Consider the following 50,906-nt stretch of genomic DNA (forward strand, 5'->3'; position numbering starts at 1 on the left):
CACTTCCCTTAATGGAGGTTAGCACTTCCCCAGCTCTGGGAGAAACCCAGACTCTCAGAAGCAGCTGACTTTGCTTCATCCAAAAGAGAGTTAGGTCTATATGGCAGAATCAAAAGTTCTAAATAAAAATGCCTTCTCTGACGAACAGAAGTTTGCCACCGATCACACTGACAAGAAACCTTTTAGAAGATGTCTTAACTCCAAACAGTGTCTCCAAACTGGGCCTAAATGAACTTTTACAGAGTTCATTTGGGACATGAGGAAACAGAAGGTGTCAACAGGGCCTTTGTGCTCATTGGGGATATGGGGAGAGGCAGAACCATCCATGAGACCTGTAATTCTGCCTTTTCTCTAGGAAGCAAGAAAAATTGTGAACTTTGCTTAAGGGCGACGGAGTGGAATAGTCTCAGAGCTAAGCAGCCCACACACACATTACATTCTGGCTAGCCTCTTGTTTGTTAAAAACTTGAATTGCAACCAGGTTCCTCTCTTGACAAGGAAGGCACTAGGGCCCAGGAGTGAGGTGCTGGCTTTGTTGTGTGACCACAGAGTCTGGTTACGTACTAATTTCCTCTAGGGCTTGAGATGAAGTCAGTAAACCACAACCTTCAACATGCTCTGCTCAGGTGGCAGCAGTGGCTTCTCGGTGCTGTCTCGGCCATGACACACATCTAATATGCCCTCCCTTAAACCACTTGTAGACTGTCTGTCTTGCCCTGCAGCATGGACCAAAGAGAGATTCTGCAGAAGTTCCTGGATGAGGCCCAAAACAAGAAAAGTAACAAAGAGGAGTTTGCCAATGAATTTCTGGTAAGTCCGATGTGTGACATTCTCAGGGTAGTTACGTAGACTGTTTGATGACAGTGGTCCAACTCTGCTAGACCAACTTGCTCTTGGGATAAACTGACCTTTCAGGGGAAGAAGGTAACCTAAAAGTTTAACTTCTCTAAGTGTTTTTTGTGTATTTTAGAAGTTCTCTCCAAAATATAGTTTTAAATATTTTGTTTGCTAGTTCTTAGAGTTTGACTAGGAATCCTACAGATGATATACAAAATTCCAGTTGTATAAATCTAATATTAATTGAATATCTGTAGTTCCCAGGTATCTGAGTTGTGGTTTAGGCTTCAAATGACTAATTTTAATTAATATCAAGAGGAAAGAGATCAAGATTAACTTTTTATGCTTTTAGCCTCCCGTGGGTTCCATTTGGATAACAAAAACTCTTGAAGAGCACTGAAACTACTTTCCGCCATATTTCTTTTTTCTTTTTTTTTTTTATGAAGAAAAAAATATGAGAACATGAGTGTTTGCAGTAACAGGGTTTCCTTAATCTTCTTTTGCTTGGAGGGGTGGAATGGCTAGGATGGGGAGTAGAGAAAAGTGAGGGATGGAAAGAAACATAAGCACAAGGTAGCCTGGGGTCAACTGGATTTGATTACCCAGAGGAACACTGCATCTCCTCTGGGGGAACGGTGCTTACTGATGCAGTGGCAGCTGGGTAGGACTCACTCATCCTATAACCCAGCACATCAGATGACGTAGGATGTCTGATAGTACCTATCATGTATTTGGGAATACTTCCAGCTGGTGTTTCAGAGTTATAAGAACTTCAAACTTTACCTTTTCAGCTATGAGGAAATGGGAAAAATAAGGGAATTTAAATATAAAATCTGAAATTAAATCATGACAGTGTCATCAACCAAATTATCAACTACTTGCCATGTTCCTTAATCTCACCAAGTCTCTGTTTCCTGACTTCTGAAATGGGGATCATAATGAATTTCCTACCTCTCTGCACAAGATTATTGTGATGACTAAATATCAATAATAATAATACTTAAATGTGGTCATTCATTCAGTAATATTTATTGAGCACCTTCTATGTACCAAGTTTAGTTTTAGGCACTGAGGATATAGCAGTGAACAAAATAAGAACCTTTTTGCCCTCATGGAGCTAACATTCTGATACCAGATAGTAGATGTGAAAACACTCTGTAAAGTCCCGAGTGATTAGATGTTATGATTGAGTGATTGCATATTATGGTAGAAACCCCTGTGTCAGCTCAACTTGGATAATGCCGTGGTGTCATGAAAAATGCACTCTAGTTGCCACTAGCCAGGCAGTCTTAGTCCTTCTAAGTAGAGTTAGCAGGGAGGGAGGGAAGGTAGAAAGCATGGCCTATGTGTCTTAGACATGTGCCTTCCCCGGGCTATATCTCCTGAGCCAAATTCCCCCAATGCAGAGAGGTAAAAAGTGAGGTGAGGGGGCAGTGGCAGCCTCTGTTATTTTGGTTGAGTTTTTAAAAATAATATAGACTACATCCCTAATATTTTACCTTTTCTTAGCTCAGTCATTATAGTCTTTCACCAAAATATAGCAGCTACCTCACCTCCTGTTTTCTCTGCCTCTAACCTTGCCCCACCTTCAATCAATTTTCTGTTTAACACCCAAGTGATCTTTTAATACTACAGGTCTGGTTATTTTTTCCCTGCTTAAAAACCTTTCATAGTTTGTATTTTTTCCAGCTGTTTAAAACTGTGAACTATAATACGCATTGAGAAAAGTACATAAAATGTAAGTGTAACTGTAAAGCAGCCATCACCCAGGTCAAGGGATAGAACCTTGTCAGCCCCAGAAGACCTCTACATGTTTCTTTCCCATCAGGTCCTCATCCCCACACCCACCCTGTCCTGCCCTGCCGAGAAATGATCACTATCCTGACTTTTATATTAATCACTTCCTTGCTTTTCTAGCTCCTAATTCTACGGACCTTGTTTTTGGGTGGTGATTAAGTGGAACCTCATTGTTCACTGACTCATGTCCTCCAGTGGAAAAACAGAGTCTTTCCCTCAGCCCCACATAAAGGTTCAGCTGAAATACAAGAGAGAGTAGCTTTGGGGGAGTTGGGGAGCAGTGAATGAGGCCAGGCTACTTGCTTGGTATTCACAAGGTGAATACCACCCTTAAACTGGAAGGCTTTCCACCTGGTCATATACCACATTCCACCTTCAGCCCTTAACATCTTCTCCCAGGATTTGATGTTTCTGAGGTTTGAGGGCTGATTCTGTGACACAAGGCCACTGCTGGCCTGAATGGTGGTGCCTCTGAGGGAATTATCAAAAGTCATCTCTACTTACAGGTAGACATTCTGTACACCCTGCCCCGCCACTGAGTCCATGGCTTAGATTTCAGTCCTCACTTTCCCCTTGGCCAAGTATCTTTGTGCAGAGCACAAAGCCCTACTATGATAGCTAGAGCCAATACCATGCTGCTTTGGTCTTTTCCCAATGCCAAGACTAAACTCAATAATTCTTCTGTAGTTGAAACTGCCACTGACCACTCCTATAAGGTTTTCATGCATTCATTCAAGTATTTATTGAGTGCTTCCTGTGTGCAAAGCATTGTGCTAGATACTGGTTCTGCAGTGCAATACTCCATGCTTTGGTGGAGCTTATCTTCTAAGACATTAGAGGACGTCTTAGAGAGACAGACATTAAACAACCAATTACTCTATTAAATATTTAATTATAACTGTGATAGTCTTGGTGGGGTGTCAAGGAAGCATCACATTCATTATCTTATTTATTACTCATTTAAAAAAAACCCTAGGGCTTCTCTGGTGGCGCAGTGGTTGAGAGTCCGCCTGCCGATGCAGGGGACATGGGTTCGTGCCCCGGTCCGGGAAGATCCCACATGCCGTGGAGCGGCTGAGCCCGTGAGCCATGGCCGCTGAGCCTGCGCATCCAGAGCCTGTGCTCTGCAACGGGAGAGGCCACAAGAGTGAGAGGCCCGCCTACCGGAAAAAAACCCCCAAAAAACAAAAAAACAAAAAACCCTGTGAGGTAGTTCTGATCTCTGACTTACAGATAAGGAAACTGAGGCTCTGAGAGGGTAAATAATTGGCCTAAGCTCACTCAGCTGTTCAGCCATAGACATGAAATTTAACCTGGATCTGTCATATCAGAGCCTGTGAAATTAATCCCAATGCAATAGTGTCTTGCTTAAGCCACTAACCGTAGTCCCTCAAAGGGCCTAGCATGAGGGTAAGTCTCTAGATAGCATAGTTTCTATACAGCAGAAATAGCAGTGTGCAACCACACTATTGAAAATTTCTTAAAGTACTTAAAAAAAATAAAGCCTTATTGTTTTTTTTTATAAAATAATATTATTGCAAGGTAAAATAAAATAAATTCACCATAGTACCAACATCCCAATAAATACAGTTTTGGGGGGTGTAGAAATTCTAGTTTTTGTCCATTTATATTGATAGGATGCCTTTTATATTACTGTAATTATAAGCATAGCTAAAATTTTGTATTCTCATATTTTCACTTAGCATTGTAACAAAACTATCATGTTGGTTAAAATCGATATTAATGACTTTTAATGCAGGATAGTATGATGAAAATATAATAATCAAAGTAATAGCTAACACTTCTATATCTCTTATAGACACTGTTCTAAACCCTTTTGTATGTCAACTCATTTAATCTATTGAGGAAGGCACTGTTATTATTTCCATTTTATGGATGAGGAAAATGAGACACAGAGAAGTTAACTGACTCACTCAGGGTCACATAACCAGTAAGTGGTGGAACTGAGTTTCCAATTCCGGCAGTCTGGCTTTACCTTCTGTACTTGTAACAACTTTGGAATCATATAAATCTGGGTTTAAATTTTCCTTCTGCCTATAATTAGCTATGTGACCTTGAACAAAGTAACTAAAAAGTGGTAACAAATAATATTCACTTTGTAGAATTGCTGTGAAGATAAAAGAATGAATATATAAAATGCCTGACATGTAGTAGGCACCCAAATAAGTTAATTATTTCTCTAGTTTTGGAAACTGAGGTTATTTCTCATTTTTCCTGATTATTGATAAAACTGCAATGAATGTTTGTCCATGTGGTTTCCCCCTTCGTTTGGGATTATATCCTGGGGCTAGATCCCCACAAGTGTTTGTTATTATTCCTGGACCAAAGAGTATTAGCATCTAATTGGTTAAGGTTTGCCAAATATATTTCCAACAGAGTTTTTAAAACTTGCGATATCTGAATTTATCATCTTCTTTACCACCTTGATAGACTCAATTTAATATCTAAAAAAGATAGTAATAGGTAAAATTTTTGACTGCTTATCATATCCTAGGCAATCTAAGTGGTTTACCATATATGATCTTAATCACTACAACAACCCCAAGAGGAAAGCATTATCTTCATTTTACCCATGAAGTGGCAAAACCAGGATTTGAAACTCCAGTATGTTTGATTCCAAAGCCTCTTAGTCACTATACTTAAACTGCATCGAGTAAAATCATAGCATGTTTTATTTTTCTAATTTAATTAGTGTCAAATTGTACTTTGTTATGTTAATTTGATTTATTTTATTTCTGAGCCTGAAAATTTTCCATGACTATTTTCAATCTGCATTTCCTCATATGAACTTTCGGTTCATGTACTTTCCACAATAGCTAATCATGGAACCATGTTCCAGACTCTGTGCTTGAGTGCTTCACGAACAGAGCCTCATCTAATTCCCAAAGAGCCCTTTTTAATGAATGGCTAACAAAGTCCCACACGGACCAGCAGCTGAGTGCTTCTCCAGCTTCTTACAGCATGTTCATTTTCTTGTCCTTGTCATGCTTCCTCTGCCACAGGACTTTGCACACATGCTGTTACCTCTACCTTGAATATTCCCCCATACTCCTCTTCACCTAGTTAACACTTCATAATTCTTCAGATAACAGTTTGGTGGTCGCTTTCCCAGAGAAGCCTTCCTTGACCTCCTTAAATATATCGAGTAAGTTCTCAGCACCATGTTTCATTTTTTAAAAGCTTCTTCTTCCCCCAACCTCACCCAAGCTGAATTGAAGGTATTCATAGCACTCATTACAATTCCAGTTTTACATTTATTTGTCTGATTATTTGATTAATGTCTGCTTTCCCATTGGATTGTAGCTCCACAAAGGCAAAGCTCAGATTTAGTTCTTATCTTGACATCCTCAGCGTCCAGCATAGTATTTGCTGTGTAGTAGACACTGAGGGTCAGAGAAATTAAACAACTTACCTAAGGTCATGGATTTCATAAGTGGTAGAACTCAGATTTGAAATAAAGCTGTTTAACTTTTGAGCTTGTGCTCTTGTCCCCTCCCGCCACCCCGCTCTATTGCTTCCAATTTATCCATTGGTCTTAACTTCTTAAACTTAAAAAAAATCATAGAATATAACATATACACAGAAAAGTGCTTTAAACGCAAACATAAAATTTAACAATTAGTAATAAAGCAGGCATCTATATAAGCATCACTCAGATCAAGAAGTAGAACATTGCCCACACCCCAGAAATCCCTTGGGTGTCCTTCCAGATCACAACCACCCCCAACACCCACCTGACTAGAGGTAAACACTATCATGAGATTATTTTTTTCTTTGTTTTTCAGCATAGCTTCAAGACATATATATCACTAAGCAAAAGAGATTCATTTTACGTGTTTTTGAATTCTATGTAAATAAAATCATGTTATATATACATTTTTAATATCTTCCTTCTTTCACTCTACATTGTGTTTCTAAAATTCATTTGGTTGCATGTAGCTGGGTCTTAATTCTTTCTAATTATTTTTATGAATTCTGTCAAGGTTCAATATATGCAATTACTGTTGTGATCACAGAGCGCATGGAGAGAGGCCAAGCAGTCGCTTAGGGTGGTATTAACTATTTTGGATCACCATAGTCCCGTGTCTTGACTTTAGCTTTGCTGATCTAAAAATTCAATTTTGTCAGTATGCTGAGAGTGATCAGGATCAGGCAAACACATAAGAAATTCACCAGAGGGCTTCCCTGGTGGCTCAGTGGTTGAGAGTCCGCCTGCCGATGCAGGGGACACGGGTTCGTGCCCCAGTCTGGGAAGATCCCACATGCAGTGGAGCGGCTGGGCCCGTAAGCCATGGCCGCTGGGCCTGCGCGTCGGGAGCCTGTGCTCCGCAACGGGAGAGGCCACAGCAGTGAGAGGCCCGCGTACCACAAAACAAACAAACAAACAACAACAACAACAAAAGAAATTCACCAGAAACAAGAATGCCAATTTATTAATTTTGGGCAGAGAAAAATCACTATCAAACAGAGTAGAAGTTTACATTGGCTGGCCAGCATATTCTCTAAATTTGGAGAGAAACTTACATGAGAAGCCAATGATAATCAGAAAGTTGCTTGAAGAGCATAGTGATTTTAATGGCCTCAACTGTGATGGTATGAAGTCTTCATCTCCCTGTTTGAACCCTCAGGCTGGTGGCCACCACTCTTTTCTGGACAACACTAGGGACTTTACTTTCCTTCTTCTAAGCTTAATGAGGGCCATCCTCTTCCATTAGTGTATTTTTTTTATCCGATTGATGATAATTTACAGAGGAATAGGTATTCACTTTGGTCAACTACAGCAACCGATTGTGGTTTTATGACATGTACATTTTAGCCACTGTATTAAATATGGGTTAAGGCTTGGTTATGTGTTTTTATGCTGGTCAATTTGCTGCATGTCTTTATGTTTAAAACTCCTCAGATGTTTTTTTTTCTTTTCTACATTGGAGGTAGTTGAGGCATCTTGATTTAGAAAGCATGTGTAGAAGTATGAATTGTGTAGAAAAAGTGAGAGCTTAGCTGATGACAAGTGTGCTAAATATGCATGTATGAGCTCGTTGGATGTCTATATGTATGTGTTCAAATGCTGGCTATGAATACAGAGATATGAACACAGCTTCATGTAGGTAGGGTAATTTGAGTACGGTGTATTTTCTTCCTTCTAAAAAATGTTTTGGAGTGAAGAAACCACAAAGGGAAATACAAATAAGAAAACTATCACTAATAACACTTTACTTATCAAAGGCACCTATACTTAAAACATTATAATCCTAATGTTGACCAGCATTCAAAAATATGCCATCTCCTACATTGCTGGTATACCAGTCTCATATATTGCTGGTATAACTTTCTGGAGGCAAAATGTGTATATGGGTTCTGATATGTATTTAGTAATATGGATCAAAAGCCTTTAAAATGAGCAAGTTCTTTGATCACTCCAAAAAATTCATCTGAAGGAAATAATGAAAGATATTTATATAGATTTTGGCCACCTATTGTAATATTGTGCATAATTATTGTTTAGGAAGATTGGAAGCAACTCAAATGTCCAATAGTATAAAGGAGCAGGTTAAGTAACTCATGTTGCATCTCATACAATAGAATACTCTGCCACCATTAAAAATTATGTAGAATAATACAAATTGATAAGTAAAGAGAGCAAGTTACAAAACCCTATATGCAGTGTGATTCCATCTTCATTACACATGTATAGATAAAAGTTGAAATGTAATGTTTTGAAATATTAAGAATGATTAACTGAGTAGTGGGGCTATAGGTGATTTTTAATCATCTTTTCTGGGTTCTCTATATTCTAAAATTTCTCCAATTAATATGCATTATTAAAAAATATGTATTACTTTTTTATTTAAAAATCTATATCAAAATTTTTCCTTTAGTGTTGTTGGAATCCATTTAAATAATAAAAAGCCAAAAAAAGAAAGGAATTTTATGTTTCCTGGAGATGAGGTGCTTTTGTAGAAAAGGTAAATATCGTATTAATTAAATACAAAGACATATTTATTAAATATGAAGGATTCAATGAACCCTAATAGAAAGAAGGTATCCAGTTGTGAAGGTCAAGTACTAATGATGGTTTATAATGCACTAGAAGTCAGATTGGTATTATAGCAACTTCTGGAGACTTATCATAGACAGACCAGAGAAGACCTGGATACATCTTAGTTCTATAGAGAAGATTTAGATACATCTTGGTTCTATATTTATTTATGGTAACAACACTAGCCAAGCAGTCACGAACACAGTACCTCCTGCCTAGCAAGTGCCCAAACATCTGTTGAATTGAAATGACTCATTTATGTGAATCAGTCTATCACTTGAACATACTTATCAGCATTTCCTGACTTTTGTGCCCATTAATGTATAGTTTTTTGCTGCTTCCACTGGAATAAATATATCACATTACCTCTAAAGCTAATTTCTCCCAACTGCATCTCCAGTCTTTCACTAGGGACCACCCAGGCCCACATTTTCAGTTATTCACAGGACATTTAAAATACATTTTAAATACATGTCTTGCCATATCCTCACATTGTATTTATCTAAAGCTGAACCTCTTGGTTTACTCACCCCAGTTTAGCTATTGCTACCCACCTGCTCACTTACCTGACTATTGGATGGCCGCCCAATCCCCATAAGTTTGCCTGTCTAGCTGGAGATGATTGTATGCACACTCAGGGCCAGTTCAGTCTCGTCCTGCATTCCTACTAGTGGTACCCTTGTTTACTGGATGTAGAGGCCTGAGCTCCTAATTCCATTTCTTAGCATTCATGCTTTCTCTATCCTGTTGGAAGCTTGGAATAGATAGTACTGACCTGCAGTTGTAAGGCATTGAGGAACTATCTTGAGAAACTCTGGAGACAGCCCAGCTTTGAGTCCCCTCTTCCGCCTGGCACAGGAGGGCCAAGACTGATTTTTCCCACACCCAAATGTAACTTATGCTGTTTTCTATACAATAGTGTAGTCCTCCAAGGCAAAGGTATTGTGGTATTGTGCTTCCTTTTTCCTTTCTGTTCTCTTTTGGGAGTGACCTTAGTTCATTTACTAGTAATTACTTTTCTAGTCAATAAGATGAACATGCAATAGGTTCAGTCCTGATTCCTAGAGATTCATGGCCAGGACCTCGGTTCTGTTTTCCTATCTTGAAAGGAAAGGGGTAGCATAGCCCACAAACAAAATCAGCTTACTGTTAGCTTATCAAGCATGAACAGAGTCTGGTTTCTCATACATTCCAACTTATCAGGGGCTCAGGAGGCCCCTTTTCTTTATTCCCTCAGCAACTTTTCCTTATTCCCCAATTGTTCTTGTTGGTGCTGCCTCTAGGGAACTCACACCCACTTGGTGGTTGGTAGAGAAATACTTTCTCCCTTTAACCTATCCTTTCTCCCCCAATCCCAGCCCACCCCACATAGCCCTACTTTCTCTTTTATACCCTTTTGCTTCCTACCCTCAGAGTTTCTCTTTTTCTGGTGAGGTTTATCAGCTCTCTGTCCTAAGTTGGCTCTGATTTTTTCTCTGTTGGGGTGTTGGAGCCTGGGGGGTCTAGCAGGGAGAGAAGGGGAATGAGAAAAAGATCTTCACAATGGTTTGACCTCTAGGTAAGATATCTGAAAAAAAAAATCTTTCACGCTTTCCAAATTAACAATTCTACAGGCATTTCCTATGTGATGTTCTGCTAAAAGAATGTCCCCATTTGACATCCAGCCAGATAACTCTGGAAGAAGGAACAGAGTAGGAAATAAAAAGCCATTCTCTCCCATTGTTGAAGGTGGCAGTGAAGACAGCTAAACAAACATAGGTTAAACACACACACACACACACACACACACACACACACACACACAACTTTTATCTGTGAAATTTTACCCAATTAATTTAGGCATATCTTTCAAAAAGAGCTTTGCCTATGGCATTCTCCCTGGAAAGCATTCCGCAAGCAAGCAAAGCAAAACAGATAAAAACAGTGTAACAGGGAGTATGCACGAGGCTCTGTTCCGGAAATTTTTAGAATGAACTGCTTTGGGAGTTGACATCTTTTCAGCCGCCCTGGAATCAATGGCAACCTGAAAATTATCATTCTGAAGGTGCACAAGAGCAGAGAGAGCTGAGAAATTGGTATAACTTGGAAATTGATACCAACTGGAAATATTTTATATTCTTTCATGTATTTGTGCCACATCCTTAAATTTCCAAACTAGTCCACTTACATCCATCTTGGTGTAAAAATATGCTGTATAATGATCCTTTCAGCATCTCTCCTCCTAAATCCAATTCTGAAAACCCACAAGAATTCAAACCATGGTAAGAAATTAGGATTTAAGAACTAACTGTATACCTGTTTTTAAATAGATTGCCTGTGTCTGATCTAACTCTACAAACAGAAAAAAAATGGTCATTAGAACAATACATGCTGGCATTTGTGGTCCAGCAGATAAACAGGCAGTGGCTGTCTGTTCCATTTGTCATCCTCAGTTGGAAAAAGCTTACACTCCTATACTTTGAATTGTTATAATAATTAATGATCTATTTATTATTTGGAAAGTATCACTTTAATTAGATTCTAGATATTTGATAATTCTTTGTATTTTGGACTCCCAGCTAACAAATTTTTCATGACCCCAACTTTTTTTCTCTCCTTACAGACTCAGTTATCAGGTTATCCTGAGCTAATTTTGAAATCTAATGATGAGTTTAGATGATTTGTTGGAAAAAATTTTCTATTCTCAACTACCTCTTTTATCTCTCTGTCTCTCTGTGTCATCATTCCTTTATTTTAGGCTCTCCCTTCCTCACCCATTTTTTTTTTATGACTTAGTTATGAGTGTCCTTAAGTAAACTCCTACAGATAGACACACATCCTAATTATGTGAAAACTCTATATGAAATATAAACAACTAAGTAAAATAATCAACAATTCCCTTCTTTTTAAGTTTTTCTTGTTGCCAGTCACATGAGAAAGGTTCTTTTTCTACTTCCTTATTTCTCTCTATTAGTTTACCCTGTGGAACAAAATAGATCATAATTATGGGTGAGAAAAGCAAAAACAGTACCAGGTATATATTTATGAGAAAGGAAAAGGGACCCATAGTTTTAAAGAAGCTATATTACATATAATTGTCAGTGACATCAGTTTGTACAATCTTGAAAGAACTTAGAAATCAATCTTTGGAAGGCTCATAATTGTGGGACAGTAGCAAATATGGGGAAATTAGCTTGGGTCCAACTGGGGAGAATCTTAAGTACCTGACTAAGGAGTTTTGACTTTTTCCTGGTAGCAAGGGGGATTCACTGAAGTAGTTTTTAGCATGAGAGAGATAAGAAAAGCAATATTTTAGTAAGATTAAATTAGCATAATTATGCCTAATGGATTTGAATGGGGAAAAAGAAAAGTATGAAGATGAGTTAAGAAGCAACTGTAACAGTTCAAGCTTTAAGGGAAAGGGCCTGAATTAAAGTATCTGTAGGGGCATAGGAAGGAAAGTTGATGCAAAATATTGCATGGGAAGAATCAGTTACACTTGCTGACTGAGTTAGAGGTGGGAATTGTGGGAAGTGGGGAACCTAAAGTAACTCTCAGTTTCTAGAGTATGGTTGCCTGGGGTAAAGATAGTGCCATTGGCATTAACTGTAGGGACGGTGATAATTTTCGTTTTAGATGTGCTGAGTTTGAGGCTGAAGTAAGGCACCCAGGTGGAAATGTCTAGGGTATGGTTGGAAATTCAGGAATGGCACTTAATAGTCAAATCTTAATGAAGAAATTTGAGAGTTATCTGATAGGAGTTGGAATTATAATTCAATTTGAATTAGTTAAATAAATTTTTAAAAACTGGTATGCCTTCTATAAGAGAAGATATCTCTGAGCAAATGTATTTAGTGAGAAGAGCAGAGAGTTGAGGACTTAACTTTGGAACCTTGGTTAATTCACAATTAGAAGATAGAAGCAGACATAGAGGCAGTAAGAAAGAATGAGAAGAGGGAAAGAGAAGTCAGAGAAGAAAGAGGAGAACCAAAATAATGTAGACTAATAAGGGCAAAGAGAGGAGGAAATTTCAAGAAGGAAGTTAAGTTAAAGAGAATGAAGACTGAGAAGATGCTGAGGCATCTGACCAATAGGAAGTAATTAATGATCTTCATGTGACCAAGTCACTATTAAATAGTGGGCAAATAATGAAAATTATTTTCCGTAGTTCAGTTCAATAAATATTTATTAGCTATCAGAGATGTTTTTCCCTTATCTTTCTCAAATTGAGTAAGGGTGGATAAAGGTCAGATCTACTAAATGCAGTTTCTTTGAATGATAAGGGAGTTGAAATCTAGGACAAGGTTGATTTATCAGAAGGAGCTAAAGAGGAACTATCATTTACTCTGACCTGAAATTTTGCTCTATACTGTAATGTTGGCAAGTGCAAATAATTTTATTTATTTATTGTTTTATATAGTAACAATACCTTTTCTTTATTAAACATGTACTCTGTACCAGTGCTTCACATACGATAACTCACTTAATTCACCCACAACTCTAAGGTAACTATCCCCCCATTTTACTTACAAAGCAACTGAGACACAGAAAGATTAAATAACTTGCCCAGCTTCATTCAGTCAGTAACTGTGGGAGTCAGAATTCAAACCCTAGTTTATCCAACTCAAAAATATACATCAGAATAAACCACAGAGCTGGTTAACAATACGGATGCCCACCCGCCTCCAGTGACTGCCATTGACTAAGTCATGGGGTGCAGATCACAGTACAGGTTAAGTCCCACCTCAGGTTCTAGACTACCTCAGTGTAGTTTAAAATAGCCCTGTAATAGCTGTAAAGAAAGTAAGTCAAACTTTTAATATCTGACTCTTTGGGTGGAACACAGGGTGTGTTCAGAAGATGTTATTTTTAAAATATTCACTGGTTTTACCTCTAAGTTTTAGCTATTTGCAACTCAGCTGCATTAAGTATGACCTTTTCACTTCTCCAAATGTCACTAAACTCTGTTGTCCTTATGCTCTGAGGCTCTGTTCTGAATGCAACCAGCCCTAGAGGATACTAAAACAGCTGAAGTGGAATGTTTGGACAGTGGAGAAGGAAAGCTCTCTGGAGATAGCTTCTTACCTCTTTTCTCTAGGATGATTTGATTTAATTACTGTAATTTTATTACAGACGCTGAAAAAACTATCCACCAAGTATAAGGCAGATAAAACCTATCCCACAACTGAGGCTGAGAGGCCCAAGAATATCAAGAAAAACAGATATAAGGATATCTTGCCCTGTAAGTTTCATTTCTCCCTTTAAACTTGTGCCTTCTCTCAAATTCAATCATCTTATCTTTTTTTACCCATTGGTTGCTGTTCCTAATCCTAGACCATGGCTTTGACAAATTAGTTGTACTGTATATGACTACAAAAGAACATTCGTTCATTCATTCAGTCTTCAAACACTAATGAGCCTCCACTATTCACAGTGCTACTTCCTGACTTACAGAAAGCCCTCTAACCAAACCCTCTTAATTAGTCTGTCTTTCTTTTATATTATAGATGACCACAGTCGAGTAGAGCTGTCCATGATAACCTCTGATGAGGATTCCAGCTACATCAATGCCAACTTCATTAAGGTACACCCAATATTCCATATTTCTCTAGGTACCTAAAAAAATGGGGTAGAGAGAAGGGAGGGATACTGGACAAGAAGGAGAGTATGTTATTTGTAGTCACCCCATGTAATTTCTGTTCCCCTTTAGGGAGTTTTGGGACCCAAGGCTTATATTGCCACCCAGGGACCTTTGCCTACAACTGTCCTGGACTTCTGGCGGATGATTTGGGAATACAGCGTCCTGGTTAGTGCAGAGTTACTTTTGTTACTATATTCTCTAGTTTTTAGGGATGAAGGGGATAGGGTGTCAGGATATGTGACTGAAGTTTGCTATGTGCATTAAAATCAGTGCTTTTTGGGGTCAGTCACTAAAATTTTGGTGTTCAGTCACCTTTTAGTCAAAATCACAATGTCACTATTGTTCAAGAAAATAAAAGTTCTCAACTTGACAGTCTCATTCGTTAACAAGAATTTACTGATTTGAATAGAGAAAAGGGAAGTGAGGACAGAGAGAAGGAAGGGTAGGAGCAACATTTTATAATCTATTAGGATTTCTTTTTTGGTTATTAAACAATAAAAGAATAAATAACACTTTTTGACTCTGGGACCCATGTATTAGCTGCTTTTTTAAACTATATCAGTGTTTAAGTTTCCATGTATTTCATCCCCCCAGATCATTGTTATGGCATGCATGGAGTTTGAAATGGGGAAGGTGAGTTGCTTTCTAGTAAACCTAAAGGTAAAGGAAAGAAGAAAAAGAAGGGGGAGACTTGGTAGCAGATCTTTCCTTAACTTAAGTGACTTGGTAAACATTTATGCTCATCTTCCTAGTTTTCAGTTTGGGAATGCCAAATGACTCTCAAGGCTTTTTTTTTAAACCTCTGAGAACCTCTTTCGCCCATTTTCCCAGTAGACTCTGTGTTTTAAAATAAAAAGAAGGTATACTTTTTAAAGTAACAATTCATTTTCCTGTTGTTTTTAATCAGACATTTTAAACTGCCAGTCAGAGCTTCTTTTGTGCCGCCCAGAATGGCCTTTACTAGCCACGTGTGGCTAGTGAACACTTGAAATATGGCTGGTGTGACTGAGGAACTCAATTATTTTATTTTAATAAATTTAAATTTAAAGACTGATATTCAATTCAGTTATTGGAAAACCTTGTTTGGAACAACTTGGGTATGTGAATCTTTTTCAACCATCAATTTTATGAAATCTAAATGGAAATTAAATATTTCCAGTTAAAGTTTAGCATATTAATTGAAATGTGCTGTAAATATAAAATGCATACTAGATATTGATGACAGTTTAAAAATTTCAAATATCTATATTGATATTTGAGTTTTATATTGAGTACATGTTGAAAAAATTTTTAATGTATTTGGCTAAGTAAGATATATTATTAAAATTAATTAAAATTAATTCCACCTTTTAACATTTTTGAATGTGGCTCTTAGAAAAATTTTAATTACATATGTAGCTCGTATTATATTTCTATTGAACAATGCTCTTCAAACCTACTGTTGCCATTCTGAGTTGATACAATTCCAGTTAAAACCAAGGGAACTTGGGGTCTCAGTTAGCTTGTGAGGCTTTGTTTTAATCTTTTTGAAACACTGAAAATGTCAGATCCCTATTTCTACTTTGTCGGACTTCCAGGAAGTCTGCAATTTGTATATCCTTTAGTGTTTGTTTTCCCATCTTTGGAGAATCCAGACACGGGTTGAAGCCCAAGGGGGTTAGAAATTCCTAACCTAAGGAGAAGGATACAGCTGAATTTGCTTCTGAATGAGGGAGGGTGTTTTCTTACCCAGAAAAGACTAGCATATATGGAAGGAAATCACTACATTCTGCTTTGTGCAACAGAAAAAATGTGAACGCTACTGGGCTGAGCCAGGAGAAATGCAACTGCAACTTGGCCCTTTCTCCATATCCTGTGTAAGTATGATGTCTATTTCCATTATGGCTGAGCAAATGCTCCAGGACCTACTTTATAGAGAGAAGTCTTTAAATGTTAGTCTTTGAAATAACTTATATTTTAATTTACTTCTTAGGAAGCTGAAAATAAAAAATCTGATTATACAATCAGGACTCTACAAGTCAAATTCAATTGTGTAAGTATAGAACGCCAAAGGTAACCTCAAAGCCTACAGAGATCAGGCAAGTAAATATATATGTGTGTGATGCAGTCTGGGCATAAGATAACAGGAAGTGGTAGGGCCTTTGATGTTCTGGATAAATCATCATAACCAAAAGAGACCTTTGGTGTAATCTGTGTTCCCCAACCTACTCCACACCAATGGCACAATATGAAATGACAATATTTCTAGGATGAATAGAGGCTGTGTATAGTGTGTAGAGGCTGGGAACCAACTTGAGAGCTCAAGCTGCTTGGTTTCTCTAAGGCAAAGGGATTAGTACATCAACGCACCTGTGACCCATTTGCAGCACACCAGTTGGGAAGTTCTGGTTTGGACCATTTTCATATCTGCATTCTCATGTGAGTGGGGCAGATAGAGACAGGCCAATAGTAAGTGACCTGAAATTACTTGTAATTGTTCTTAGAGGGCATATGGTCCCAGAGGCCTATAGGGAAGAAATCTCCATAAATTGCAAAAAATATATAGATAGATGCTACTTTGTAGGTCAGAGTAATCCTGTGATAGAATGAGGTGAAGCCCTAATCTTGAACTCTCCTTTTATTCTGGCTATTTTTATAGGAAACTCGAACCATCTACCAGTTCCATTACAAGAATTGGCCAGACCACGATGTGCCTTCATCTATAGACCCTATTCTTGAGCTCATCTGGGATGTGCGTTGTTACCAAGAGGATAACAGTGTTCCCATATGCATTCACTGCAGGTATGATGCTGTTGGATGAACCTTCTACCCAGAATAAACCAAATGTCACCGTCTGGCCAAGACTCCTGCTTAACTGAAGGAAGACTGACTTTGTTGGAATTTAAAGTCTGCATAAGATGTAGGCTCCTAATTCTAGGCTCACTTCTTCCAGTCAGTCAGAAAGGAATGAAGCTTAAAATTAGAATGATTGAAAGAGAAAAGTCAATAGCAGAAACTATAATAAATTCAACCTGAGCATTAAATTAGTATCTTTTCTGATAAATTACTTGTGAACAGCACAGCTCTAGAGACTTTTTGCTGTGAGAAGTTGCCTAGGATCTGTCCTGAGGCTCGGTGTAGCATGTGGCAATTGAAGTATGTTCTGAGAAATGGTAGGGTTTAGAAAGTTTCATGGGCTCTAGATTTCTTCTTCCTCAAATCTGCCAGTGAAATTTTCCAGCTACTGTCAAAGATCCACTCTCTGCAAATACACATGCTACTGTGATCTTTCATTTCAGTGCTGGTTGTGGAAGAACTGGTGTTATCTGTGCTATTGATTATACGTGGATGTTACTAAAAGATGGGGTGAGTTTCTCTCAACAGGCACTCGCCATTTTCTTAATCTTGCTACTTTTAGACTTAGAAATTGTTTGGTTCTTCAAAACATCTATCTCCACCATTCATCTTTTCTAGAATATTCACTTGTAGATTTGCTTTGTCAGACGATTAATTTAGTTCCTAAGTTGGTGGTCTCAAAATGTGGTCCCCAGACAAGAAGCTTCAGTATCACCCGAGAACTTGTTAGAAATGCAAAATTTGGGGCCCCACCTCGGATGAACTGAGCAAAAACTCTTGTGGGGGGGCGGGCAGGGACGGCCCAGCAAGCTCTTCAGGTGCTTCTGGAGAGAAGTAGTTTTGAGAACCACAGCCCTGAATCACGGTTACCCTTCCTTTAGACACGCTCCTTTAGCAGATGAACTCAATTTACTGCAAATTTTGTGTTCCAACCTGTAAATTTTTTTTTTAAGTCTAACAAGAAATGAGAAGTTTAAAATATGGGCTTTAGACTTATTTGCAAACTTCTTTTAGTTCATTAAGCTCTCATACTTACCTACTGAGATTTCTCCCTCATATTTTTAACTTCAGACATTTGATCACCTCATGTGAAATCATTTTGAAGAGTTTCTTCAGTATTTTGTAGGCTGTAAATCATGGTGCAAGTGATGAGAAACCCCATTAGTTTAAAAAATGCATTTCTTTTTCTAGATAGCAATAAAGGAGTAAGATATTTTTTCCTTTTATTTGGTAGATAATTCCTGAGAACTTCAGTGTTTTTAGTTTGATCCAGGAAATGCGAACACAGAGGCCTTCATTAGTTCAAACTCAGGTATGGACTGTGGTGAATAATATAACATGTCTGAGTCTGGTTTCGTCTCTCTGTTTAATAATAATAAGGCATCCAAAAACAGCTGACTACTTTACTATCAAGGGTTTTAGTCCATTTCCATTTCCTCTAACTCTGAATATCCCAATATTTTTCCTGTATCCCTTGCTCTGGACCAAATTCCTTTCATTCCTTATATTTTATAGCCTGTTCAGAAAATATTAAGAAAACAATATAATATTTCTTACAAAGGATGTTGAAAAAATTCAACAAGCTGTTTGACTTATTAGAAAGAAATAGCTGGGTCAGGTTAACTTGAAATTTTGTAGTGGTACTTCATTTCTGAAACCATAGAAAATCAGAGATCTGTAATTTCTTCTTCAGGAGGTGGTAACAGAATCTGCAGAATGAAGTCTATATGCTCATTTTAGAAAATGATAAAAAATTTAAAAAATCATCCATAATCCTGTCGCCTAGAGGGAGTCACTGTTACTATTTTTCTGTAGTTTCTCCTGGTCTTTATTCTTTGTATATTAAAAAATATTACCAAAAAAACCATAATTACAATCATACTATATATGTGATTATATAAATGTATCACAGTATTTTAACCTACCCCAGATTGCTCACACTTTTATTCCATTGGAAATGCTTTTCCCCTGTTCTCTCCTCTCCAGCTCACGTTCTACCTCCTAGGTAAAACATTCCCAGCCCAAATCTCTCACTTTCTACAGTATTAATTCCACCCATATTTCTACACCAATAATTTTACCTATATTTCTAAATGGTCTCCATCTTTAAGATAGAGTTTAACATTCACCCATTCATTCTTTCATCAAACATTTATAGGTATTTATTAGGTAAGAGGCATTTTTGCATAATTTGTTAGAACTACTTCGTATTGCTTAAACAGCAAGAAATTAAAGTGCTTAAAGCACTTACAAATGAACTTGCACATAAGTTTAGAAGTAAAACAATTGACAATGGCAGTTCAGATATTTTCATCTAGAAGTTGTAAATTGAGGGGAAAAAATTATGAGCTATTATAATATAAAGCTTCTGTTTGGCCCACACAGGTTTTCCACTAATAGTTAGTGGAAAAAAAGAATTCTTTTTCATCTGTTGCCTGTAGGTGTTTTCTATATTCAATGTGTAGGGGGGAAAGTTTATGTGAAATGAAAGTATTGGCTGGTTTAGTGCTGTCAGACTTAAAAGAAGCCCGATCCATGTAGATGTATAAAGATTCCAGGAAGTATGCAACCTAGTTGTATAACATTAAATTATAATACTGAATCAATAAATAAAGCCATACTCCATTTCAGAAAAAGTCCATTTCAGACCTACTTTTAAGAGTTGGAAGACAGCTGAAACAATTTTAAGTTAGCCTTCACATTTTGGCATTAGCAACAACTATTTGAACAAATCTACCAGCTATAGCTGCTTTTTATGACACTGCTCTAGCCAGGAGATAGATAACACTGTAACCAGATGAGTGCTTCCTGTCTGATTTTTCTCTCGTCTTAAAAAAATTGAAGAGTGTACCAATGGCTGTGTTGGGTGATATAGACTCTGCATTGTTCTCCTCATACGATTATTTTTGGAAAAAATTATATTTTGTTTGTATAAGATTGTGTGAAGTGTCATAGAAGACCCTGAATAGGCCCATTCAGATGAAAAGTAGATCCAAAATCAAGTGCTCAAGCAGGTACAGAGGCAAAAACAGAGTGGTAAAAACCCATGAACCTTGTAGAGGTCTCATTTCTCTACAGTGAAATCCCTTTATAACCACAAATTTCCAAACTCTATTTAGGGGTCTACTTTTTTTGGGTATCTTTGCTAAGACAGAATTTCAGCAGCTTGATATAAGTGCACTAAAGTAAGAGTCAAAAGATTGAGGTTCTAACCGAAGACATGGAAATTACTTCTGAATGATCTCGGACAAATTGTAAACAGGGATAACAACCTAGCTACTTTATAGATCGATCGTGAGCCATGTTAAATAATACATCTTGAAGCTATCTATTTAGCCATCAACCATGTCTATCTACCTTTTCCCGCAAGAGGCGAATTACAAAAAAAAAAAAAATGCATCCAGAATGGAATAAAAAACAATTTTTTTTTTGGCTCCATGGCATGTGGGATCTTAGTTCCCCAGCCAGGCATCAAACCCGTTCCCCTTGCAATGGAAGCACAGAGTCTTAACTACTGGACCACCAAGGAAGTTCCTGAAATAAAGATTTTAAAGTGTGAGCGAATTAGAGAGATTATGGGTGGAAGGAGAGTTAGGTAAGAAAGTGGGGTTAGAGCATAAAAAGCATGCTGCAAGGTCATTGTATATTAGCTAGAGATAGATAAAATAGTTAGCTGTTTCTAGCAGCCTAAAAATGCTTTGAAATCTGACATGGGCTACACAGACATAAGGCACTGTAATTAAACTAATGTTTCAGATCTGCTATACTATGATTTGATTGGTGTTTATATTCCTGAAATCTGGTTAGTTCACGAAGTTTTTGTTTTTGTTTGTTCCGGTTTGCAATGCTTTTCAGGAACAGTATGAACTGGTCTACAATGCTGTATTAGAACTATTTAAGAGACAGATGGATGTTATCAGGGATGAACACTCTGGAACAGAGGTACATTTTAAATTTGATATTTTGTAAAACAGTTTTTTTCATGTTTGATTTTGGTCAAGGGATTTCAGATTAGTTGCAGGACAACTTATACTTTATCATCACAACTAAATTGGAGTGTCAGGTGTGCATGGGGCTGCACTATAAATCTCCTGTGGAGGACAATTTAATTGAAGTACTTTAACTTAGAAAATTAATCTCTTGGTTAACCTATTGCATACCATTTTCAGCTAAATTTAGAAACAATAGGAGTGGGTTAAAGGGTAAGCATATATTCTGTTTCCATGTTTTAAACAGTTGTGTGGCAATTTAGAAGTGAGAGTGACAATTACAAAGTGAAATTATAGTTGAGTACTGACGTGATTTTTCAGGTTACTCTAGCCTCATTTTGATTGCATATGTGTCATCAAATTTTGAGAATATTTTAGAATAGCTAAAGGATTCTTAGCTGAAAATGTTAGGTATAAAAACAATTATGATTTGACCAAATTCTAATTTAAAAATATTGAGCATTCTAGATATGTTATTTTGATCTCATCACAAAAATTGATGTCAAATATTTACTGTATAATCACAAAGTATTAGATTCTGAGCAAACCTTAATAAGACAAAATTATTGGTTTACCTTCCAGGGTGTATGTAACATATACAAATTAATTTAATTTTTAATATCTCATTTTTGTATTATGAATCTGAAAATATTCACTGAGTACCTACTGTTTCCACAACATTAGGAATACAAAGTATATAAGACATAACCCTAATATCATAACTCCTATCACTTGAATGATGAAGCACAGGGAGTGAAAGAAAGCCAAAAAACTGTTGAGGTTAGGGAATGAACTAAGCAATCCTATAGTTAATGTCAACTCCGGAGAAACAATGTAGGGGAAGGAGATGGAAACAAGAATATAGTTGCCAGACATTGTTACTTATATCCTGTTCATGCCTGCTTCATTGGCTAGTACTCCCAGAACAAGTTTAAATAATAGAGGTGATATGCATGACCTAATTTTAATGGGAGAGATGCTCATGTTTCACTACTAAGTGTGATGCTGATTTGATTGGAGATATAGTTTTTAATTGTTTAAGAAAGTATTCATTGACTTCTATTTTATTAAAAATTTTTTTTGGAAAGAATGTTGAGTTCTGTCAACTGCATATCTTTGCATTTATAGAATGATCACATGGATTTTCTCCTGTGACATATTGAAACAGTCATATCCTTGGATTTGTTAATATCAAGCCATCCTTGCTCTTAGAATAAAACCTTCTTGAACAAAGAATATTCTCTTAATGTGCTGCTGGAGTACATGGGTTAATATTTTATTTAGGTTCCAGGAAATGTCAGTACTCAGATTTAGCCCAGTAGTAGTGCCATGGCTCCAGGCAGTTGAGTTGTTTGGAGTGTGCCCTTAGTCAATAAATGGGAACATAGGAACATGGTTCAACCTCCCACATAGGGAATTGATTAACACCAGCCAAGGAGGACTTCTGCTTCTGGGAAGATCGAGTAGACATATTTTCCCTATTCCTTCTACTAAATACAACTAGAAACCCTGGACAATATATACAAAACAAATATAAGAAGACTCTGAAAGATGGAGAGAAGACAGACCACTAGGGACCTTGAGACCTGAGGAATGACATGATGGTGAGTTCTTTTTCCTCATATATCATGGATATGGAACTGAAGGAACCAACAACTTGGAAATGCCAAAAGTGCAGACAAAAAAACCTCAACAAAATCCTGCTCTCTCTAGCCAAAGGACCAGGAAAGGGACAGCCCAGCAAGCCAGAAAATTTTTAGATAATAATTACTCTACTTCAATCAACACCAAAGAAAAAAATGGCTCCCAACCCTACCTATGCCAGCAAAGTGGAGAACCTAGATTCCCACCCTCACAAAGACTGTGATAAAGAGAAGGTCAGTGGGTCAGATATGTGTATTCTCTGTCACATCAGAAGGACAGTGCTAATGTGTCATTCTTGTGAGCATTCTAATAAAGAAATACATATATCTGTTTAAAAAAAAAAAAGAGAGAAGGTCCAGTAAAGAGCTAGGAATTTCATCCCCACTGGCCTGCAATGAGGTTTCCCTGCAGTGTCAGTAGAGACCATGTGGGGAGCCTGACTTTCCACCTGGCAGTAACCCAGTGCCCCCATGCCACTCCACTGATGGAGTGTCAGAAGAGACCTAGTGGAGAGTCAGGACTTTCACCATCATCCAGCAGTAATGAGGCCACCCCGACCACAGTGTCAGTAGAGACCACATGGAGAGCCTCTCCCAAGGTGTCTCCCTTCAGGTGTCAACAGAGACTGTGAGGAAACTGGTGGAGGTAGAATCTACTTGGCAATAGCAAGGCACTAATGAGGCAGCACCCCCTCGCTCCTCTTTCCCCTGTCAGAATGGATTTAAAAAGGAGAAGCTAAAAGGGAAGGTTTAACTGAGATCCAGGGATTTATAACAATACAAAAATATCTAGGTTTCATGTGAAAATCACTTGTCATACCAAGAACCAGGAGGATTGTAAACCAAATGAGTAAAAGACAGTCAATAGATGACAACACTGAGATGACAGAGGTGTAAGATTATCTGACAATGATTCTAAAGTAGCCATGATTAAAATGCTTCAGTAAACAATTACAAGCATGCTTAAAACAATAGAAAGGCTCATCAAAGAAAGATAAAGACCTGCCAAAGAAACAGAAGATATAAAGAAGAAACAAAAGGAAATTTTAGAGTTGAAAAATAACAGTAATGGAAACAAAATAGCTCAGTAGATGGGCTCAACAGCAGAATACAGGGTACAAGGAAAGAATTAATGAACTGAAAGACAAAACAATAGAAATTGCCCAATCTGAACAACAGAAATAAAATAGACTAAAAAATAAAATAAAATAAAAATAAAAAGTAGACAGAGCCACAGGAAACTAAGTGACTGTAACAAAAACCCTAGCATTAGTGTCATCGATGTCCAAGAAGGAAAGGAGAAAAAAGACGTGTCTAAAAAATTACTGAAAGAATCATCATAATTAAACTTCTGAAAACTAAATACAAAAATTCTAGGAAGCAGCCAAAGAAAAATGATCTTAACTCTAGGGGAAAAACAATTAGAATGAAAGTGAATTTGTCATCAGAAACCATGGAGGCCAGAAGGAAGTGGCACAGTATTTTACAAGTGCTGAAGGAAAAAAGCTGTCAACAGAATCCAATACCCAGTAAAAAAAAATCCTTCAGGAATGAAGGGGAAATCAATACAGTCTCAGATGAAGAAAAACCAAGAGAATTTGTTGCCAGTAGACCTTCCCTAAAAAAAAAAAAAAAAAAAAGGCAGAGGAAGTTTTCTAAATGGAAAGGAAATGATGAAAATAGGAAGAACATGGTAAGCAACGTGGGTAAATATAATAGGTTTTCCTTCTCCTCTTGAGTTTTCTAAATTGCTTAATAATTGAAGCAAAAATTATAACACTGATGTGGTTCTAAATGTATTAGAGGAAATATTTAAGACAATTATACTGTAAAAAAAAAGGAAGGGTTAGACACGTAAAGGGAGGTAACACTTCTGTATTGAACTAGTAAAATGGTAATACGTATAGGCTTTGATAAGTTATGAATATATAATATAATAACTAGAGCGACCCCTACAAAAACTGTACAAAGATATATCTTAAAAAACACTATAGGTAAATCAAAATGAAATTCCAAAGATGCAGGAAAGAGAAAAAGGCAGGAAAAAGAAAAGAGAAATGAGAAACAGAGAGAAAAAACAGAAAACAAAATATAAAGTTGGAGACTTAAGCCCTACCATATTAATAATTAAATTAAATGTAAATGGTACAAATACACCAATTAACAGATTGGCAGAGTGTATTGAAAACATGACCCAACTATATGATGTCTATAAGAAACACACTTCAAATATATAGGTTGGTTTAAAATAAAGGATTGAAAAAAAGATATATCCTGTAAACATTAGTAAAAGGAAACATTAATTAAACATTAATAACATTAATAAAACATTAATAAAAGGAAACATTAATAAAAGGAAAGCAGAAGTAGCTATATTAATACCAGATAGACTTCAGAGTAAAGAAAATTATCACAGTTAGGGAGGGAAGTTGTATAATGATAAAAGGGTCAATCCCCCAATAAGATGTAGCAATCCTAAGTGTGTATGGACCAAACAGAGCTGCAAGATATGTGAAGCAAAAACTGATAGAACTAAAAGGAGCAATAGAAAACCCCACAGTTATAGTTGGAGACTTCAAAACTGCTCTCTCAAGAACTGATAGAAAACTCAACAGAAAGTCAGCAAGAATATATGAGAACTTAACACCATCGACTAACAGGATCAAATAGATTATTTATAGGACGCTCCACCCAACAATACAAGGATATACATTCTTTTCAAGTGCTGATTGAACATATACCAAGATGGATCATATCCTGGGCCATTAAACAATCTCAAAAATATAAAGAAGTGATATCATATAGAATGTATTCTCTGACTACTATGGAATCAAACTAGAAGTCAATAGCAGAAGATAACAAGAAAAGATCCAAACACTTGGAAACTACACCAGACTCTTCTAAATAATTCATTGAATCAGAAAGGAAGTTTCAAAGGAAATTTCTAAAAAACACATTGAACTGAATAAAAATGAGAATACCACATATCGAAATTTGTTGGACAGAGCTCCAGTAGCGCTGGGAGGGAAGTTTATAGCCACCTACATGCATACATTAGAAAACAGTAAATGTCTCAAATCAATAATCTGAGCTCCCACTTTATGAATCTAGGGGGAAAAAAAAGAGAGAAATAAACCCAAGAGAAACAGAAAGAAGGAAATAATAAAGAGTATAAATCAATGAAATTGAAAACAGGAAAACAAAAAAGAAAAATCAGTGAACCAATGATCTGGTTCTTTGAAAAGATCAGCAAAATTGACAAACTTCTAGGAAGAATATAAAGGAAAAAAGGGAAAAAAATAAAAATTACCAATATCAGGAATGCAAAAGGGGCTATTTCTACAGATTTTGCAGATATCAAAAGGATAATAAAGGATATAGTATGAACAACTCAACACATACACATATGACAACTTAGATAAAATAATGTATTACTTCCTCAAAAAACACAAACTACCACAGCTCACTCAACATGAAATAATTTGAATAGCCTCATAATGATAAAGAAAACTGAATTTATAATTTAAAAATTTCCCAAAAAGAAATATCCAGGGTCACATAGTTTCACTTGAGAATTCTACCAAATCTTTAAGAAAGAATTAACACCAATTTTACACAATCTTTACCAGAAAATAGATGAGGAGGAGACAATTCTCCATTCATATTTTTTATTGTGGTAAAACTACAGTATTTTTACCACTATGGAAAAAATTACCATTTTAACAATTTTAAAATATGAGTGGCATTTAGTACCTTCACAATGTGTGTGACCATCATTATTGTTTATTTCTAGAAATTTTTCATCATTCTAAACAGAAACTCTCCATCCCCTGTACCTGAACCTCTAATAGTTTCTATTCTACTTTCTGTCTCTATGAATTTGCCTATTCTAGGTACATGATATAAGTGTAGTCATATATTTACTCTTTTTATCTGGATTATTCATGTAACATAATGTTTCAAGGTTCATCCATTTTGTAACATATATCAGAATTTCATTCCTTTTTATGGCTTTATAATATTCCATTGTGTATAATACCATTTTACTTACCCATTCATCTGTTGATGGACACTTGGGTTGTTTCCACCTTTTGGCTATTGTGAATAATGCTCTTATAAAAATTGGTGTACAAATACTTGTTCAAGTCCCTATTTTAAATTCTTTTGGGTATATACCCAGAAGTGGAATTGCTGGATCATGCAGTAATTCTATATATAATTTTTTAAGGTACTGCCACACTGTTTTTCACAGTGGCTGCAAAATTTTACATCCCCACCAGCAGTGCACAAAGGTTCCAATTCCTCCACCTTCTTGCTAACGCTGGGTATTTTCTGGTTTTTGTTTGTTTGTTTGGTTTTGGTTTTTAAGATAATAGCCATCCTAATGAGTGTGAAGTGGTATTTATGACCTTGATTTTCATTTCCCTAATGATTAGTGATGTTGAACAGCTTTTCATGTGCTTACTGGCCTTTTGTACATTTTCTTTGGACAAATATCTATCCAAGTCCTTTTGCTCTTTTTTTCTCTAGGTTTTCTTTGTGGTAAAATATACATAAAATTTACTACCTTAACCAATTTTAGGTGTATAGTTCAGTGATATTATGTACATTCATATTATTGTGCAACCATCACCACCATCCATTTCCAGAACTCCTTTCATCTTGCAAAACTGAAACTTTATACCCATTAAACACTAACTCCCCATTCCTCCCTAAGCCCAGCCCTTAGCAACCACCATTCTGCTTTCTCTCCCTATGAATTTGACTACTCTAGGTACCTCACCAGTACTTGTTAGTTTTTGCTTTTGTTTGTTTTTTAGATAATAGCCACCCTAATGGGTGTAAAGTAGTATCTCATTGTGGTTCTGGTTTACATTTCCCTGGTTAGTGATGTTAAGTGGACTCTCAACCACTGCACCACCAGGGAAGCCCTCTCTGCATGAATTTTAAGATGAGGTTTTCTATTTCTGCAGAAGCACCTTTGGAATTTTTATAGGGATTGCATTGAATCTGTAGATCACTTTGGGTAATGTTATCATAACAATATAATGTCTACCACTTCATGAACATCAAATGTCTCTCTATTTATTTTATTTGTCAGCAATGGTTTGTAGTTTTCAGTATATAAGTCTTTCACTTCCTTGGTTAAGTTTATTCCTTAGTATGTATATTTTTGATATATATATATATATATATATATATTAGAATTGCTTTCCTAATTTCCTTTTCAGAATGTTTATTGCTAATAAACAATAATAAACAGTATAGTAGTGCAACTGGTTTTTGTGTGTTGATTATATATTCTGCAATTTTGCTGAATTGGTTTATTAGCTCTAGCATTTTTTTTTTTGTGGGTGTGTGTGGAATCTTTCAACATATAAAATTATGTCATCTGCAAATGAAGATAACTTTACTTCCTCCTTTCCCATTTTGATGCCTTTATTTGTTTGTTTGTTTTGTTTTCTTACCTAATTGCTCTGGCTAGAACTTCTGGTATTATGTTGAATAAAAATGGCAAAAATTGACATCCTTGTCTTATGCCTGATCTTGGGGGAAAGCTTTCAGTCCTTCACCTTTGAGTATGATATTAGCTGTGGGGTTTTCATATATGGCCTTTATCATGTTGAGGAAGTTCCCTTATATTCCCAGTTTATTAAGTATTTTTATCATGAATTTGTCAAAGTTTTTACTGCATCAATCGATATGATCATGTGGGTTTCTTCTCCTTAATTCTATTAATATGATATATTACACTGATTAATTTTTGAATGTTGAACCATCCTTGCACTCTGGAAATAAATCTCACTTGGTCATGGTGTGTAATCCTTTTACTATGCTGAACTCAGTTTGCTAGTATTTTATTGAGGACTTTTGCATCAATATTCATAAAGAATATTGGTCTGTGGTTTTCTTTTGCCTGTAGCATCTTTGTCTAGCTTTGGCAACAGGGAATTACTGTCCTCATTGAATGACTTAGGAGTGTCATTCAAGTTTTAGGAAGAGTTTGTGCAGGATTGGTGTTTATTCTTCCTTAAATGTTTGGTACAATTCACCAATGAAGCCATCTGGTCCTGGACTTTTCTTTGTTGGGAAAATATTTGATTACGGATTCAGCCTACTTACTAGTTGTAGGTGTATTTAGATTTTCCATTTCTTTCTGAGTCAGTTTTGATTGATCATATGTTTTTAGGAATTTGTCCATTTAATCCAGGTTATACAATTTGTTGGCATACAATTATTCATATTATTATCTTATACTTTTTGTTTCTGTGAAATTAGTAGAAATGTCCCCACTTTTATTTCTATAATTTGAGATTTTAGCAATTTCAGTCTTCTCTTTTCCCCTTAGTCAGTCTCTAGCTAAAGGTTTGTGAATTTTACAGATCTTTACAAAGGATCAAATTTTGGTTTTGTTGGTTTTCTCCATTGTTTTCTCTATTTCATTTATCTCTGCTCTAATCTTTTAATATTTCCTTCCTTCTGCTAGCTTTGGGTTTAGTTTGTTCTTATTCTAGTTCCTTAAGGTATAAAGTTAGGTAATTAATTTGAAATCTTTCTTCCAGGCATTCACAGCTGTAAATTTACCTCTAAGCACTGCTTTCACTGTATTCCATACGTTTTGGTATGATGTATTTTCATTCATTTCTAAGTATTCTCTAATTTCTATTGTGATTTCTCCTTTGACCCATTGGTTGTTTAAGAGTGTTTAATTTACACATACTTGTGAATTTTCCAGGTTTCCTTCTGTTATTGATTTCTAGTTTCAATCCATTATGATTGAAAAAGATACTTTGTATGACTTCTCTCTTTTAAAATTTATTAAAGCTTGTTTTGTGGCCTAACATCTGATCTATCCTGGAGAATGTTCCATATATGTTTGAGAAGAATGTATGTTTTGTTGGGTAGAGTGTTCTATGAGTGTTTATTAGTTCTTATTTGTTTACATGATTGTTCATGTCTGTCCTCTGTCTCCTTGTTGATCTGATTTTTCTATTCATTATTGAATGTGGAGTATTAAAGTCTCTGTATCAGTTTACTAGGCTTGCTGTAACAAGTACCACAAACTAAGGAGGGCTTAAAACAACAAATTAATTTTCTCACAGTTCTGGAGTCACAAAGTCTAAAATTGAGGTGTCAGCAAGGCCATGCTCTCTCTCATAGCTCTAGGGGAAGAATCTTCCTTGCCTATTGCTATTTTTTGGTTTTTCCAGCAATCCTTGTTGTTCTTTGACTTCCAGATACATTACTGCAGTCCAGTCTCTGCCTCCATCATCACACCACATTCTCCCTGTGTGTCTCTGAGTCTCTCTTTTCTCTTTTTGTAAGGACACAAATCATTGCATTAGGGCCCACCCTAATCCAATATGACCTCACCTTAACTAATTACATCTGCAAAGACCCTATTTCCAAATAAGGTCACATTCACAGATTTCAGGGATTAGATTTCAACATATCTTTTTGAGAGTCACAATTAAACCCACTGCAGGTGGAATCTTATAATTGCTGACTTTTTAAAAAAACATATTGAAACATCCCCGAAGGCCAGATATATTGTACAATTGATGGTAGCTTGGAGCCATAGTAACAAATTTCATAATGTGATAATTCCTATGAAGAAAATAAAGATTGAGAATGTTTGGGCAAGTGGGTGGGAGTGTGATTTTAGGTTGAGTGGTCAGGGAAGGTTTCCTTATGTAGGTGACATTTAAGTAGAGAATAATTACTTAGAAAGAGCCAGCCATGCAAAATCTGGAGCAAAAGTATTTCAATCAGAGGGAATAGTAAGAGTAAAAGCCTCAAATTAGTAACGAGTTTGGTATGCTTATGGAATGGCAAGAAAACCAGTATAGCTGGAGCACAGTAAGGAAGAAAAATGTAGAACAAGGTAAGTATGAGGACATAACATAAAAGGTTGAGATGATGAAAGTTCTGAAAGTAAAGTGTTCTTGAGAATAAAGTTATATTTTAAATAAACATTTTAGAACTTCCACATATGAAAAGATGATGCTATAAGCAAATCCTTCTTAATTTCTATAACACTGTTTAATCCTTTATTTTGACCCTTTTGATTTCAGTATGTGACCAAGTTATTGCTGGGTTCAATATTTTGGAAACTCATATGACTCTTTCATGAATTATTTTAAATCTTTATATTTTCTGAAAAATAACTTTTTAGTCTTATGAATGCTAAAATCTCTCATGGTCATTGCTTCACTAAAAAACAATCTCTTACTTCTCTTGAAGATTCAAGCAAAGTATTCAGTTTCTAAGCAAAATCCCAATCCAGAAGCAGATTCTTATTCTCCTAATTTACCAAAAAGGTGAGTATAATTTTACACATCTAAATGTTGTCTAATTGTGTCTGGGAGGAAAATCTCATGCTTATGTCTCATTGTGATGCTGAGAAGAGGATATGGGAAGAGACCTCTTTGGGATATGGTATCATCATTACTTTCTTTTTGTTTCAGCATCGTAAAAGAAGCAAAAGTGATGAACCAGCAGAGCAAAGGAAGGATAAGGGTGAAAAGTGCAGAAGTTTCTTCCTTTGACCTCAGGATTTTCGAAATAAATGAAAAGGAAGGGTTAGTAATGCACCCTTCTCAACAGAGCAGTTCTTTAGAGTTTTTGGAGCTAAATTGTGGTTGTAACAAAAATGCTGGCACAACCATGAAATGGGAGAGAAAGGTATTCCCAATAGCTGGGGAGCCTCTTCAGAAGCATCAAAGTTTGGACTTGAGCTCCATTTTGTTTGGAGCACGTCCTAACTCTAAACCTGTAAATGCAGCAGGAAGATGTTTTAATTTAAAGAGGCCAATAATGCGGACCAAATCAACTCCCTTTGAATTGATGCAACAGAGAGACACCAAAGAGTTGGACGTCGAGGAAGATTTTTATTTGGAATCTCACCCACACAATTCTTGTCTTGAGCAGGCTCAAAAAGTGATGCATGTTTCTTCAGCAGAACTGAATTATTCACCATCATATGACTCTAAGCATCAAATGTGCAATGCCTCTAAAGCAAAGCAGCATGACTCTGGTGCTTTTAAAGTACTTTCTTACATGTCTTTAGTAGAAGATCCTTATTTTTCATCCTTGTCTCCAAGTAGTGCTGGTTCTAAGATGTCTCTTGATTCACCTGAGAAGCAAGATAAAACTGTTTTACCTTGTTCTTCACTGCCAAAATCTTCTACAACCCTCTTTCCTTATTACAATTCACATGATTCTTCAGCACTGAATCCTCCGACCAATTTCCCCCCCGCACTGAACCAGGAGACAGCAGTAGTAGGTAAGTTATTTTAAAAAGTTTGTACAGCATTTTAGATTTGACTTTGTTTCTGTAAGATTTGGTTTTGTCTTACCTCCTCTCACCCTCTTATCCTTCTCTGCTTCCTTCTCCTTTTTCTCCTCAAAAAAATTAAATTTCATGAGTGTTTTGATGATGTGATGAGTTGAAAATAGCAATAACAAATACATAACATTCCATGAAATAAGCAATAGTGGAGGCAATCAGATCTGGTACAGGACCTATGCCAGCCGGCGTGCTTCTAAAGGCAGCAGTCCTCATTCCTAGAAGTGTCTATCAAATGTCCACAATTTTGTTATACAGCAGAAACTAACACAACATTGTAAAGCAATTATACTTCAGTAAAGATGTTAAAAAAAAAAAGTCCACAATTTATCCTTAGCATGCAGAAGCAACTTCCAAAGAACATCAGAAAAGATTTGATCAGCACCACATGGTCACTCAGAATTTTTGTTGGAGAATCATGTGTCTATACTAAATTGAACAGATTGCTAAGAATTGAATTCTCTTCCTGCAGGAGTTGGAAGAGGAGGACTTGATTTCCTCTTGTCCTTTTATAATAACTTTATAGATGAGGATACATGTTCAGTATTCTGTATGATATTTTAATCTTATATGACTTTAATTTCATATTTTATCTCTTATAGTTCTGTATTTTTGCATATTATGCATATTGTTTCATATTACTGAGTGGTTTGAAAGTAGGAGTAAATATTTGGTTAGATAATTATAATAGTTTGATATGAAAGAAGATGCTGTGAAAGAAGAGTTAAAGCAAGTTTAACTGTCTTAGATATGTCATCAGAAATTTATAAAGAACGGTCCACCTAGGTAGGAAGTAGAGAAAGCTTTTTCTCTATGACATTATTTACTGTACAGAGTTCCTCAATAGATACGTAGATGCATAGTTTTGTTATAAAAATATTCCATCTGGATCTAGTTTCTTCTTTGGTTAGAAGGAAGGATTACATACTTTGATCTTGTTTTATGATTTAAAGAAATTTTATTTTTCTAGATACCTATAGTTCCTTAAACTTCCCTGAGTGTCAGCATTAGGAACCAAATCCTTATCTTCAAGGATTGTAGCAACATTGACATGTGTGCCATCTGGTGGCAGTCTCTCATAATAGCATTTAAATTCTATAAAAATTCTGAATACTTCTATAGAAATATAGAAAACCTTGTTATACCATTTTTTTTGTAAACAGGAAAAATATCAACATTCTTAATTCTATAAGAATGAAGAAGAGATACTAAAATCTTTGTGACTTTTACCTGCTCTGTAATTGAATCTTTGGCATGTCAACGTGCTTTATGATGTTGTATATTCTATGTAAAACAAAAGGCAAGAGTTACGGAGAAAACAATCCAAAGCTTCCTAAATTAATGTAAGATGTTACATTATGTTAACTGATACTCAGTGACTTAATCAAAATACCTTTGAGCTTTTAAAAGAAACAATAAATCGTGAAGAAGAATCAAAATCCTCCTGGGTTTCCAATTTAGGATTAGAGAATTTATGTTGTTTTCTCCTTGAGTGAACAGATACCAGCTTAAATATATTAATGTGCTTGACATAATTTGTATCAAGATTAGAATATAAGAATTTTCTTTGGAATTTTCTAATTAAACATTTTGATTATATTTCGGGCATTTCGGATAGCAACTTCTCCAAGAATAGATGATGAAATTCCCCCTCCACTTCCTGAACGGACACCTGAATCTTTTATTGTGGTAGAGGAAACTGGTGAGTACAGTTCAGTAAGTGTAAAATAAAGTGTGAATTAACTATATTACTTCTTAAGTCCTCTCAATATTCTGTGTGCTATTGCTGAGTAACAATTGCTCTCTAAAACTACAGCACTAAAATTGAAACATATTTACTTTTTTTTACAGGAGAATTCCCCCTGGATATTCCCAACTCTTTAACTTCAGCTGTGAAGGTAAAAATTGGAACATCACTAGAATGTAGTAGAACATCTGAATCAAAGAAATTTGATGATTTAGTAAGACTTAGACCAAGCAAGGTCAATAACATTTTTCTGATTCTACTCACTTGGATTCAACGGACTATAGTCCTATTCCTTATATATATATTTTTTTTCATAAATTTACTTATTTATTTATTTTTGGCTGCATTGGGTCTTTGTTGCTGCGCGCAGGCTTTTCTCTAGCTGCGGTGAGCGGGGGCTACTCTTCGTTGCGGTGCGCGGGCTTCTCATTGCAGTGGCTTCTCTTGTTGCAGAGCGTGGGCTCTAGGCACACGGGCTTCAGTAGTTGTGACACTCAGGCTCAGCAGTTGTGGCTTGCGGCCTCTAGAGTGCAGGCTCAGTAGTTGTGGAGCACGGGCTTAGTTGCTCCGCGGCATGTGGGATCTTCCTGGACCAGGGCTCGAACTCATGTCTCCTGCACTGGCAGGCAGATTCTTTACCACTGCACCACCAGGGAAGCCCCTTCCTTTTATTTTAAACACCTGTCACTTAGTAAATCCTAAGCGGATACTATTTATAAAACAATGTGCTAGAGGATGTGGGGGATAAAAAGATGTATAAGACACAATTATTGCCCTTAAGAAACTTATAGTTCAGTAATGGGGATATAGCATGTGTACACAAGTCTTTATTTTTGTCTGTATTTATTATAACAAGGCAAATATAATCAGTGCCATATGGAAGATAAGAACTTTGAAACTGTGAGAGATCCCTTCAGGTTGGAAGTGATCAAGGAAGACAGTGAAAGAAGAAACATTTGACTTTATTCTTTAAGGACAGTTAAGGCAAAAATAATTGTTTCATAAGTAGATTGCTTGTTCATAGCAGTCATCTGGTAGGCTGTTTCTTGTGAGCTGTGATAACACAGAGAGTAGTTTTTTAAAAAAAATAACAGATGTCTATATTATTTAAGATAAACCTTTTGGAATAATGTTCCCTGCTTCTAGAAGAAAAACCTATACATTTAACAATCTGTTATTCATTAGTATATAATTCCATGAACCAACTATCTTAAAATTTCAGAGATCAGAAAAGTAATTAACTAAAACATTTAAACACAGTGCTGGTGGGCAGTGCTGGTGGGCAAATATTCCCTGCCTTTTAAATTACACATTTAAAAAAAATTATTTTATTTATTTATCTTTAGCTGTGTTGGGTCTTTGTTGCTGCATGCGGGCTTTTTCTAGGTGCGGCGAGCGAAGGCTACTCTTCATTGTGGTGCATGGGCTTCTCATTGCGGTGGCTTCTCTTGTTACAGGGCATGGGCTCTAGGCTCACGGGCTCAGTAGTTGTGGCTCGCAAACTCTAGAGCGCAGGCTCAGTAGTTGTAGCCACACGGTCTTAGTTGCTCCGTGGCATGTGGGATCTTCCTGGACAAGGGCTCAAACCCATGTCCTCTGCATTGATAGGTGGATTCTTAACCACTGCGCCACCAGGGAAGTCCTTAAATTACACTTTTAATGTGCTAGTAACTGTTACTATTATTGCTAATGGTCTTTATCTTAACAACTCCCAGAGTAAAGAACAATCACTACTTTTTCAGTGTCATGAAGTAATTTCAGTGGCAACAACCTTACCTGGAATTAAATTTTCAGGGAAATGTTCTGAGTAGGAAGGAAATAACTATAAAAAGGATCAATTTAGGACCAATATTCATGACATATACAAATCACTGTAGGAGTGGATGATTCTTCACAGTTCAGCACATTTATAAATTAGGAAAAATAGGGTCAACATTTCATAACTCTCTCTATTGGTATATGAGATGTAATTTTAAAATGCTATTTATTGCTTTGAGTTTATAGATTTCTATACATGTTCTTCTTTCACTTTGACTTTCTTTCTTTTTCAGAGTGTAAAACCCCAGAGTCCCAAATCAGGTAAAAATTTTCTTTGGCTTTAGATGACATTTATCCCTAAGAATTTGTACTGCAAGAATGGCTCATTAAGTTTAGAGTAATTCACCTCAGGAGATGGCTTGGTTTCCATAATAGCTTCCACTATTTATTGATTTATTTCTGGTTTTCCTAGGCTAGTAGTTTTGTTTTGTCAAGGGCAAAAGGAAGACAGGATTTTAGAATTCTGCTCCTTGATATATAGCCCTAAAAAAAAAAAAAAACCCAAACTATTTTAGATACAATCTTTTAAAACTTTGCAGCAGTTCCATTTTACTGGTTTTATCATTGTTAACAGTGTGATTCTAAAAAGTTATTTCTGGTCACTTAGGTCTTTAACTTGTCACTGCTTCTTAGTACTTTCTTGCTTGTTTTATACATTGAATAACAACATCAACAGCAAACATCCTTTGAACACTGATAGGTACTTTACATACATTATAACAGGTAGTAGTTGCCCTTAACACATTTATTCATATTAACATATTGCTCAAATACGTAAATAAGCAGTATAACATAGAGGTTAAAAAGCATGAGCTTTGGTGTCAGGTAGACTTTCATTCAAATCCCCAGCCTACCAATAGTTATCAAAATCTATGACCTTGGTTACATTATATACTTTATCGATTTTTCTCACTTATAAAATGAGGATAATAGAACTCCCCTTCTAAGAGGATTTTTGTGAGGATCTAGTGAGATAAAGCATATAAAGCTTTTAGCACAGTGGTTGTCAAATAATAAGCTCTCATTAAATGTTACCTATTATAATTTTTATTAGGTAATTATTAAATGAACATTTCCTAAGCAAGTTCCGTGTGCCTTATACAGTGTTAGAATAGGCAGAATATTTAAGAAAGGGCGCTGCTTAATGATTCTATATGTATTCAAATTGGGTAGACAAAATTAACACTCACTTGGAACCATTCAGTGAAAATCTATGTGGCACTGATTGTCATCACCAGGAATCTGGAATAAAGAAAGGTATCACTGGAGTGGTTAGGAAAGGCTTGAGTAGGTGAAAGAAATTTAAGAATATGGATAGAGGAAAAAAGAGGGAATTCGAGTGACAGTGACTCAAAGGTAAAAATAAGCATGATGGGTACAGAGAAATGGTAAGTAGGTTAATTTAATTGCAACAGAGGTTCTATTATAGGGAAATAAGGAAAATAAATTTGGATAGATAAAATGTGGGAAAATTCCAAAGGACTTAAAAGCTAGGCAGATGAAATATCCACAACAGACAAATCTCTGTATAGAGAAAGCAGATTTGTGGTTGCCAATCTAATCTGGAGGGAATGGGGAGAGACTGCTAAATGAGTGTGGAGTTTCTTTTCAGGACAATTAAAATTTTGGAACTAGATTGTGGTGATGATTGCACATCACTGTGAATGTACTAAATGTCATTAACGGCAAATTTTGTTACGTGTATTTTATCACACACGAAGCTTGGCAGAAGAATTTAAATTTAATTCAGTAAGTAATAAACATTGTAGGTTCTTCGTCAGGGGAGTATTAAGATGAAAATGGTGTTTTGGGAAGGTATTTGGCAGGATATCGTTACCTGAAAGTTATAGTCTCATAATATTTCCTAAAATCAAACGGGAAGGTGATCAGCTACTTCAGAGTAGTTATCAAATATTTATCAAATGCCTACTATATGCCAGTTATTGTATTAGGTGATGGAAATAAGTATTGCACTTAATTTTTGCATATTACCCAGCATATAAGGAATAAACAAGAGAACTTTCTTTATAGGTAAGTCCTAAGACGTGAAAAACCCAATGACCAAAGACAGATAAAACTCTAGCACTTAACCACATACTCATTTTCAAAAGACATTAATAGGGACTTCTCTGGCAGTCCAGTGGTTACAACTTTGCGCTTCCAATGCAGGGGGTGCGGGTTCGATTCCTAGTCAGGGAACTAAGATGGCACCTGCCACACGGTGTGGCCAAAAAATTAAAAAAAATAAAAGACATTAATAAAGTATATAATTATACTTAGCGCTGTATAACGAGAAGCATACAGCAATAGAACACCATTTGTGTCTTAGGACTTACACTATGGGAAAATAGCTCCATTATTTAAAATTCTTTATCATGGAAATTTTCAAACACACAGTTTAAATCTACCATAATAACAGTAATCACACTAATAAAATTAATAATAATTCCTTAATATTATCTAATATCCAGACTTTGTTCAATTTTCTCAAACTGTCTCAAACATGTCTTTTTACAGTTGGTTTATGTGAAGCTGGATTCAAACAAAGTCTGCACATTGCCTTTGGTTTATATGTTTCTTAAGCCTTTTAAAGTTTGTAACAGTTCTTCTTTTTGTTTTCTCATGCCATTTATTTGTTGAGGGAATGGGCCATTTGTCCTTAAGATTGCTAATATTCTGGATTTAGCTGTTTGTATCCTCACGGTTTTATTTAACATGTTCCTTTATCTCCAGGATTCTCTGTAAAATTGTAGTAAGATTAGAAGCTTGACTAAATTCAGGTTCAATTTCTTTTGAAGAATACTTTTGTAAGTGAGCTACAAGTTTGTGATGAAGCATAGGCTCATTGGTGAAAGAGCTAGAATAACAAAGTTCTTGAGGCTGCAGTCAATGTTCAGATAATTTTTTATTTGGCTGTTGTAGGTTAATATTGAAAAATTGGAAAGGTTATACAAAACCAAAAAGGGATTTTTAAAAATAATTTTTATTGGAGTATAGTTGATTTACAATGTTGTGTTAGTTTCAGGAATACAGCAAAGTGAATCAGTTATACATATACATATATCCACTCTTTTTTAGATTCTTTTCCCATATAGGCCATTATAGAGTATTGAGTAGAGTTCCCTGTGCTATACAGTAGGTCCTTATTAGTTATCTATTCTATATATAGTAATGTGTATATGTCAATCCCAGTCTCCCAATTTATCCCTCCCCCAACTTCCCCTTTGGTGACCATAAATTTGTTTTCTACATCTGTGATTCTGTATTTTGTGAATAAGTTGATTTGCACCATTTTTTAGATTCCATGTATAAGCAATATCATATGATATTTGTCTCAAAAAGGGATGTTGACTTAGGACTTTTAATTGATGAATTATTTTTTTTTGCTTTGTTGTATACTCTTTTCATAGATAGACACCAAGATCCTTCTTCTTCCCTGCCACCTCCACTGCCAGAAAGAACCTTAGAGTCCTTCCTTGTTGCTGATGAAGATTGTAAGTGGCAGTGCTTTCTCTCAAAAAAGTTATAAAAATGAGACCATTAAAGGTTAACAATAAAGTAGGATCTAAATGGAAAAGGTACAAAGAATGATTAAATAACATAAAAATAATACATTTAAAAATCCCATAATGCATTGCAAAATGCATAAAATAATGCATAAAAATAATGCATAAAAAAGTCAAGCAAAGAATTACTGAATATATACCTGTATACAATCTGAAGGCTTAAGAAGCTATGCAACAAAACACGTTTTTTTTTAGGTATGCAGACTCAACCTATAGAGACTTATTCTACTAGCTGTCCTAACACCATGGAAAATTCAACATCTTCAAAACAGACATTGAAGACTCCTGGAAAATGTTTCACAAGGAGTAAGGTAAAGAAGATAAGAGTTTATGGAAATATGCCAGAGGCTTTCCATTACTGAAAGTGTCCCTACCCCTGCCACTCCAACCCCAGGCCACCAGCATTAAGATGAAAAATTAGACTAAATATTTTCATTGATATTCACTGTTGGTCTCACAACGATCAAAATTAATGGAGGGAAACCAAAAATTTAAAATAACCCAACAACTTAAAGCAGACCCAATAAAACTATCAACTTTTTTTCCCTGAAACTAGACGAATTGATTCCAAAGTTCATATGGGGGGAAAAAAGAGCAAGAATAGTCAGTAAACCGAAAAAAAAAAAAAAGTAAAAGCAATGAAAGAAGGGTAGCTTTATCAGATATTAAAACATCGTAAAGCCTCAATAATTAAAATGGTATGATATTGGTGTATGAAAAGAAACACATACCAACAGAGCAGAAGGAAAACTTCAGAAATAGATCCAAAAATGTATAGGAATTTAGTATATGATGAAGGGAACCTTTCAAGTCAGGGAATAAAGATGGATGTTTTAATCACTGTTGTTGGTTCAACTGGATAACAACCTAGAGGGATAAAAAGGTAGGATCCATACCTCACAGCTATACCAGGATATATTCTAGTTGGATAAAAGATTTAAATGCTAAAAAACAAAAAAACAACCCATCAAAGTACTAAAAAAACCTGGAAAGATTACTTTACAACCTGGGAGTGGGAATGAGCTTTATAACTATGATTCAAAATCCAGAAGCCATAAGAAGGGAGATTTATAAACTTAACTAAATAAAACAGAAAATTTCTGTGTGGTAAAACAACAACAAAAAAATCACCTTAAAAATCAAAAGACAAAGAACAAATTGGAGAAAAAAATATCTGCAACTGGCATCATAGTCAAAGGACTATATTTCTTTAATATTATATATTTCTTTAGCAATTCATAGAAAATAATAACCCTAAATGTGAGCAAAAATACATGATCTGATAATTCAAAGTAAATGTGCATGATCTGACTTTTAAACATTTGATATGTTCAACCTCACTCATAATAAAAGAAATACGAATTAAAACCAGTCACATACTGTGTTTCATGTTTCAGAAGGGCAAATTCCAAAGTCTGACTACATTCTCTGTTAGGCAGGCTATGGGAAAATAAGCACACACTTGCAATCTTGGTGGTAATGTAAGTGGTATAACTTCTATGGAGGACAATTTAGCAATACCTATCAAAATTACCAATGCATATATCTTTTGACCCAACAATTCCACATTTAGGAATTTATCCCACAAATATGCTTGCTCATACGTGAAATGAAATGTATACCAGGTTATTCATTATACCATTATTTATAAGGGTAGACAATTGGGAACGTAAATGTTAATCATTAGGGGAACTGATTAAATAAATCATAAATAATGGTATATGCATACAATGGAATTCTATGCAGCTGAAAAAAGAATGAGGACTCTCTCAATATACTTTTATATATTTTATTAAATTTTGCTTAAAAGGGTGAAAATATGATCTATATTTATATTATATATTCATAAGTAACTTTGGAAGGATACATAAAAACTAACAACAATGGTTACCTGCAGGGGGAGGGTCAGAAACTAGGTAGATGGAGAACAAAGATGGGAGCATTTTTACTAGGATATTTTGAATTATAAATAATCTATATTTAAAAACTAAATAAAATTTTTCAAAAAAATTTATTAAATACCTATTATATAGAAGATTACATTTCTAAGTATTAGGAAAATAGAAATGTCATAAAGGACATCTAAATGTCCTTGAGAAGAGTACAGTTGATCTACTAGAATGCCTATATATGAAACAACGTGAAAATTATCAAAAAGTAAAATACTATGGAACAAACTGAAAACATACACCCTGAGGAAATGTGAAGAAAAGAAGAAATCTGGGTAGATTCCTAGAAGAGGTTAAGTTAGAGACTTCACCATAAAGGAGGCAGAAGACATGGGTTTGCTGAAAGAGGGAGAAGAAAGTAGCATGGTTAACAGTATGAAGTGAACCTCAGTAAACTGAGTGCAGAAAATGACTGGCAAAATTTTTTGGCCTGAATGGGAACGGCAATGTATCACAGCTATCTTCAGAAGCCATTGTGGGTCCTGGAATGGTCGCCTAGTAAAGAAGACAAGTAGGAACTCCATCTTTCCCCCTGACACAACAATAGCACTACTTCTAAATAAATAGTGTGATTCTTATATGGGTGGAAAATGTAGCAAGATAAGATCAAGTGGAGACTTTGCACTGAATTAAAAAATGGCAAGATAGAAAAATAATTTTGTACATTTGATATCCATTTTTAAAGAAATTAATCCTTTTGACTGAAATCTATATTTCTAGTTGATTGAAGTATTTTGGATTTCACAGGGAAAAAACTCACTTTTTCCTTTTCTTCATTTTGTAGAGTTTGAAAATTTTGCGAAACATGAAAAAGAGTAAGTTTCTTTTACTTATTTTTGGAATACACATTCCACTTTCAATATTATGTAATTTTTCCTTATATAACCACTCTGAAAAAATGAACAATATTATTCCTAAACAGAACCTTGTTACAGTCCTACGTATCAGAACAATCACCCCTAGGCCTTGTACTCTGCTAGGTTCCACAATGCTAATACTAGGTAGGGAGTAAGGGGAAAGAAAGTTTGACTGATACACAGGAATAATAGTATGACGTTTGGCATTTTCTACCCATGCTAAGATGCTGTCATACAAGTGTGTTATTTGAAATTCCCAGCAGTCTAACCTCAGATGTACTTTCTTTGAAAGTAGTCATAGCAAAGCATATTGTGAAACAAATGTGTTGATTTAATAAAATAAGCAAAGTATTGACACATTTCCATTTTTACCAAGTATTATTAGCAATAAAAGTCTGTTGCTTACTGTTTTTCCTATATTGTAATGAAAACAAAACCCAGACTCCTGAAACTGTGGGAAACTGATTATCTTAGAAATCCTATTTATAACTACAAAGTATATAAAACATGGTGGTATATTTTTTACAAATTTGATCCATTGGGTTAGTCATCAAGGACCAAACAGCTATTTGGTACTATACTGGTATTGTAGGGAGAAACAAAGAGCACTGAGAAAACTTGATTTAAGGTATAATCTAAGTAAGAAGGTTTATAGCTGAATCTTACTCTTTTCACTCTATCTCCCTTTCCATAAACTTGTGCTAGGCTGCTTTCATTGCCACCACACCTGATCTCTGAAGTGAACTGATTTCTTACTTATGATGGGCTAAAGCATGACTGGAAAATATACTATTTCCTCTAAAGTCAGTCAAAAGAGAATTTAAACACTGCAAGAGGAAATTATAGTATATAACATAAGAAATAAAACAGCTAAAAGCAAAGAAATGAGTGACTTGAATAGCTAGCCAAAGATTGATTTGATCAGCTTAGCTTATGAAACACCCAGTTTTCTTTTTTTTTTTTCAAATTATTTATTTATTTTTGGCTGCGTTGGGTCTTTGTTGCTGCATATGGGCTTTCTCTAGTTGCGGCGAGCGGGGGCTACTCTTGGTTGCCGTGCGCAGGCTTCTCCTTGTGGTGGCTTCTCTTGTTGCGGAGAACAGGCTTTAGGTGCGTGGGCTTCAGTAGTTGTGGCGCACGGGCTTAGTTGCTCCTCAGCATGTGGGATCTTCCCGGACCAGGGATGGAACCTGTGTCCCCTGCATTGGCAGGCGGATTCTTAACCACTGCTCCACCAGGGAAGTCCCTACAGTTTTCTTTCTCTAAAACAAAAGCAGAAAACAAACCCAAAAAAGTTTCTTTCTCTAGCTCCAGCTCTGTCTTGGGGATATCAAACAAAGATACAGAAACTTCAGGAAGATTTAGGTTGGCATAGATGTGAGATATGGTATGACTGTCTGAGACTCTGAGACTTATTTCTAATTTCTATTTCTCAGTTGCCTTCACCCTCTGGTCTTCTGTCCTTAAATTAAGAACAAAATCTGGCCCCCAAAGTTGATCCTGAAGCTTTAGACTTATCTGCCTTTACTTGCATGTGTTCTCTTCCCCTTCTAGATGGTCCATGCCTCCTGGGTTCTATATGTTCTCCCTTTAGCCTGGATGCCTTACTGATCCTACTTTTAATGAAATTAGGATTCTTCACCTGTTGTTTTAAGTTAGCATCTAAGCCTGGTGTCAGGCTCTTTCATTCATTCATTCATTCAATGAATATGTGTTGAGTGCCTCCTATGTGCCAGGCATTCTGCAAGGCAGTGGGCATGTGATGGTGAACAGAACAGTGTGAATTTGGTGTGTTGTAGGCACTCAAAGGAAGCCATCATAGCTGCAGGGTATTAAGAGGAGAAAGGAGTAAGGTGTGTCCAAAAGATGGTAGAGATGAGAGGTAGTTAGATCCTTATGGGTCATGTTAATGACCCAATGGGAAGTCACAGAAGAGTTTTAGACAGAGATGTTACATGATCTGTCTTTTGAAAAGATCATTCTGGCTGTTGGTGACAAGAGTTGAAGCTGCCAGCTATGACACCTGATGCCTACTTTTGGTGGGAAACTTTAGCTGCTAGGAAATCCTTCATTTGCAAGTGACAGAAAACCCAACTTTAGCTTAAGCAGAAAAGGGGAATTTATCAGCTTATGACCAAGAGTTCAAATGATGGAATTAAAGATGTAAAGTCTCATTCCATATCTCCTAACTTTGTTTCACTCTGTTAGCTCACTCATAGGCAGGCTTTTACCATGTGATTTCAGGTTTATGATGAAAAAAATGAGCTCTTTCCTGGTTGCTCAAGCAACAGCCTGACTGATGACTAGTGTTGATTGGGCCTGATTGTCTTGGCTAAACCTAAACCAATTATTGCCAGTATATTTAATGCTTGGATTAAGAAGATAGTGTCATACCTAACATTCGACAATTGTTACATGTGGACGCTGACCAATAAGGAATGAGGTCAGACCTAAACAACTGGTGTGACCATGGCAAAGTACCAACTGACAGCCCTAGTCACAGGTCAGCTCCTTCATCTAAGGGTTGAATGAGCTCCACGAGAAGTATGGCCATTGAACATTGGAGAGGGGTGGTTTCTTAAAGGAAAATTCAAGTTCTATTATCAGAAGAAGGAATTAATGCTGAGCAGACAGCATAAAACTATCTATGACAAGCTAGATGCAGAATAGTAGTTCACTATACATATATGCAAAATCTTTGTCTCCAGTTATAAAAAACCAGTATTCCCTTTTGGGACAATTGTTTTCTTTCTGAAGGATGTATATACCTCTTAGCTCATGTGCAGTATAGAGATGATTGCTATCTCCTGAACTTTCTCACCTTCACCCACTTGTTTTCCATGTCTCTATCATCAGTGGTTAGCCCAATGCTTGCCACATAGTAGGTATTCAATAAATATATATTTTAACTGAATCTGATTGAAATTCATGATTTACTCTAGTGATTCATACTCAAGTAGCTCCAGGAAGGGGGAGGTCTTTCTAGAATCTTAGTATTAGGTATGTGTGTACAAACATAGATGCAGTCCTCACACTACATTCTGAAAATGATGAGAACAAAAAAAAGGTGAATATTTAGTAATTTCTCCCCAATTATGTACTGCTTCTTAGAAAGTTTATACAAGCCTGAAATTATCCTTTTTTGCTGCTAGACAGTGCTTGTGCAAACTATGGACCATGTTTTCAATGGATTGTTTTCAGAATTGGGTGGATAACGATACGTGAATATATTAAGGTGCTGGGAAGAGAAATATATTTTTAAGTCTGCCTATAGGTAGCTAAAATAGCAAAACAAAGCAACATAACAGTGCTTTTGGGGAGATTCTGGGCCTAACTAGAATCATCCATAATGGGAAAAAAGTAGGCTGGAAAGTGAAGAAAGATATTCCAGGCGTAGAGGATGGAGGAAGAACTATCACAGACTTGCCACGGTTGAGCTAATGTGGAGAATAAATTATTTAAAAGTGTACTTAAGAGCGATCAGAGTGCAAAGTAAGATGCAGTTGAAAGCCAAAAATGTAAATCCCAGAGAAAGTTGATTCACAATAAAATGGATTGTATTCCTGAATCCTTTAGTGATTCTCTCTAGTGTTGGGTTTATTATACAATCTGTTTGCAAAGAAAAGAAAACTTAAAAAAAAATGCACAAAAAAATGAGAAAATTATAGTGTCAACCCATTTGTAAACATCTATATTTTGTTACATTTGATAGTGATATGTTTATCTGGAAGTATTAATTAATTTGGAGGGAATGTGTAATCTCAACAATTATGTGGTCTGAGTCTGTATCCATTCTTTCCCTTACATTTCTTTCTTTTGATTCTAGGTATCTGTAATTCTTCCCCATCAAACAATCCTGCAGACTCTGTTCGGTCAAATAACTCCAGCTCCTTTTTGAATTTTGGTATGTGTGTTACTTCCCAGAGTTAAAAAAATATTTATCTTAATTATTCATTTACAGTATAAGAGATACAACTTTAATATGATTTAAGTTTGCATGCATAAGTCCTTATGTGTATATTCTTTTTCATGCCATTTATCTTTTTATTTTTGACCTCAGCTAACTCTTACATCTTACATAGGCCTGAATTGCCTAGCATATATGGAAAATAAAACTAGGTACCAAATGATCATGTTGGCATGTAGTAAATGAATGTGAAAGCCAAATGAAGAAATTCTGAAATGCCATAATACTCTAGTTCATATCTAAGCAAAGTTATAAAAAATATACAAGTGTGCTGAAAAGAACAGAAGATGCTGCTATCTAATCTTGTGTAACTCATGCAACATTAGGCGCTGAAGCACAATTCTGACAGTTTAAAGGAACTGTTTGCCCAATTGCTCTTTAGTATAAGCTATAAATTTAAAATAATTTTATATTAAGCATTCTATTATTCTATATAACATAAATTCATGATACTATTTAAGGTAGTATTATGTATACTATAATTTTTGTAAGGAGTATAGCAAATAATGTAGGATATTACTACTAAAAATTATTATTAACCAAAAAGCAGACCCCCTGAAAAGGTCTGGGGGACCTCCAGTGGTCCCAGGGACCACATCCTGAGAACAGTTGCTCTATGGTATTGTCCTTATCTGAATGATCAGAATTGTTGCTGCCACGTTCAGATTGCAGGTGGCAAGAAGATGAGAGAAAAATGTGGAAGAGGTGTGGCCTCCTTTTCTGGTCTTAAGGCACTGGCCTGGAAGAGGCAACATTATGCCAGCTCACATTCCCTTGAAAAGAACTTATACATGTGCTATATCCAAACTGTAAAAGACACTGGGAAATGCAATAATGCTGGGCAGACAGTTTCGCATATACTATTCTATTCCTGAAGAAGAAGCAAGGAAAAATTTTAGTGGACAGGTAGCAATCTCTGCCACAATTGGGGTTATGGTTCCTATCTCACCATGGCAAAGTATTCAACTAGACTCTCTGGATCTGTTTCTTGGGCTTTAAAATTTTACTTGGATTACATTAACTCTAAGGTTTAAAATGTTATAATTAGAAAAAAGTTATTCTTATGAAATCATTTAGTTAAAAAGTTCATGTAGAATATTATATAACCTATGAAAAAAGCACCAAACTTCACCTAGAACACAAATGTTCCTTGCTTCCTTCTTTTCTCTCAGTCAGAGACACCACTTGAATAACTCATGGCCCATCTAACTTTACAACAGTCTGTGATATAATACGAGGATAAAATATTGTACAGCTGCCTCCATGTTGTTTCTTCTCAAAGTTGAATATTTTATCTACTTAAAAAGCAGCACCTAATTTTTTCATTGGTTCTCTTTTATAAAAGAGGCATTATAAGGGTATTTTACTCAAAAAGTACTTAAATGTGAATGAAAAAATTTTGTGGTTTATAAACATTTTTATTTTTATTTTTCCTGAATTGTCCTACATGCAAAAAAGGTAGCTCACTACTGTTCTAAACTACTGAGTATTGATCAGTGAAAAACACTGAGTGTAGCTATTCCTCAAATTTCAGATACCTAGTACTTATGTGTTATATTCTTCTATTCTCAGTCCACTTCGGTTACAATCAAGCTATCTGGACTGAATGGATAATTTTGTGACTATTGTGTGAAACTATTGAACCTGGAATATATTTCCTTCTATCTTCTTATTTACAACTCAGAGGAGTGAAATGTGCAGGAACTAGGCTGTGTGCCCCCTCCCCCTAATTTTTTTTTTTTTTACCACCACTATTAATAAATTTTAGAGGATTTCTTGTTTTTATCTTCTTTTCATTCCCTCTTCCCTAATCTCCTTGTCTTCCAGTTCTGGCATAGTTTTTGGTGTTTCAGATTTAGGCAGTACTTGAGTAGTTACTATGTGCCAGGCATTGAGCTGGGTGCTTTAACAAATATCTGATCATTTTCATCAGTTCTATAAGGTATATAATTCCCACAATTTTATAAGATGATGAAATTAATCATCTTTGAGTTTTCCATTCTCTGTTTTCCCTTTGTATTTTGATTCTTTCATTGCTCAATTTGAGCCCTTAAAGTTGCTAAGTGTAAGAGTACCTTGAAAATATAGCGCTATCAAAGAAAAGTCATATGCTGCTAAAGTGATTAAGAACCTACGTCATCAACCTGCATATATTCTGAAGGCATCCAGAAATAGCCTTCATTGGTTATGCAAAATTTCCTCATCCTCCTTCTGTGTGTGTGTGTGGGGCGGGCCTGGAGGGGAGTGTTTGAGGAGAGAGAGAAATAAAAATAATTAACCACTTAGTTTTATTATTAGTTTTTCAGGATTGTTTAATAATTTATTTTTTCTAATCTTTTCAAACGTAATCTCTGAGTAAATTGAGGGCTTTCTGGGTCAAAGTAGAAGTACAACTGAATTTAATACAATAATTTTCTAAAGCAATAGCGCTTATTTTTCTGAAATTTAAATTCCCCAGTTTTGTTTTTCTGACAAATGGGTGGTGGGTGAAAAGACATAGATAAAGGATATTATTAAACAACCCACCCCAACAATCAGCTTAAAAAATGGGCAAAGGAGTTGAATAGATATTTTTCCAGAGAAGGTATATAAATGGTCAACAGGTATATGAAAGGATGCTTGACATCAGTAATCATAAGGGAAATGCAAACCAAACCCACAAGATATCACATCATACCTATTAGAATGGCCATTAAAGACAAGAGACAAGTGTTGGTGAGGCTATGGAGAAAGGGGAGCCTTATGTACTGTGGTGGAAATGTAAATTGGTACAATCGCTATGGAAAATGGTCTGGAAGTTCCTCAAAAAATTAAAGATAGAACTACCATATGATCCAGCAATCCCACTTCCAAATATATATCTGAAGGAAATGAAATTATCTCAGAAGAGATATTTGCACCCCATGTTCATTTCAACATTATTTACAATAGCCAATTCATGGAAACAACCTATGGATCCACTGACAGATGAATGGATAGAAAAGATGTGAGAGATATATGTATACGGTTGACTCTTGAACAACACATGGGGTTAGCGGTGCAACCCCCTGCACAGTGAAAAATCCTCGTAGAGTCGTACCAGTCCTAAAGGGGATTGGTCCCAGGACCCCCGTGGATACTAAAATCAAAGGATGCTCAAGTCCTTTACATAAAATGTCTTAGTATTTGCATATAACCTACCTACATCTTCCTGTTTACTCTAAATCATCTCTAGATTACTTATAATACCCAGTATAATGTAAATGCTATTTAAATAGTTGCTGATGTGTGGCAAATTCAAGTTTTGTTTTTTGGAACTTTTTGTAAATTTTTTTTCAAATATTTTTGATCCACTGTTGGTCCAATCCACAGATGTGGAATCTGTGGATGCAGAATCTGAGGATAGGGAGGGCTGACTCTATATATACATACATTACTATCCGAATTATTATGTATATGACTGTGTGTGTGTGTGTGTGTATATATATATATATATATGAATATTATTCATTCACAAAAAAGAAGAAAATCCTGTCTTTTGTGACAACATGGATGTACCTTGGGGGAACTACCCTAAGTGAAATAAATCAGACAGAGAAAGACAAATACTATATGTTCTCACTTACATGTGGAATCTAAAGAAGTTTAGCTCATAGAAATACAGAGTAGAATGGTGGTTGCCAGGGGCTGGGAGGTGGGGGAAATGGGGAAATGTTGGTCAAAGGGTACAAACTTCCAGTTATAAGATGAATAAATTCTGGAGATCTAATGTACAGCATGGCAACTGTAATTAACAGTACTGTATTATATACTTGAAAGCTGTTAAAAGTAAAATCTTATATTGAAAAGAAAAATCTTAAAAAATCACCACACACATTAGTAGACAATTATGTGAGGGGATGTAGGTGTTAACTAACTTTAATGTGGTAATCATTTCACAATATATACATGTATCAAATCACCATGCTGTACACCTTAAACTTACATGTCACATGTAAACAAACATATGTCAATAATATTTCGATAAACCTGGGAAAAAAGAATACTATATGCTGAATTACCAAAGGCTATTACAATCATCTAATTATTACTATTATTAAATTTGTAAGTGTTCTACAAATTTAAAATGTTATTAGTATTCTATTGTTATCATTTAAGCACTAACATAATTACTAGAATGCTTTTACAAAAAAATTACTAAATTGATCAAAGATGCTGTGAAAAAAAATCCATGTATTTGCACATATTATAATACACTCTAAAATCCAAGTGTTCATTTCTGTATAAGAAATCTTTCTTTTTTCATTCAATTTTATTTTTGTTCCCAGGTTTTGCAAATCGTTTTTCAAAACCCAAAGGACCAAGGAACCCACCATCAACTTGGAATATTTAACACAACTTTGGAAAATCAGCTGCAAGTGAATCTGCAAATGAAACTACTAGAATACTGCTAGCTAGAATAAGTGCTGTATATTCATAATATCTACCATGAAAATATGGTAATGTGCTAATAGCATTTAAAAGCAATATGCAAATAAATGTCAGAAGTTTTACATTTTCATCTCATTTACACTGGGTTGGAAAGCACAAATAGGAGTTTGTCATTTAAGCTATGTATAGAGAATGCTGTATGAGAAAGTTTTACAATGGACTTATTTTTCATTTTTGGAAGTTATTTTTAGTCTACTTTACTTTCCTACATAAATATAAACTTTAAAAGATTTGTAAAAATTGGATCTCAATTAAATGTCTATATTGTCAGAAGTTACCATAAAAAATGTTTTGAAAAATCTTACCTTGTGGTTACAGTACAAAATTATTGCTTGTGACAATGATTATTCCCTGGGAATTATTTTTGCCTAAACGGAGATACATCTTTCCAAGTGTTGTGG

General features: G+C 35.7%; 1 protein-coding gene across 4 annotated transcripts; it reads left to right on the top strand.

The window, feature by feature from the left end:
* Nucleotides 1–708: 708 nt before the first annotated feature.
* PTPN22 (protein tyrosine phosphatase non-receptor type 22) lies at nt 709–50,680 on the top strand (the record flags this gene model as incomplete). 4 transcript variants are annotated; one of them, XM_082662043.1, is made up of 21 exons in its annotated part: nt 709–810; nt 13,808–13,916; nt 14,182–14,258; nt 14,385–14,480; nt 14,910–14,948; nt 16,100–16,171; nt 16,288–16,347; nt 16,954–17,096; nt 17,594–17,660; nt 18,385–18,462; nt 21,006–21,092; nt 31,027–31,103; nt 31,251–32,068; nt 33,750–33,833; nt 33,983–34,113; nt 35,930–35,957; nt 39,107–39,190; nt 39,458–39,573; nt 41,996–42,026; nt 45,895–45,972; nt 50,343–50,680. In XM_082662043.1, 21 exons carry the CDS (start codon nt 724–726, stop codon nt 50,405–50,407), a joined length of 2,427 nt encoding a protein of 808 aa, XP_082518169.1. In that variant the 3' UTR covers nt 50,408–50,680. The 4 variants fall into 4 exon arrangements, with proteins under 4 accessions (XP_082518169.1, XP_082518170.1, XP_082518171.1 ...); XM_082662044.1 differs by having other exon boundaries at nt 724–810; nt 33,983–34,029; XM_082662045.1 differs by lacking the exon at nt 16,100–16,171 and having other exon boundaries at nt 724–810.
* Between the last annotated feature and the right edge of the window lie 226 nt (nt 50,681–50,906).

The sequence above is a fragment of the Grampus griseus genome, assembly GCF_964374135.1.
Source record: "Grampus griseus genome assembly, chromosome: 1".
In the NCBI taxonomy this organism is placed as follows: Eukaryota; Metazoa; Chordata; class Mammalia; order Artiodactyla; family Delphinidae; genus Grampus; species Grampus griseus.